This window comes from Euprymna scolopes, chromosome 46 (assembly GCF_053919585.1).
Source record: "Euprymna scolopes isolate OS-2025 chromosome 46, ASM5391958v1, whole genome shotgun sequence".
NCBI lineage: Eukaryota > Metazoa > Mollusca > Cephalopoda > Sepiida > Sepiolidae > Euprymna > Euprymna scolopes.
Window position 1 is genome coordinate 58,782,495 of NC_136527.1, and position 72,089 is coordinate 58,854,583.

General features: G+C 33.8%; 1 long non-coding RNA gene and 2 pseudogenes across 1 annotated transcript; 1 reads left to right on the plus strand and 2 right to left on the minus strand.

Moving 5' to 3' along the window:
- Positions 1 to 8,320: 8,320 nt before the first annotated feature.
- Positions 8,321 to 18,881, minus strand: LOC145270708 (uncharacterized). The gene is made up of 2 exons (XR_013865529.1): positions 18,783 to 18,881; positions 8,321 to 9,743 (listed from the first exon to the last, which is right to left on the minus strand). It is a non-coding gene; the product is annotated as an uncharacterized LOC145270708 (long non-coding RNA).
- A 7,456-nt stretch (positions 18,882 to 26,337) lies between these two features.
- LOC145272028 (5S ribosomal RNA) lies at positions 26,338 to 26,456 on the plus strand (annotated as a pseudogene).
- Positions 26,457 to 71,902: 45,446 nt separating this feature from the next.
- LOC145271786 (U2 spliceosomal RNA) lies at positions 71,903 to 72,034 on the minus strand (annotated as a pseudogene).
- Between the last annotated feature and the right edge of the window lie 55 nt (positions 72,035 to 72,089).

The following is a 72,089-nucleotide window of genomic DNA, read 5'->3' on the forward strand; positions in this document are numbered from 1 at the left end:
CACCAGTTCTCATTATATAACAATTAAGTAACGTTGAGCCTGGACAGTAACAGATCAGTGAATATTTAAGAAGATGCAAGATCTGAGAAAACTGGATGTCATAATTTCCTCTGACATTGATATACAAAATTGTTAGTTAAACCATATAGTTTACTTAGTTTGAAAACATACTCCTGGAACTTACATGTGATTTTATTAGGATATGAATTTGTATCCAAGGGCAAGTTTTGGGACAGTTGATATCCCTGTTATCGCATCATTGCTAAAGTTTAGTGTTCTACGCATTGTGTCTTAATATTTCTTAGGATTTTTCATTAAGCCAGTTTGTAGATTTCATATACTTTTGTCTCTTTTCTTTCAATTTTCTTCAGTCAAAGTTCTCAGAAATCAAGGGGCTCCCTTCCACTTGAACTCTATATGAAATAAATAGATGTTGTAATGTTCTATTGAAGGTCTTTTTTATTCTGTATGTTTTTGCATATGACACAACAAATCTTTCTTTTTATTCAAAGAACCACAGAATCTTGTTTGTGTCTTTTTTAATTTAATTTTTTTGCTTAAGCTGATAATGGCGCATCCTATCGGATGCCAGACATTCACCCTTTATCTCATATATTTTCATAGGATGCCAGACATTTATGATTTATCTCATACATTTTAACGGCACAATCATTTTAAGATTCTAACCGTCTATTTTTTTGGCAATTGTTTGACTCTCTCTTGCACTTTGTTCACCAGGTATATTTGCCAGTTTTTTTAAAGTCTTGTTTAATTTCATTTGCTCCTATAATTACTAAAATAGAAATTTTCCAAAGATTCCAGCTTCTTTTCTATCTATTTAAAAGCATTGGTAATCAAGCTTTCATTGTGAGCAGTCATTATAATTATAATTCTGTTCTGGTCAGATATTGTCTCCCGTATGTGTTGTCATATGGCTCAACAAATGTGAGTTTTGTGCAAAAGAAGAACCACATACTTCACAAATATATGGTTTCTCTTTTTCTTTTAATGTTCTTCCTTTGAAGATTGTAACGTGGGGTATATGGTAGCCGAATCAACTGCCAACATTTCCCTGTTTTTTATTGAAACCAACTGGGAGCTCTTTTTAGTATCCTCGTTGTTCCCTTAAGTGCAATTGTCTGGATCTCTTTTGCACTTGGTTCACCAGGAATATTAGTTAGGTAGGACTTCAGGTTCTTCTTCATAAGCCCCGTGGAACCTATAATAACTAGTGTGATTGATATCTCTAAGATTCCAGTTTCTTTTCATATAATATATGAGACCTTGATATTTGGTCTGTTTCTGCCTTTCAGCTCTGTTCAGACCTTCTTGTATGTGTTTTCAAATATGACTTCACTGCAACAGAACCGCATACGTCACAAACTTGTCTCCCACATGTGTTTTCATATGACTCAACAAATATTATTTCCATACAAAAGAAGAATCACATATGAAACAAGAATGTGGTTTCTCTCCCGTAGGTATTTTCATATGATAAAATAAAGGGTCATTCCGTGCAAAAGAAGAGCCACATACTACACAATAATGGGGGTTGTCTGTTTTAATTTTCTTATAACTTTGTTTTTGCTGGAATGGAGCTTTCTACCGGATGCCAAACATTCTACCATTAATGTAGTCATTCCAACCAAGAAATCTTTCAAGATTAAAACTGTCCCTTTAAGTACAATTGTTTGTATTTCACTTGCACTTGGTTCACCGGGTATATTCACCAGATAGTTTCTTAAATTCTTTTTCATTAATATAATGAGTTTCTTTTCATGTCATACATAAGTCCTTGGTATTTTGTTATTTTATCCCTCTCTGCCAGCATCATTAGTGACGCTTACTTCAACTAGGGTTACCACTTTCTTCTTCTTGTCCCATATCACAATGTCAGGCTTAATAGCCATATTTTCTATGTATATAGCTGTAGGGATTTCGTAGTCATAGTTGATAGTGTATGACTTATTTCCAACTGTTGTTTCTGATACATGTTCCCAAGAATTGCTACCACCTATGATATTAAGGTTTTTACAGATTTTCCAGTGGAGATATTTACACACCCCATTGTGTCGCATTGTATAATATCTGTCCCCCAACAGGACTTTACAACTAGATGTCAGGTGGCTCACACTCTCTACTTCTGTGTGGCATTCCATCCTACGAACACTTTGCCTCTTCTAATACAAGTTGTTAGTAGTAAATAAAATCGGTTCTCAACCTTCAATATTCGTCTGTCTTTAATTATATGGAGTCAGAATCTACACACTTCCAACGTTGTTCATTTCATGTATTCTTGGTTGTGGCCTCTATGGCATCCTTTTCCTCCCCCTAATTCTTTTCATAAAAATCGAGGCCATAGATACAGGGGCACAAGCAAATACATTGCCTATCCGCATATTCCGCAACATGTACCCTAGCAGTATAGACGAAGCTGGAAACCCAATGCCCAGATCACTCACCTCAACACAATGTATGTTAACAGCCTACAAAAATACCAGGATAAACTGTTATGGCACCACAACTATTAGGTGCAAATATAAAAACTCCCCATGGCTGGATACCCAATTCTATGTGGTTGATGTACCAGGAGCAGCCATATTGGGCATGCCAACATCAGTGGCTTTTAGGGTAGTGACAATGAACTGTGCCATCTCAGCCCAGCACCAAGCCATCAATAGTGTAGCTGACCTAATGCATCTATACCTTGAGAGATTTGACTGTATTGGTGAATTTCGAAACACTCACAAGCTTGTTATCAACCCCAATGTACCATGCCACATAGACCCACCAAGAAGGACACCTATAACCATGCATGGAAAAATCAAATCGGAACTCGACAAGATGGAATCGCAAGGAGTCATTCGCCGCATCAACGAACCCACAAACTGGGTAAGGTCTCTCAATTATGTCACCAAACGTGACAACGTAATTAGGGTTTGCTTAGACCCACGAGCGCTAAACAAAGCTCTCGTACGGCCATACCACCAAATTCCAACTGTCGAGGATCTCAACCACCGATTTGCAGGAGCAAAATTCTCAAAGTTGGACGCTTAGTCTGGGGTACTGGTCTATAAAGCTCGACCCTGAAAGTCAGCCACTAACAACTTTCCAAACACCATTTGGACGGTGTTGATTTGAACGACTTTTGTGCGTCAGTCAGGACATCTACCAACTCGAGATGGACAGAATACTCGAGAAATGCACTGGTGCTTGTGGTATAGCTGACGATATCATCATATATGGGTCGACAGAGCAGGAACATGACGAAAACCTAAGACTACCGAAGAAGGCCTTACCTTAAACTCGGAGAAGTGCAAGATCAAATGCCGTGAAATATCCTTTTTTGGAAACCTGTACACACACACCAGACTAAAACCAGACCCGGCGAAGGTATGTGACCTGAGCCACAACTACAACAATTCTTGGGTATGATGACCTGCCTGTCTCGTTTTGTCAAGGACTTCAGTTCCAAGACAGCATCTTGGTTGTTATCGTCACAACGTTTCGGCCATTTTGCCCTCCGGCCTTCATCAGGTGTTTTGTATCGCACTGGGGAACCGTTTGTAAGGAGTCTCGAACCCAACCCTTTATTATTATTACGGGGGTACCGTATTCGGACTCCAGCTAGGCTCTGGGACAGTTGCTGATTCTCTGTTTTGAATGTTACTTTTTACTGCCTTCGTTCAGGATTAAACTCAGCACCTTTGGGTAACTGCAAACTAGGACAATTCTTAGTTGGTTTTTGTTAATGTTAAACCTATATTGTTATTCAAGGTTTTCTCTCTCTATCAGAGGTGTCCAAATTGCATTCAGCTCTATGCTTGGTTTGCTCAGTAGGTTGTTATGTCCGAGCATGTGAGCTGTTTCTTTAAGTTTTCTTTCCAGTGGGTCTCTCTGTTTATTATTTTTACTTCATCCCATAGGGGGCGATGGTCCCCCCTCTCCATCCAGACATGGTTGGCTATACCCGATTTTTCCGTCTCCCCTTTAGTTACCGCTTTTCGGTGTTCTTCCACCCTTACTTTAAGGGGGTGGCATGTTTCACCCTTGTAAACATTTCTGCAACTGCATGGGATGGAGTGTATGCAGTTTTTGGTCATGTTCTCCTCCATGAGGGGCTTCACTCGTACCAGGTGTCGTCTGTCGAGACTCCTAACAAACGGTTCCACAGTGCGATACAAAACACCTGATGAAGGCCGGAGGGCAAAACGGCCAAAACGCTGTGACGATAACAACCAAGATGAGGAAGTCAGTCCGACAATCTCAATCAATGAAAACGCTTTGTCTCAAAAATACAGACAATTACTGTCTACTGGATAGTTTTCTGTCGACGACAGAAATTTTAAAACTTTTTATATATCAGACCAAGCGTAATTTTTTACCCCGTCTAATACACGGTACTACCACAAGAAAGCCACGTGCTTAGAAATGTTAAACTACCTCAATAAAAAAAACCCCTAACAAAATGGCAACCCGTCTACCTGAAATGCAATGGACTGACCCCGACCTTAGTGAAGCATTATCACTATTTAAACAAAAAATGATGTTATATTTAGAGGACGAGGACATAACTCACACAGTGAAGCAAGCCAGAAAAATCTGTCGTGGCATAGGTGACGAGGGTCTGAAACGGCTCAACACCAGTGGTTTGACAGACACCAAAAAAACTTTGGAAGTTTTATGAAGCACAAATAAACACTAACGTGCACTTCCGAATACACAGACTGCATTTAATGCAGTATAGACAAAAAATCTGACGAAAGTTTAGACGACTTTGTCACCAGAGCCAGAATGCATGCACTAAAGTGCGACTTCTCCGAAGAAGAGCTGCATGAGAGAACTCCAAATGGATAAACGCCATATTCTATGTGGTAGATGTTCCAGAACCAGCCGTTGTAGGCCTGCCTACAAGCGAACAGTTCAACCTCATCACGATAAATGTTGACGCTATAAAGAAGGCAGTGCCAGAACTTCCACATACACCTATCCGCGATGTCGTGCAACTTAAGGAAGCGTATCCAGAACAGTTTGACAGAATCGGAAACTTCAGCGGAACGGCTAAAATCCTGCTAAAAAATTATGCAGAGCCATTCATTGACCCTCCTCGAAAATGCAGCATCCATCTCAAGGCCAAAATCAAGCAAGAAATTGAGAGATTGATAGAAGAAAAGTAGAGGGGCACACAGACTGGTGCTCCAGCCTGGCTTTTAGCACAAAAAGGATGGAGCTCTCAGGATATGCATCGACCCTCAGAAACTTAACTCCAGTTTGAAAAGGTGTCCGTACAAAATACCCACGGTTGAAGAACTGAACTCGAAATTTGCGAAAGCAAAAGTATTCAGTAAGCTAGATGCCAAAGCAGGATATTGGTCGATTCACCTGGATGAACAATCCCAGCTACTGACAACTTGTAGGACACCATTTGGAAGGGTCTGTTGGAAACGATTACCATTTGGCCTAAGTGTCTCGCAAGACATATTCAAAGCAAAGATGGACCAGATCCTTGAAGGTTTGGAAGGTGTAGCTAGCATAGCTGACGATGTGGCAGTATATGGAGAGGACGATGAGTTTAACGTATGTCATAGAATGCATATAAACAAATCAAACTTTTGTGATAGTATTTCAGTGTAGTGAGTGTTCTGTCGTTTTTGAAAGCTAGAAAGTTTTAACTATGGTACCCGGGACATAGTTATAAACGATGAATCACATTCCACCATAAAATTATTACCAATGTTTTTGTTATGGGGATTAAATTTTATTTGGTGTATGGATGAGCGTGCTATATTTGAGGATTGCAGAATAAACAACTCAGCATAGTACCTACATATACTTTGTAGTGGTGATTAATTCCTTTCGTCATTTCCAAAAGCAAGTTAGTTTTCACAAGAACGTGTTAACTCAAAATATTTCTAACCTTCGATAATTGTTTTAAACTGGAAAAATAACACTCTTAATGTTATATATTGGAACGTCTGTAAGAATTTTGTAAATGTGTATGAATTTTGGCGAGATTTGGAATCGTACATCACATGTCGGCAAACAGAAATATGCCAGACTGTAGGTGGTTAGTGCGGCATAATTGAAAGTTTCATAGTTCCCTAAATGCATGATAAATGCATGTGTCGGCAAAAGGAAATGAGCTAAAACTGAATTGGGAAGCGAGACAGGCAAGGTGTCTGCTTGTCTGCATCTCTCAATTCCCATCCTTAAGACTAACATAGAAAAACTGATTAAGAAGTAATTAATTATATATTTGTCTCTCCTCCCATAAATAATTTCTCTTTAAATAAAACCTTTAAAACTAGCAAATATTTATTGTACTATACTACGGTGAGGGCCAGGGATCAACAACCACGAGAATATAATGGCATGTCAAGGACAATAATTAAATCGACTATAAAACAGACCTTGATTGCTTGAACGCGAAAACGCAAGTGAGAAAAAACCATGCGTTTATGAAAAGACTGTACAAACTTTTGTTGAACATTAAAATGTTACATTAAGTTAAAATAACGAAGCCTATATAACCAGTTCCATGGGAAACAAAATCGTATTTCTTCAGATTTTTTAAAGCTGGTTGGGCTTAAATACCAAAAAAGTGTATATCACACAAAGCTATACACAAACTAAAAAACAAGGTAAACCAACACGCATACACATTGTCATGCACTCACATACATATATTACTTACATGTGCATATTATTCACACTATGAACATATTGACTCACACATCTACAAAGCTTTGTGATTACTTACTCTGTTTTCTGTACCAAACACGACTTTTAATAAAGAACCCTTACTGATTGAAAATAACTAATATTTCTTCATAAAATTGTAAATATAAACATGTTTTGTAATAAATTTTCGCTTTCCTCATTTTTTTATTAAAACAATGTATTAATGTTTTAATTAGCACTTGCAAACTGATAACCGCAATATGCATTAATGTTTAATTTTATTAATTTAATTAAAATTTTTATATAAACAAAAACAGAAAAAAGTTCATCCGACGAGTTCTTTAGATGAAAAATCTTTGAATTTATTGGTGTAAAATGTTCGTGGTGTGGAGTAGGGAAAAAACTGAGGAAAATCCCAAAAGAAAAAGATTTGAACAAAGTAAAATGCCTATTGTGGTATGTTAGTATGGTCCCTCCCGACTCTAATCGAATCGCCCACTGTTTTCTGGAAACTGAAAACAAGCAAGATGGTCTCTAGTCGGGATTGGGGTGGCTTAATAGGAAATCTGGGGAGAAAATATAAGGAAGGGAAAATCAGGGTGGAAGGTAACCTTCGAATGGGGAAGACCGGGGGCAGAAAAGAAAAGGAGTAAATGAGTTGGACAAACTCGGAGGTTCTCTAATACCCAAAAACAAAGCAGGAAGAGGGTCTCGTTTGTCAAGAGTTTTCTTTTTAAAATCTATGCCAGAACAACGAAAAATTGCCACATTTATTAGTTTTTATTTCTAGATAAGAACGTCACAGAGTTACACATCTCTCGCATCGTTTAACGCAGGGACAGATTTTGTAGAAGATGCGTAAATTCAGAAATACAGCTGCATAATCTGGAAAACGCTTTCCTTTCCGAAACAATTTCTGGCTTCAAAGTGTGAAAATCGGATGGTGCAAGGTGATGCAGAGTGCATGGGAGAAGACTTCATAGACATCTGCACATCTCAAACAAAGTGTTGTGCATAAGTGGGATATTTTGCAGGGGGATATTTGCTGAGCTGGCCCAACCTCTTGATTTTTATAGTTTACATATATTTCCTGAAAACTGTGAATATTGCTTCGGTACAATATGGTAATCGACGCGGTTTTGTTTCTGGAAAGTTGTGAACAACCTAGAAATTCATCAGATAATTTCAACAGACCTTGCACTAATCATGACCTTTTAGACGATTTAGAAAATACTCAACTATGGATCTTCAAAAAAGATAGCCTCACCATTGTGGAGAGTTGCCTCATCAATGACAGATGGAAGGCAATCAGATCTAGGTGCTGCTGTTACAGATTTCGTTACATATTGGAATTCACAATGACGTTTTACAAGAACAATATGATATGACATCGTTTCTTTTAATTTCATCAAAAGTTTTGTGTGGTGTGCGTGATTTCAAATAAGACATTTTATTGAGATGTATTAAATTTTTTAAAAATATTAAAACATTTTATTGAAATGTATTAAATTTGAAAAGTAAAAAAAACTGTTAAAACGTTTTAATGAGATGAATTAAATTTGTTAAAATTAAAAATACCAACACAAACATATGACAATAATACAAACACACAAATATAACAAGAATATCAATACACATATATAACAAGAATACCAAAATATGGTTTTAAATTTTTTGAAGTTTATAAAGCCTTCCTTATTTATATAGTCCTGGGTGAATAAATCCAGAAAATACTTCTCAAAATATTGTTTGACTCATTTGTCCAATTTTCGGTAATGAAAGTTCTGGAGTATTTTTAAAGACTCATTTTGGTGATTTCTGTAGCAGACTTGTTTTCTGATTCTGTCATATTTGTAAGACAGTCTTGTGCAAAATGGTTGGCCGGCTATCTGATAGTGGTTATGCTACTAGCTCGTTTCGTGATGCGGGTATACCATTTTGAGGTATTGATTTTGGAAGATCATCAGATATTGTTTCACACATTTGTTAGTATAGCATGCAACAAATCTGACTTGTCGAAACGAACCACATACTTCAAAAGAATGTTGTTTGTCTCCTGTATGTTTTCATATGACTCAACAAATTTGATTTTTGTGCAAAAGAAAGACAACATACTTTACAAGGATTTGGTTTTTCTCACATGTGTTTTCATATGACTCAACAAATTTGACTTCCATGCAAAAGAAGAAGCACATACGTCACAAGAATATGGTTTGTCTCCCGTATGTGTTTTCATATGACTGAACAAATATGACTTGTGTGCAAAAGAAGAACCACATACTACACAGGAATGGGGTTTCTCTCCTGTATGTGTTTTCATATGACGCAACAAACTTGACTTCAATGCAAAACAAGAACCACATACTTCACATGAATATGGTTTGTCTCTAGTATGTGTTTTCATATGATTCAACAAAGTTGACTGCTCTGCAAAAGTAGAACCACATATTTTACAAGAATGTGGTCTGTCTCCCGTATGTGTCTTTATATGACTCAACAAACTTGAATTCCATGCAAAAGAAGAACCACATATTTCACAAGAATGTGATTTCTCTCCCGTATGTGTCTTCATATGACTCAACATATTTGACTTCTGTTTAAAAGAAGAACCACATATTTCACATGAATGTGGTTTCTCTCCCGTATGTGTTTTCATATGACGCAACAAATGTGACTTTCGTGCAAAAGAAAAACTACATACTTCACAAGAATGTGGTTTGTCCCCCGTATGTGTTTTAATATGACGCAACAAATTTGACTCACGTGCAAAAGAATAACCACATACTTCACAAGAATGTGGTTTCTCTCCTGTATGTGTTTTCATATGACGCAATAAATGTGACTTCCATGGAAATGAATAACCACATACTTCACAAGAATGAAGTTTGTCTCCCATGTTTGCACAAAAATTATATGCAATGGATAGTATGGATAAGCTAATACATTTAGACTTTAGAAAATTTATATGAAGAAATTTTATTATTATTATAAACTTATTTCAATCACCAATGACGACAGGTCGTTCTCATTCAGTAATGGATTTCTTTTCATTGTAGCAAATTCTGAAAATATAAAATAAATTTGAAAAATACATTTCATTTAGTACAATTGAATTCATTACGTTAATTTTTATAAATATAAATTTATTAACGAAATTCAAAATAAAATAAGTATAGATTTAATCCATACTGGTTTGTTAACAAAATCAACTCGGTTCTTTTTTCAAATATTTAACTAAAAATCTTTCTTCATTTTACAGATGAGGATGTATTATTTATATTATTTGGATTCTTCAGAATACTGTTCTCATCTTGGGTGTTATTTTAGCAACGTTTCTATGTTACCTTCATGTATTTATGTGGAACTTGGGAATCTTTCTCTTGAATGCACAAATCTATACAAAATTCTGCTGTTCGTTTAACCAGCATATTGCTCGTCTTTGGGTCATATAATGCTGTGTAAACGGTTTTACATTTTTTGATACTTTCAGTGTCGATTATTCGGGTAATGTTTTGGAATAGTTTATTATTCATGACATTCATATTTTATGGTAAATGCTTCCTCTTTAGAAAATTTAGAATGGTTTTAGGGTTTCCTTTTTTGTTGTAGACCTGTGCTAGGGGTTACAAATGAAAGAAACCACAAGTAGTGTAAAGTGTATAAAATATAATATGCATTTATCACAAAGAATACAAGAGCCACTAAAGTGGTATGAGAGGAATGTGTTCGTAGCATGCGGTTAAACATGGTATGAATGTCTCCATTTAGTCTCTGAAATTCATAGGACTGGTTGATTCCACTTAATTCTCAAATAGGGGCGATTTTTACCTAACAACAGAAACGTATCCAAATTTCATAACAAACACATGGCTAGAGATTTAAAAGAAAGATACACAGGTTGTTTTACTCATAGCCGAAAGATAATACAAGTTCATACAAATAACAAGAGGAGGATAACAGTTCTTTACTTAATTTCCATGGACACAAGGCAACCTTCAGTCATAACCAGAAGAAAAATAAAAGTCCATAGCAAGAGGGAGAGTAACAAATAACAAATAATATTAATCACATTTAAACTAAACTAGTTTTCAAAATATTAATTAATGTAATTCCTTATGTTATCAGTGATGATCAATTCCTTATGTTATAAATTGTGACAAGCATATACAGAATTGGTAACCACTGAAAACAAAAAAATACATTGTTTAATATCCATAAAATTACTTGCGGCAAATTTAAATGCGATATTTGTTTTCAGCATACTAGAAAACCTATAGAAATCGTCTGTTAAAGGTTATTGTTAGGATGGAAAGTAAGTAACAATTTACCAAAATGGCTTTCAAATAGCTACACCAATATCATCATGTGGCCAGAAAGTGGGTGCTCATTTGACATTAAATTTATATTGAAAAGTTATCCCCTCTTTTTAAAATAGTAATTTCCTCATATCATGAAAACTAATTCTCTGTGAAGTATATATTCGTCTATATCATAAAACTCTTCATTGTAAAGGAATTTTTGAAATTGGACATTGACCGGTGTTTTTTTTTTATGTTTAAGTCAGTATTGAAAACAAAACCTGATAGACCATTTGAAAAAAAAGGAAAGACAAAAATAAAAAAAAATACACAGAGAGGGGGGCAGCTCTCTTAACGCCGAGCATTTTTTAAAACTTGTGTGGCGGTAAAAACCATTTAAAATATATTAAATTATTTTTTTTTTACGTTAAACTTTTGAAACAGTGAAACACATTTAAAATATATTAAATTATTATTTATTATTTATTGGTAAACGTTGTTTTTATGTTTAAGCAAACAAAGAAAACAATCGGCAGCAAAAAAGTTCAACAATAAATAGGAACTCCCAAACGAATGTGAAGAATTGTGAAAAAATGGAATGCATGATCTCGTGACGTCATACTTGTGTTATCTATATGAACTATGGAAAAACAGAAGCGACTTTTAAAAACCTTTGTTTATCTTCTTCAAACTGAAATCAATAATTAATCTTTGCTATAATTTTGTTGAGTTTTAAGATTTACACAGTTTAATGATTAATAATATTATAAACATTTGTATATTTAATATGATATACGGTTTCACTGAATGTTCTTTTGATTAACTACCGGCTTCCATACTTTTGTTCAGTAAAAAGAGACAAACAAAATATGAGGGAGAGGTCTACAAAATGCTTAATATTTGTGCTATAATATTTTCCCATCGGTTTTAATCTGGCGATAAAATAGCTACAAGAGTCATGTTTATATTAAAACGTCTTAAGTTTAAAAACAATGGCTGCCATTAGACGCTCATTAGGTGCTGCCAAACAATTGTGAAGAATTAAGACGCTTTAACATAAACATGGTTCTTGTCAGATGAAAACCGATTAATATAGCTGCTTCCACTGCGTGAACTCTTACTTAGTCTCGTGAAATCTCACGAGATTTCATCTTCCACTATATATGTATGCAAATGGGATGAGATCAATTTTATGATAAAATGTCTGTTGGCCGAGGCAGTGGGGAGAGATGTGCTGGAAGTTGAGAGAGAAAGTTGTCAGTGACGAATTCTAGCTGGACTTTTGCGTATTGTATTTGGTTTATTTTGTTTTGCTGTTTACCAGCCCATTTTAACATCATGATGAAATAGCAATGTCCCCGTAATCACTTTGAGGAGTTGATAACTTTTTCAGTAGATATAGAACCTTATGTCACTGATAGTAGCCACCTACAACAAAGTGGCTATATGCCTTGTTTGGAGTGAAAATGTAAGAAGAAAAAAAAAAGAATTGTGCATAATCCCTTCTATATCAATTTAATGTAAAATGAGCACACATTTTCTGGCCACATGGTAATCATTTGGGGAGGGCGGTGCCTGAAGCCTAAGGTCTGCCAAACGATCGTAAAAAATGGACCGCATGTTTCCGTGATGTCAGATTTGTGTTAACTATACGAACTATGGAAAAGCAGAAGAAACTTAATGACTTTTTAAAACCTTTGTTTATCTTTTTCAAGATGCCCGGGTGTTTTGAGGTGTGTGTGGTTTTGGGTAAATCCAAACTCCGTGCGGGGGGGGGGAGGGTTAAAATAAAAATAAAAGTTTTGGTAGGTGAGTATGAGGATCGAACCCGAACCCTTGAGGCAAAGTTGGAAATTAAAGTGTGAAAAATAAAAGTGCGACGTTAACCACTGGGCCACCACGACATACAATGGAGACACGTTTGAATTTATTTATTTAACTATTAAAAACAGGTGTCCGCAATAAAAGTTAACTCTTCTGCTTCCATTTGACCTAATTAAGGAGGTCAAATAGAAGTCACACAGTTAACTTTTGCTGCGAGGCAGCATTTGGGTTTGTTTACCCAAATTTGACTGTTTTTCCCCCAAAAGATGTTGGGGAGTGTGGGAGTTGAACACTCTCAGCCTAACTCGATTGTCGCCTTTTAACTCAGAAGAGCGACCTAGCTACGTCACTTCCTGTTCCTCATATTTCACCCTCTTTTCTGCGGAATGCTCAAACAATCAAGATGTGACGAACCACCGCTCCGGTGGGAGCCATGAGCCACCACCGCGTCCTGACTAGACAGTCACCGCAAGTAACGTTACTTATCTCTCAATGAACTCTTATTCTTCCTATCACTTCCTATATCTCTTTCCTGTATATATTTATGCAAATAAATTGCATTTGTTTCGTTGATATATAACGGTATATTTTCATCTTCATTATGCGACCTTTCGCCTTTTCAATTTCTCTACAAGTAAATACACCCATTTCACCATAACACACATGGGGAAGGGATTGTCTAAAACACGGCAGACCGTCCTGTCCCCAACAGATTGGTAGACTCCCGACGTGATCTTTTTCAAAATGGTGACCTAAAGAACGCCGAACAATCTTCGTTCCCAAAAACTTTTAAAACGTCCTCACTGTCGCAATGAAACATACCGTTATATCTTTAAATAATCAGCGAAATATACTCAAAAAAGAAAGAAAAAACAAAGCAAAAAACGCAATTTCCAAAAAAAAGGAGAAAAAACTTTTTCATTGCATTTTCAATGTTATGTCTAAACACACGTGCGTCAATTATCTATCGTCCGCCATCTTTTTTCTTCCTCCTCGTGATCAGATACATGTAAACAAATCACCTCGATATAAAAAAAAATTTTTCGTCGCAGCCTAAATAATAATAAAAAGAGAACAATAAGTTTTATCTATATTCACGCACATAAAAATAGACATTTTATTCTCTTCACATTTTTATGACCAACCGTATTTTTGAACAACGATGTCTGTTAAAATTTCGACGATACCAACGGACTACTATTTTCACGAACATTTCGATTTTTCTCGCAAACGATGCACATTTCCGTTATTATCCAATCGAGAAAATAATTTTAATGGCGTCCTGAATATAACGCGCTCCCTGAAATATTCTTAGACGTTCTTTTTGCGTCATTTAACTCAAACTTTTGTATTCTGTCCTCCGTCATAATCGAAGCAAAATATGATCTTGAGAACCTGAAAGGTCAAATTTTCCTGTTGCCTTCATTCTTAATCAGTTTTTTCAACAAAACTATTTTCCAAGGATCAGTTCTTGTTTACCTCAGCCGAGAAACACTTCACACGAAGAGACATGATTACGCACATGTAACGAACGAATGTCACACTATAGCACAGACATAACTCCAGCGACATGTATCTACTGCTACAACGAACGAAAATTACTTCCAACAACTTCAATAGCAATTTCAACGTGTTTTCAACGTGTTTTCAACGCCAGATTTTATATATGAATCCTGCTGTGGACGACGAAGTCTAAAAACATTCCGTCACACACGCGTTTTACCTACGTATCAAAACTTTAAACCTTCTTCACTTTACCAACATATTTTTTTTGCCATGTGCTAATAAAAAAAAATATTTCAGCTTTCAATTTCATCATGGAGAACATGTGGCAACAAGCCCACTACAAAACTCAAATAGCAACTCTCACGCTATTTCAACTCCAGTTTTCCACAATTATGGAAAGGAAAAAGCAACAACAAGTCTCTCCAGCGTCATGTTACGCGCATCAAGCCTCTCCACAGCATATCAACCCTTTCCAGCAACACCTCACAGGATATCAACCTTTTTTAGCAACAAACGCGACAACCAACACAAAGATGTTCACCAAACACTGTACACTCCTGGATTTCACAACGATTCACCTCACCTCACCGAAGTTCTCCAGCTAACATGAGTAAGCTGCATCATGCACACTGATACTCATCCTGGATGTTCAGACCGTACCGACTCACTGAGTACGCCCGAGCACCTGAACAACATTGACACCGCTCTCTACGAATGGACAAATTTCCTCGCAGACTCACTTGTGACCGTAAGCATGTAGTCGACACATTTGCGAGCAATGCGAACCAACTTCAACCCACCGTGCTGACCCTTGCGCACGCTTCATAGACTCCGCGGCAATACAGAGTCTATGACCGCAACACTTGCACTCAAACTCATAACATCATTCCTATGACCATCCCACAGTTGTACAAGTTTGAACACTTTTTCCCGATATTCTTTAACGTCGCAACTCTATCCTTACACCCTGCTACTTAATAAATAAAAAAAAAATTCTTCCTCGCTCTCTACACAGTGGACACACACGCAAACATATATATGCATGCTTTTTCTCCAATTTTCTTTTCTCTAGCTTCTAGCTAATTAGGAAGGGATTATTATGGGAGTTGAACACTCTCACCCTAACTTGATTGTCGCCCTTTAACTCAGAAGAGCGACCTAGCTACGTCACTTCCTGTTCCTCATATTTCACCCTCTTTTCTGCGGAATGCTCAAACAATCAAGATGTGACGAACCACCGCTCCGGTGGGAGCCATGAGCCACCACCGCGTCCTGACTAGACAGTCACCGCAAGTAACGTTACTTATCTCTCACTGAACTCTTATTCTTCCTATCACTTCCTATATCTCTTTCCTGTATATATTTATGCAAATAAATTGCATTTGTTTTGTTGATATATAACGGTATATTTTCGTCTTCATTATGCGACCTTTCGCCTTTTCAATTTCTCTACAATTAAATACACCCATTTCACCATAACACACATGGGGACGGGATCGTCTAAAACATGGCAGACCGTCCTGTCCCTAACAGGAGGGAGAAACCAGCTCCCAATTGTCCAGATTGAATAGCAATTGTATGATATACAACATTGATCAAAGCTGATTGCTTCTGGACGTTTCCCGGCGCGATGCCGAGAACACCTCTGTTTGAATTAGTTTTGCTTTTAGCCCAATCAACACGCGAGAAGCCAAAATAGCAATAATTTCGTAAAAGTCGATGTAAATAAATCAATACGCTACGCACTTTGCAAAATCCTAGTTATTATTATCTAGGGCCTATATAAACATTTGTAAGCGATCGTAACCCCCCCCCCCCGAGAGCATGTGCGAGAAAAGCCTTTGCGACACATACACGAAATGGTCACACACATTTTGCCTTTTATATATATATAGACTAGCGGGGGGGGGGTACCCGGCGTTGCCTGGGTGTTTGTAGGTGTGTGTGGTCGGTGGAAAAACGAACATTAAAACTTATCGGTCGGTGGTGGGGAGGTTAATCAAAACATCGAAAAAAACACAAAAAACTAACGTAAGGCAAACGAACGATGTTAAATGTAAAAATCGAGAAAACAAAAATGAAAACAGAAAAACGAACGTTAAAACTGCTTTAAAAAATCTGAAAAATAAAAACCAAAACAAAAACATTTTACCTTTTATATATATACATAGATGTACAAGTGTTCATTTGGTTAATTACCGGCTTCCATACATTTGTTTGGTCAAACGAGTAAATTAGATGTCAGAGGGGGTTCAGAAAATGTTTTATTTTGTGAAATAATCTTTTTAATCGGTTTTAATCAGGAGATAAAATAACTGGTAAGAGTCATGTTTATATTAAAATTTAATATTAAAAACAAAATTAAAACATAATTAATTAAAATTTAATATGCAAAAACAAAATTAAAACATAATTAATTAAAAATTTATGTTGTAACGGAACATTTTGAAATAATGGAATTTTAATCGTTTTAATCTTTTAAAAATAAAAATATACATAAATTAAAATATACAAAAATTAAAATATACATTAATTAAAATATACATAAATTAAAATATACAAAAATTAAAATATACATAAATTAAAATATACATAAATTAAAATATACAAAAATTAAAATATACACGAGAACGTTATTTTAAAGCCAATTATGTAGGCACCGCCAAAAATGGCCGCAAAATCAAGTTGTTGTTGTTTTTTAAAACTAAATTACATTTATTAAAATCCATTATTTCTGAGTAACTTTTTTTTTCCAGAAAGATAAAACCCTGAATTTTATTATATAGAAAACAGAATAATGTAAAACTTTTTCTACTATTTTTAATTCAATTTTAAATGTTAAATTTTCCCAAAAAGTTAACAATTGTTATTTTTTGTCTTGCACAAAAAACGTACTTAAATATTTAAAAAAAAGGGGTTTTGAAATAATTTATTTATTCATTTATTGTCTAACTAAGATTTAGGATGATTTTCTAAGAGAATATGCAAAAATATTATAATATAAGTACCTGAATTTCAAATAATTCCACTTATTCATATATGTAACTAGATATTTCGCGTCGCCGAAGAGTTCAGATCGACTCTGTTTACGTTTTCTTTCGATGAGACGAAAACTATGGAAGACTAAACAGGCCAAAAAAACTTATTTTTCAGTGACGAAAATTTCAATGTATTAAGCTGAGGCTGGCCAGTACCAGATGGGTGACCATTTGTATGAGTTTGGTTTTTTAATGTGTATGTGTGTGAGGGCCAGGCTCCCCAAAATGGGGGGAGGGGGCAATTTAAAGCAGAATAAAAAAAATTATTTCAGCGCGTTTGGTCCACCGTAGTCGAAAGGCGGCAAACGTTTTCAAACGAGATCGAAAAAAATGATGCTATTTTTAACACAAAGGGCACAATATTTATCGAATTTTTTTTTTTGTATCGATTATTCAAAGCATGCTCTGTTTAATAATGGTCATGCATTATTCGGCTCGCTAAAAAAAAATTGTTAATTTATTTATCAAAAATTTTAAAATGGCTTTTTTCGTATAAATATAAAAAAAATTTTTTTTTTGTTTTGCTTAACTTAAATTAATTATTTTACTTAACATATTCACCGAATTTCACACTTCAAAACTCAAAAGCGGGATAATTAAACACAATCGAAGTTCTGATATTCAGACGTCAAAATAAGGTATGCAAACATTTTTTTTTTTTTTTTTTTTTTTAATCTATAATTCTGTCCCTTACAACAACACAATATGTTCTGTTCAGTTTCAGATGATTATTTTAAGCATATTTGTTCCCGCTTCAAAACAAGGGGGGGGTTTTGTAAGCAAAAAAAAATATATATATAAATATCGTTTATGAAAAATAAGTACACTGTTATAAAGTTCATTCTTCTCCTAATAATCGCTGAAAATTTCGTATTGATCGGATAATTACCTGATTTTTGGTAGATTTTTAAAAAGACGGTCCGTCAAAAAGTACTGACCTGCCCCCCCCCCCGGTTTTGGCGGTGCCTACAATTATGCAAACAAGATTTTCCTCTCGCAATTTCATTATTTTCTTTCGATGAAAAAAAAAATTTTTTTTCAATTAATACTAGTTTATTTTGCCCATCTTCTTTTAAATGGTACAAAAGTTATACTGATAATATTAATTTATAATAAAGTTACATCGTGTTACATATAGAGGGGGGGGATTTGGGCGGTGTCTACCGAGCATTTTATTTTTTACTTTAAACAGTGAAAAACAGTTAAAAATCATAAAATTACTTTTTTTTTCTTTTGATAAAGAAGTTTTTGTTGTTTTTATGTCTAAGTCAATATTAAAAACAAACAACAGTCGACAGCGAAATATTTTTCAAGGATAAATCAACATTTTAGGGTTATTCGGATTTTAGGATTAAATGTAGTTATCTCCCTTACATTTTTAACGTATTCTGCAAATGCAGAAAAATCGATACTAAATTCATGTAGTAATACTTACGTTTTTGTTTTATAATCTGCTTTCGATTAACTTTATCTGCTTTTATAAAGGAAACGATTTTTCAAATGTGATTGAAAGCTCAACTTCACATTCAAGATGACGAACGGAAGAGCAAGTTCGCAGAAAACAAAATTGAAGAGGAAAAATAAAAAAAATCTTTTCGAAATAGAGCCGATCTATTTGGTGAATATCACGGATAAAATTAATGTTATTTTATTTAACATTTTAATATTTACATGAGAGAGAACAGAGGTTACAAGTTTCATATTTATTAATGGTCCATTGGTCCACAAGTAATCTTTTTTACTATAAAAATCTGAAAAAAATCTTTATAATGTATGTACTTGTCACTGCATGAAAATGTCATATTCTAAAAATCACGTAAATCGATCAAGTAGTTTTTTTTTTAATTTAAGAAAATCAAATATTATGAGACATTTTATCCCAGAAAAACTTCACGCCATCTTGTTTTTGAATGATGTAATCAGAGTTTTTTTTTCTGTCTGTTTCGATTTACTCAAAACCGCACACACCTCGTCTTCTCATGTATCGTTCTCTTCTTCCTCTTCTACTTCTTGCTCTTTTTCTTCTTTTTTATTCTCAGTCGTCAGAAGCGTCGTCTTTGTCTTGACTACGTTTTTCCTTCCCCCTTCTTGCTCACAGTGACCCGTTTTTATGCTAAGCTGAACTCTCGTGTGTGCGAGAGAACACGAGATTTTGCGTGATTACGTGGCAATATTAACCGGCCGCCGCCATCTTGCCATTTTTCTTTGGACGTGCCCGCTTTGCAGAGTGCACACCTCGAGCGTTTGTCAGGTAAGCCCGTCTGTTCGCAATTTATTACACACTCCCCCCTGATCTCATTATCACAGAAAGAGCAGGGAGGCGGTGGCCTTTTTCTTCGAGTGCTTCTTCGGAGAGGGGGATTCGGGGCTTCATCATCGTCTGCGCTGTCTTCTGTGACACGAAGGTCGGCAAACCTAAAGCTGAGCATTGCAGTATCACTGTCCGGGTCTTCATCATCAGCAGGAGGGTCAGTACTTTGAAGGCTACCACTCTCAGTGTCGCTGTGCGTTGAAGCCGTCATGAACCAGAATGATGGGTCGCTGGTCACGGATTCAATTTCACTATCTTCGTCAAGCGGCAGCTGCGTTTGGAATACTGATCTTAAGTCTTTAATATGACGAGGTACTCCATCAACTCGCACCGCCTGCGGGCTGATCACTTCAGTGACATGACCGGTTCCGTAGCGAGTCGTGCACTGGCCTCGGGGTTTTTTAACCCAGACGACATCTCCCTCTTTTATGTTCTTTTGTGGTGGCTCCGGTTCGGGTAGTGAGCTGCTCTCCAAACCTCTCACCCTGACACGGTATGTATGTAGCGCGTTGGCTGGCGCGATGGAGGGTGAAACATCGTCCTTAGGGGTGACGTTGTACCAATAGACTGCTTCAGGTACCGTACACCCCTTCCGCGCTGCGATTGTCTTAACAGTTCTGTGATTGCGCTCAATAATCCCGTTTCCACTGGGAACATGGGCACACCGAAAACGCAGATGGACACCCCAGCCATCTGCAAACTGTTTAAACGGCTCACTAACAAAAGCGGGGCCATTGTCGGTGAGTATCTCAGAAGGAGGGCCACGCTCGAGGAACACACCTTCCAACTCATGGATAATGGCAGCCGCGTCCTGCCGGCGAAGGGGCCGCCACAATGAAAACCTAGATGGTCTACAGTCGATAAGCGTCAAAAAATGCCTCCCGTTGTAGTGCGTTATGTCCATCGCAATCCTATCCCAATTACGCTTCACACTGAGTATTCCCTTCTTCCACCGGACAGGTGCTGGGTCGATCAATCGGCAGGTGTTGCAGCTTCCCACAACAGATTTCACAGCCCTCCGAGACACGGCGGGGTCAACCAATCTGGCGAAGTAAAGCGTTCGGTTTACACCGGGGTGCCCGCTTTGGCAATGGACATCATTAATATGCTCCGGGCTGAGTCTATGTCCCACTGCAGCGCAATTTACAGGTGCTGACTCGTTCACTTCTTTTGGCAGGTCTAGCCAACGGCGTGGCACTCTGGTCAGATGATCCACCTGATTCAAACAGGACTGCACCAGTGTCACATCTATGACCAAGTCGTATTCCTTAGTGGTTTCGGTTAGGGTAGCAAGCCACCTCCGGATCAACATTTTGGCCGACGCCTTCATTGTCAGACGTGCTTTTCCGTTCAAGGCATTGGTCATCCACCGATGCACACATGTGGAATCCGTGATGATGTGAAGGATTCTAGCCTGCCACTGAAGCGCTAGATTGACTCCTTTCAGTGTAGCATCGAGTTCAGCTAGGTTTATATGCTTGGCGTCATTCTCCGGCCGAAGCCAGCAGGCATCTTCTATTATCCTTCCGTCGACCGCCAGAGCAACGCCAAGGGCAAGTGAGCTGGCGTCTACCCAAACTGTAAATTCACTCCCATCGACGCACCAGCTCCCCTGTACAGGGTCATCATTGGTCACTCTGGCCACAACTTCCACCAGCATGCTTCGCAGGGCAGGATCATGCACCTCATCGTCCCATCCAGTTGACATAGAAGTTGCCCGTCGCTTTATGGCCGCTACAGCCACTCGGAGCCACCCACACACAGGGAAGTGACCCACCAATTTTCTGCAAATGGAAAACGTGCTCCGACGTGTGATGGTAGATGGGATTTCCGGGATTTCACCACTCCTTCCCCATTGAAGGCCATCTGCACTTCCGCTCACCTGCAGTCCGAGCACTTTCGCCCCGTCCTGTAGCCGCTCCGGCTCCTTGCACGACAATCCGAAGTGCTCGAAGTGTTCTTTGACCGCCTGGGCAGACAGGAGGCTCTCATTGACAAAAATGTCGTCTATATACGACGATGTCGCATGTTGCACCGCTTCATCTTGACGCCGGATCGCCTGCATGATTGCTGTCATGATGTTAGGGGCTACATTCAGGCCGAATCCTAGCCTGGTCAAGCAATAGTGAGTTCCTTTGATCACCACCGTCTGGAACGGCCACAGCAATTTCTCAACACGTATTTGCAAGTACGCTCTTCGCAAGTCCAGTATGGCTGCTTCCGCACCCTGCCGCCGCCACTCCCGTAGTTTATGAGCACAGACATCAGCCCCCGCAGTGTGTGGGTCAACGTATTCATTAAGTTCCCGGTAATCAAGAACAGGTCGAACTTTCTGCTTGTTCTCTTGTCTGACAGCCATCAGGGGAATTAGCCCCCGCGGGGGCCCGAGCTCATCCTCTGGGTATGGAACTAACCAGCCATTATCCAGCCACACTTGAAGTTCTGCCTCGTACTGCCCCCTAAGCCACACAGGAGGGGGATACTCTGTAAGTCGATTCCGCAATGACACTGGTGGCTGGTCGCCTGCCCATTTCCAGGAAGCTGTCCAAGTGTTTGTGCCCTTATCGTATTCTGCATGGAAGTCGGGCTCATCGAGAGTGATTGCTGCACACATTTGTTTGTTTGGTCGAGAGAAGCTCACATCACCGGCGCCATTCACAGTAATTCCGCCTAGCTGTGTGATAGCGTCCATTCCAAGGAGAAGGTCATATCCGAGCAGCTCCCCATCGACCACTAACACCGTCACAGCAACCGGAGAGCCATTGCCAATGCTGATATGAACAACGCTGACCCCACAACACACCAATGAGCCTTGGCCGACAGTAAGTACAGGGATCCTTCGTTTCTTCCATGTGGTGCAATATTCCTTTCGAAGAAGGGTTTGGGCACAGCCGGTGTCAACCAGCGCTGAACGTTCACATCCATCAACTTGAACTGTTACTGCAGGTAGCGCTTTGTTCAATGCCGCGTTGGGGAGGGTGCTAGCGCTGCGGCCTCCTCCCCTTGCCCATTTCCTGGACAATTCCGCGCTATGTGGCCTGGCTTATTGCATTGGTGACACCGTATTACTTGTCGTGCTCCATAATTAGGGGTGCGCCTTGTACCGCTTTTGCAGTCTCTGGAAAAGTGGTTGGGGCCACCACAGGTATAGCATCGTAGACCCTTCGTTGGCGAGTCCAGAGTGTCAACAGCTGTGGAGACTAGTTCTTGATCGTCTTTCAAGATGTTTCGTGCTCTCGCCAATAACTCCTCCAATCCAATCTCAGTGAGTCTTGACGATGCTCGCAGCAGTCGACTTGCCTCATCCGGAAGTCCCGACAAAAAGGCGCATGCCAATATGCGATCACTTGCACCATCGAAGGGAGTGGCAAGCTTTTTCAAGTCGGCCATGTAGACATCCACTGTCTCCCCCGGCCCAACATTTATAGACTTGCACTTATTAATTCTATAATTCGTTGCACGTACAAATTAATGGCGGAAACTGATAGTTTAAAGCCGCCTTATCATTAAAAAATATAGAGAGATTTCCAATTTTTTTTTTTTTTTTATTGTATTTGAAAGATTAAAGCCTAAAGTTAATCTCTATGTCGGGAAAAATTTCACGTGAAAAAAAAGTTTATTGTTTTCATGTCGGTTTCTGAAACTGACAAATTCAGCTAGATTTAGAAGTTAAATAAATTCCTTTGTAAAAATCCCTTTAAAGTTTCTGGAACTATTTCAACGATAATTAGTAAAGTAAAGTCTTAAGATATTGAATATTAATAAAAAAGAGACAACGCGTTGCACATAAATTCTACAGAATCCCAAGATGAAAGAAAAGCCATTTTATTTTATAACTGCCCGTTCATAAAATACGCTTAAATATGATATTTTATTTGTTCAGATTTTGTATATAATATGATAGTCGTGATGTCAGATGTAATAAAAAATATATTTTTGGATGTCATCAGCTAGAATCGAAACCAAAATCAAAATTCAAAGCTGGTGACGTTACCACTCTACTACCAGTGTCAGAAGTCGCCATTACAAATTAGTGAATAAACATTTGATTATTTAGACTCTGTTATATCTCATATCCCTTCATATTTATGAATAATTCAGAAAGCAGCAGCAGCAGCTGCGACAGTCAATAATGGCAACGCTAAGACAAAGATGTTCATCAAGTTAATACAAATGAACTTAGAAAATACACACATCAATAGAATAGCTCGCACATCACTTCAACCAAGAAAACCGCCAGTTAAGGCTGCACAACAAAAGAGAAAACCAAAATGTAAAATGCAAGCATCGCAGTAAACGCAACTTAGCATAATTATGCAAATATCTATCTCACAGAACATTGCAACAATTCAACACCAACTAGGTTACATTCACAACTTTTTCAGCTTTAAATCAATATAACACATGCATACATACACCAAACAGACGATTCCTTAAAACGCATCAAGACACAATAAACAAACACAATTAAAAAAGCAAAATGCAAGCTAATTTTAAATTTCCCCTTTTGTCTTCAACTACGTCTGTGCCACCATTATAAACACGTTAATCTTCTCAACAAGGGGGGAGGAGGCTAATGTGTGCAACACTATCCGCTCGCATTATGAACAACAAGTAGTCATCGCCGCCGCCGCTGACGACGTTACCACCAACTACTGTGAACCGCGTTGTGAACACCGCTCTATCAACAACAAGTAGTCATTGCCACCGCTGCCATCACCAACATCCTGACATGCCAGCAGTCTCTTTTCATGATCATTTAACTTTAAATAAACGTTTGAACTTAACCCCATTCGTTTGTAAATTTCTTGCTGTCCATACGCCCAGTTCTGTTCATAACAACTGGTGTCAGAGCGTTTAGCAAGAAGAACATGAATTGCTACACTGATTTGACATGCTCTGAATTGTTCATGTTGATTAGGGAACAGCAGCAGCTTCTTTTTAACTTGATGACCGGACCCACACAATCTTCTGAAGACACGCTCTGAGATATTCGACTTGACATAGACAACATGATGGCTGCCCTGAAATTAGCGGCGATAACAACCACCACTGTTTAGGCTAATGGCGGTTACAGACTGCTCATGCATCAGCAAACAATTCAAGACACCATGCGACAGCAGAACACCTTCCACCCAGGGAACGACGTGAGTCAGTTTATCGCTAAACAAAATATATATGATTCACGTCGCACCAGAACTACCATTTTACCCCAGCCTGGAAGGCGAATTCGTTAAGTCAGCAAACGACTTATTAGACCAAGGCATATTCCAGCAGATGCTAAACTCTGAGCACGATACAGACACCTTCACCCTCTTAAAGGAGTATCTCCTGACCACCCACGGCAGCCAGATGACCACGTTTCAACACTTGAGCCGAGCCTGGGACCTAGAGCGGCGAGAAAATGAAAAATTGACGGATTTTGCAGGCCAGCTTGAGAATACGCTTAGAGAAGCGGCCGTGCACATCAAGAGAAAATAAGGACAAGAATTCCGAACTATCCGTCGACGGGCTCTTTTCAATCATAGGTGCAATGCTTATGAGTGAAAAGGTCAAGGCATGGAACTATAACATCTACCACCACCTTGTCAAAACAATGGACAGCCACTGAGAAACCAAGACAATTTTTATGGCGAACATTAAAGTCACTAAACACATGTATTTGGGCGTTACTATCTAAGGAGACTGCTACATCTTTACTATCAGAGACATGATCGATTAGGGTACAATACTGACTTGAGGGAGAACGGTAGAGAAAATATAAGTAACTAACGCAGTGATGAAATGTTAGTCGAAAGCACAAAAAAGCCTGGTCATCCGATTCAAGATTTTTCTCTTTAGTTAAAGGGAAGGTGTTACAGATATAGACTCCAAGCATGTGCATATATCTATCCGAGTCCTTATGGCAAAGAGGGAGGTATCCTGTCATGTTAAAGTAGTTAGAGGGGATTGAAGAGTGTAAGTTTGTTTTACTTAATGCTAAGATATCTGGGGAGTTTATTAAAAGGTAAGACTCTATTTTACCTCTAAGCCCACAGATATTTGTGAAAGCGAGGAGCAAGGGTGGCTGGGAATTGGTTTTGTTTGGGTGGTTGTCTGGCTTTATCGTGATATTTGTTGGGGTCGTCATTTCATCACGTTTTTGTTTAATGTCAGGTTAGGGGAAGATGCCAAGTATACACAGACAGCAGTCCATTAACATTATTATTAATAATAATAATAATAATAATAATAATAATAATAATAATAATATCATTTATTTAATAAATTAAAACATTTAGTTTTTTTAAAATATCATTCTTCAAATAAATAAATTAAAATTCAATTATTAATAATTAATTATGAAATATGTGATTATATTGTTTTAATTAAAAAAAATCACATATATTGTTTAAAATAAATAGAAAAATTGTTTACTATTATTTTTTTAAAAGTTTTGTTTATATTGCTATGTTTTTCTTATTTATAACTGTTTACATAGTAACATAGCGTTGATTAAGGAAATTTGGGTCCTTTTTTATCAGGGTTAGACAGTATTTTGCCAATCTTGTCTATAAGAATATGCCAGATTACTATATATATATATATATATATATATATATATATATATATATATATATATATATATATATAATTTACATCTAGGATCAATAAGAAAGATAACAGGAAAAATGGTTTTATATACGGCATAATCACGTTGACACACTGGTCCCCGTCAGATCACCGAAGTTAAGCAACGTTGAGCCTGGTCATTACTAAAATGGGTGACCAATTTGGGAAGTCCAGGTGTTGTATGTAGGAGGACGTCAACACCTTCATAAAAAAAGTTGCAAAAACCTAACGTCGTCATCTCCCCTAACGGGATATACAGGCGACTGGGGACCGCTTGTGAATTTCATACTCCCATGAAACTTCATCCTTCGGAGGAAGCTGGTTAAACCCTGAATAGGGTTGGTGCTGACTGCACACACACACATTTATATATATATATATATATATATATATATATATATATATATATATATATATATATATATATATATATATATGTGTGTGTGTGTGTATATATATGTATATATATATATATATATATATGTGTGTGTGTATATCTCTCTCTTTCTCTCTCTCTCTCTCTCTCTCTCTATATATATATATATATATATATATATATATATATATATATATATATATATATATATATATATATATATATATATCCGTATATATACATAATCAGAAATACACGAATATTTTTTAAAGTGAAAATAAAATTCGAAATCCATTAAATTAAAAAGTGTTTACTTACAACACGGTAGAGTTAAGTTCCAAGATTAACTTTTAAACCGTCTTTTCAATAATAAAAAAAAACAACATATTTTTGTAAAATATAAATAAATTATAAAGGTGTTGTTTTTTTTTTTTTAAACAGGTGTCTATTTTGCATGTATTATGCCCCTTAGTTTAGCCCCCTCAACAGTTATCTCCCTTGGTCAGATATTTTTCTTATAGAGTTTCCCCTGAATCGACACCGGCAGGTTAACCGGTGCTTTTTTTCTTTAAGTCTAGTCAGCAGTATTTCTAACCCCCACGTCTCTCTGCCTTTTATCTTCTGTTGTCTTTCGCCGTTTTAAATCATCTCCGGTAAGAAACATTATATATCTCCTTCTTAATGACACTGTTAATAATTTTAACGTTATTTTTAAAAATATTATTTCATCTTAACTACGAACTTCTTGATTCTTATCTTTTCTCTTTGTGATCTCAACTTTTTTTTTTTTGTGTGTGTGTGTGTGTTTCTTTCAGTTTTTTTATTTCCGTATCTACTCTCAATAAAAAAAATTAGAAACAAATCGAACTTACAAGAGAAGATGATAACATCCGGTGAATACAGGAAAAATAATTCCAGTAGGTAATCTCCAAAAATACCGTTAGGGCTTACAACATGGCCGCCAGAAGAGTCAACAAAAAACTGCGAATAAAATATATAAAACTCGTAATTTCTGTTTTTAAAGTGGGTTGTCAATTTTCTTTATGAAATATACTTCCAAAATAAACTATTACAGTCGTTTAAAACATAATAGAAGTATTATTTTTTTTATTTTTTAAAAACAATGTTTACAAAATGTCTACGAACGTGTTAAGTAAAATAATTAATTTAAGTTAAGCAAAACAACTATTTTTTTTTAATATTTATACGAAAAAAGCCATTTTAAAAGCTTTGATAAATAAATTAACAATTTTTTTAATGAGCCAAATAATGCATGACCATTATTAAACAGGGCATGCTTTGAAGAATCGATACAAAAAAAATTGATAAATATTGTGCCCTTTGTGTTAAAAATGTCATCATTTTTTCGATCCCGTTTGTAAACATTTGCCCCCACAGTGGACCCAACGCGCTGAAATAATTTTTTTTATTCTGCTTTAAATTGCCCCCCCCCCATTTTGGGGAGCATGGCCCCCACACACATACACATTAAAAACCAAACTCATACAAATGGTCACCCATCTGGTACTGGCCAGCCTCAGCGTTAATAATACATTGAAATTTTCGTCACAGAAAAATAAGTTTTTTTGGTCTGTTTGGTCTTCCGTAGTTTGCTTTTTATCAAGTAGAAATGTAAACAATGTCTAGATCGACGTGAAGTAACTGGTTGCCTATATGAATAAGTGGAATTATTTGAAATCCAGGTACTTATAATATTTTTGCATATTCTCATAGAAAATCACCCTAAATCTTAGACAACAAATAAATAAATTACTTATTTCAAACCCCTTCTTTTTTTTTGTACGTTTTTTGTGCAAGACAAAAAAATGTCAATTGTTAACTTTGGGGGAAATTTAACATTTAAAATTTAATTAAAAATAGTAGAAAAAGTTTTACATTATTCTGCTTTCTATATGATAAAATTCAGGGTTTTATCTTTCTGGAAAAAAAAAGTTACTCAGAAATAATGGATTTTAATAAATGTAATTTCGTTTTAAAAAACAACAACTTGATTTTTCGGCCATTTTTGGCGGTGTCTATTAAAAAATCAGTTTTATTTTTATGAATACATGTGTGTAGTGACACCGATATGATGACTAAAATCACAAATTATTGTCTTTTTTAAATTAAAAATAACGCATGACTTTCTCTTGGCTATAATGTTTGCTTTAAAGAAAATTCTAGAGGTAGATCTAATGTAAAAAAAAATACCTTAAAATACTTTTAATATTTCAGGACCAGTATTCATTCAATATTTTCACAAAAATATAATATCAAAAAATATTTAATGTGGTTTTAATAATAAAAATTATCACAAAAATTTCGCTTACATGGTTTAATGACCGTTTTTCTATCACAAAACATTCATTTCAAGCCACGTGTGCCACTCTGTTCATAAAAAATCAGTAATCCTTCATGCTATTCTCGCGAGATCCTCATTTAACTAAGCCTGCATAATGAACCCTCGTTGCAAGAAAATATTTACATTTGAACGATATGAATTAATATTTCTAACACATAAATAAATGTTATTTCATTTTAATACAGTGATTTTGAGTTAAGTGTTGTTATTTTTCAGAGTTATTTCTATATTTTTATTTTATGTTTGTGTGGATGTCCAGTGATTTCAAGTTCTTCGATCCCGATTATGAATGTGTGAACACAGAGTCACACACATAGAAGTTAGTGACTCTCGGTCAGTTTTTACAAATTGGCACCACTTCCATGAGTTCTATAGGGTCAAAATTAAAAAAATCGTTATAAATTTTGTACATTCATCTTAGTTTATTTTTAATCAGTTCATATGCATGTCACGTTTGTACAGTGGTAACGTCACCAGCTTTGAATGTTACAGTTTTTGATTTTGGTTTCGATTCTAGCTGATGACACCCAAACACGTTTTTTATTAATTTTGACATCACGACTCTATAATCGTATATACGAAATCTGGACAAATTTAAAATATTATATTTAAGCATATTTAACGACTGAGCAAAGCCAGGCGCCTCCCCTTAGGTATAAAATAAAATTGACTTTCTTACATTTTGGGCTTCTGTAGAACTTATGTGCAACACGTTGTCTCTTGTTTTTATTGTGCAAAGCTAGATCTGTTACTAAACTCTCACTTTGGGGGAGAGGCTAATAAAACTACATTTTTTAACATTCAATATTTTAAGACTAATTATCTTTGAAGCCGTTGTGAAAACATTTTTCATTAAATCTTTTTTAACGTCTAATTTTTTCCAATATAAAGATTAACTTTAGACTTTAATCTTTCAAACACAATCAATAAATAATCGGAAATACATTAAAAATATAAACCGGATTTCTAAACTACGTTCACTTTTCAGTTTCCACCATTAAATTGCACATACCATACAACGAATTAGAGAATTAATAAAGATTAAACTTGTAATCTGTTCTCTCTCATGTAAATATTAAAATGTTAAATAAAATATTACTAATTTTATCCGTGATATTCACCAAATAGATCGGCTCTATTTCGAAATATTTTTTCCTCTTCAATTTTTTTTTCTGTGAACTTGCTCTTCCGTTCGTCATCTTGAATGTTAACTTGAGTTTGTAAAGTCAATCACATTTGAAAAATCGTTTCCTTTATAAAAGCAGATAAAGTTAATCGAAAGCAAATTATAAAACAAAACCGTAAATATTACTACATGAATTTAGTATCGATTTTTATGCATTTGCAGAATACGTTAAAAATGTAAGGGAGATAACTACATTTACTAAACGAATAATCCTAATGAAAATGTTGATTTATTGTTGAACATTTTTTGCTGTCGATTGTTTTTTGTTTTCAAACTTAAACATAAAAACAACTTTATCGTTTTCCAAAGAAAAAAATAGTTTTATAAATTTAAAATATTTTTAATTGTTTCACAAGTTTAAAGTAAAAAAACATGTGTGTTTTGTTTTTTAATTTTTTTTCAGCGGATTATTTTATAGTTTTTCGGATGTGCTAAAAACGAATACATACTTCAAAATTGACACAGAGAATTATTTTTTATGATATGAGAAAATTACTTCTTCAAAAAGTGGGGATCAGTTTTCTATATAAATTTTATGTAAAATAATCACCCACTTTCTGGCCACATAGTGATAATTTTTTTATTTGTTTTGTTGGCCTACTTGGAAGCCGTTTTGATAAATTGGTATTTATTTTCCACCTTAATAATCATCTTTAACATGGCAACTCATATAGGTTTTCAAGTATGCTGAAAACGAATATCGTATTTAAATTTACTGCAAACAAGTAGATATCTGGATATTAAACATTGTAATTATTATGGGTCGTGGCCAATTAAGTATGCACTTGCACATACAGAATTGGCCATTTGTTTTATTTGTTTGTTGGCCTACCTGAAAGCCATTTTGTTAATTGTTATTTATTTTCCACCAATCATCTTTAATATTACAACTTCGATAGGTTTTCGGGTATGCTGAAAACAAATATCGCATTTAAATTTGCTGCAAACAAGTATCTAGATATTAACAAATGTAATTGTTTGTTACCAGTGGTATGCATTTACAAATACAGAATTGGCCAGCACCAATTACATAAGGAATTACATTGCTTAATATTTGGAAAAATACTTGTTTGTGGCATATGTGCACTTGCAAATAAAAAAAATGGTCCTCACTGATAACATAAGGAATGACACATATCTGTAATTTTTTATGTAGGCATCACTACTTATCAAGGCCCAAAGACCACTCGAGCATAAGGGTTAAACAGCGTACCATAGTCATTTGGACAATATAGTAATCTTAGTAATGGAAATTCGGTAAATTTGTTAACTTAAGTGGAACGGCTCATCAAAAACTTGTTTTTGTTAGACTTGAAGACAACCATATTGTAGTCAGCTGGAAAGCAGGTAAATGGAAGACAGTTCCACAGGCGTACAGTTCTAAGAAAGAAGCTTTGTTCATGGAATTTAGGTTTAGGAACAGACAAAGACTGGGAGAATTATTGATAGTGTTTTTAGCAAGACGAGTGTTTCTTGTGAAAGTTTGGCGAGGGGGGGGACTATAGATTGGAGGTCAGTCGAACACTTGCCATGAAAATAACGATAAAGCAGAGACAAATTCACATCTCTTCTCTGAGAAAGAGGTTGCAGGAAAGAGAAAAGGACGTCGGCTTTGAAGTCTATTTTGAACTCTATCAAAGCAGGATAAGTCCTTTCTAGCAGCTCCTGCCCAGATGTGGTAAAAATACTCCGTCTTTGGACGTACCTGGCTTTTATATAGATAGAGATTTGCATCAGCAGTGAGATATCTACCGATCCATAGAAGGATCCCACCATTTTTCCCAACAGATTTCATGTATGTGTTTCATTTCACATCAAGCCCAGAAGCTTGTCAAAACATGAGGCCTCCCCAGATGTGGATCAGAGCATTGATGATGTAAAGATAAAAGCTTGGTTTTAGATGCATTAAAAGTAACCAGCCATCTCTTTTCCCATTGTATCACATGCTCAAGATCAGAGGAGAGAGAATCAGAGAGAGCTTGGTCATTTACGATTTAAGATGTGCTACCATAGATGGTAGTGTCATCATCATAAATGTCTACGCATGATGTAATGATGTAATTTGGAAGATCATTAATGTAGATCAGGAAGAGAGTTGGGCCCAGGATGGACCCCTAAGAGACTCCAGCATTAATAATGTGAGCTTCTGATTTCTGCCCATCAACCACTACTCTTCTGAACCTATCAGAGAGAAATCACTTAATAATTGAGAAGATATTTCTAGCTATACTATAGCTAGAGAGCTTGTGAAGTAGCCCTTTTTTCCATACACTATCAAAGGCCTTTGATATGTCGAGCAATTGCCCTAGAAAGGTTGCCTCTATCGAGAGATTCGCTAATCCTATGAGCTATAATTGTAAGCACATCTGCTGTAGATCTAGCAGAACGGAAACTATATTGTGTGTCACTTAGAAGGTTATTTTTGCTGAGATGGTTGATTACTTCTCTATTTAACACAGATTCCAGCAACTTACTCCTGACACAGAGGAAACTTATTGGCTTGTACTGAGAGGGAGATAAGCTATCACCTTAATTCTTAAATACAGGGCATGCTGATGAGATTTTCCAGGGTTATGGGAAGCAATTCTCCTTAAGACAACGTTTAAACAGTTTTGTAAGTATGGTTGAACGTTTTTGCATACTATAATTTGAAAATGGAAATCAGACAAGAAACAAAAAATACTTTTTGCCCCTCCACCAAGGCAAAAAATGACCCCCTCCCTATGTGGCAATAAAGTGGGTGTTCATTTAACGTTTAATTTATATTTAAATGTGATCCCTCACTTTTTGCAAAAGTAAATTTTTTTATATGAAAACTATCTCTCTGCACCATTTTTTAAAGTATATATTCGTTTTCAACACCCTCGAAAACTTACAAAAGTTGGCATTGTAAAAGTTTAGGGGTGGGTTGAAAGATTTAGACATTGACCAAAACAATTAACTAAATTAAAAAAAATCATGATTCTTAAACAAATTACAGTTTTGAATTTTTTAGATGAGGAATGATTCTTTGTATTATTTAGATTCTTAAGACTACTGTTCTCATCTTAGCTTTTATTTATTATGCAAACATTGGAAAAATAACACTGCTTGAAGGGAAAAGTAAAAATTGATGCATCTCTTGTAGAGTGATCTCGTGTTGCTGATCACAATAGTATACTTTGCGAGGTAAAAATAAACTTTGAAGCCTCGTAGGAGATGTCCTTTTCTTTTCCCTGAAACCTCTTTCTCACAGAAGAGATGTTGCGAATTTGTCTCTGCTTTATCGTTCTTTTCATGGCAATATTATCTCATGGTAAGATCACTGACATTTTTCTTCCTCGACTGGTATAGTCACCCTAAAATACTGCTCTACATCATCCACCTACCTCCTGTAACCACATTTCCTTCTACATTTTCCTCTTATTGGTCTTATTACTGAGCAGACTGCCTTTTTCTTCCTGAAGTCAGTCCCTGCACAAAATGTGAAAATAGCTGCTCCATTATAAAAATAGCATGCTACTGACGAAAGAACAAGGTAACAATACAACAGTACAACTCAAAATCAATTTTTGGTAAGAAATATGAAAGAGAGAAAAAGTAATAAGCTTTAAAAGTTATATCTTTCTTTGTTATCTTATGCACGACATATATATATATATATATATAATCTGTTTTTTGAGCAGAAAACCGAGGGTAAAAAGAGTCGAATCAACTTACCTTATTGTTTTCTGTTTTCGTTTTTCTCAACCCAACAGCTTTAGAAAACAGTGGAATATATATGGATGGAAAAGTGAAACCATCTACCTTTATGGGATGAAGTATAAATTATAGATGGAGACTGGCTTTAGAAAACAGTAATATGTAGTAATGAATACTGATAACAGCTAAAAACAAATAAACTAAAATTCCTAATGTGGTACTATGGTTAGAGTACTTGGTAAAATTCAATTGTAAGTTAAATGCTCATGAACGTTGAAGTTCCAATCCTCAGTGAGATAAAAAATAGAATTTCAAATTATTATTTATGTTTAGCACATGATAGTAGCATGGTCTTGTGTTGTTAGCGATGACTGGAACAATTGCCAAAACAACAAACTCTTCCAAATTAAACCTATACTTAAAAAAACTCCAACTAAATGCCAGAAAATCATGCAAAGAAGTAGTCTTATCACGTATCTGGATAGGGCATACATACGTAACTCACTCCTACATACTAAAACGGGAAGAACCTTCAAAATGTATACCATGTCACAAACCTTATACAGTCAAACACCTTTTAATTGACTGCTATGACCTCACATGAATCCGTCAACACTACTACAAATAACAAACTTAAATATGAATGCTTTGACATGTAAACCCTAAAACCATTCTAAATGCTCTAAAAAGAGCAAGCCTTTGCCATAAAATATAAATGCCACCGAATAATGAACTATTTCAAAACATTACCCAAAAATACTCAGCAAAAATTGACTTCGAAAGTATCAAAAAAATTAAAACCTTACATTTTCAATTTTATAGCTTATATACAGCATTAAATGACCCAAAGAAAGTCGATATGCTGGTTAAAGAAAACAAACATCAGAATCGTGTATAGATTTTTGTGTTCAAGAGAAAGATCCTCAAGTTTGACAAAATACGAGCAGAGGTTGTGAAAATAACAGCCAAGAAGAGAACAGTAACAAACCAGTATTGATTAAACTTTCTCGTTTTATTTTGAATTTCATTAACTTTTTCAAATTTATTTTATATTTCCAGAATTTGCAACAATGAAAAGAAGTCTATTCATGGATCAGAAGGAAATTTCATCATTGGTAAATTCAATAAGTTTATAATAATTAAATTTCTTCATATGAATTTTTTAAAGTCGAAATTCATTAGTGTATCTCATCATACTATCCATTGCATGTAATTTTTGTGGAATTAGATGGGAGCAAACATGGCAGACAAACCACATTCTTGTGAAGTATGTGGTTATCCATTTGCATGGAAGTCAAAAGTGTTCAGTCATATGAAAACACATACAGGAGAGAAACCATATTCTTGTGAAGTATGTGGTTCTTCTTTTGCATGGAAGTCAACTTTGTTACGTCATATGAAAATACATACGGGCGACAAACCACATTCTTGTGAAGTATGTGGTTCTTCTTTTAAACAGAAGTCAAATATGTTGCGGCATATGCTAACACATACAGGAGACAAACCACATTCTTGTGAAATATGTGGTTCTTCTTTTAAACAGAAGTCAAATATGTTGAGTCATGTAAAAACACATACAGGAGAGAAATCACATTCGTATGAAATATGTGGTTCTTCTTTTGCCTGGAATTCAAGTTTGTTGAGTCATATGAAAACACATACGGGAGAGAAACCACATTCTTGTGAAGTATGTGGTTCTTCCTTTGCAGATAAGTCAAATTTTTTGAATCATATGAAAACACATACTAGAGACAAACCATATTCATGTGAAGTATGTGGTTCTTGTTTTGCATTGAACTCAAGTTTGTTGCGCCATATGAAAACACATATGGGAGACAAACCACATTATTGTGTAGTATGTGGTTCTTCTTTTACACACAAGTCATATTTGTGGAGCCATATGAAAACACATACCGGAGACAAACCATATTCTTGTGATGTATGTAGTTCTTCTTTTGCATGGAAGTCAAATTTGTTAACTCATATGAAAACACATGTGAGAGAGACCAAATTCCTGTGATGTATTTGTGAGGTCTTTCTTTTGCACAGAAATCAAATCTCTTATAGAAATGTTGCATATGCAATGATTTATACCTCTATGGGTCATGTGGCAAATTACAACTCTGAACTAATTGTTGTTCCTAATTTACAAATGTTTGAAAATAGTTAAGTGTAAAATGAAGCCTGTCAAGTGTCAAGCAGTGATCAGTTGTCTTATTTGAAATCACGCACACTACAGGAAACTCTTGATGAATTTACTAGAAACGATGTGACATCCTTGTCATAATTTTAAAACTCTCGTATTTTGTGTTTACTGTTTTGCCTAATTATCTCCCCTTGCTGTATATTCTACTAATTTCTATTAGTTCATTAAAACCGTTATTCTAGGTAAACGTGTCTTTTGTCTTTTGTTCACACTTTACAACAATTTAAAGAACTAACTAAAAAAAAAAATAGACAAATTTTTAACTCCTAATCATCCGGATATCTCTCCTAGCTCAACCGGCGCAAACAAAGCATTTAAGCATTGGCTTTGCACTATATCATCTCTCATACGAAGAACAACTACCGAGAACACAACCGATCTTGACAGGTTAGACATTTTGATAATTTTGATAAATACATCACAGAACATACAACATATGTCTCTGCTCTGAATCGTCTCAGTGATTTATATATAAAACCCACTAACAAAATTTTCGCTAGACATGTCAACTTGAAGACAAAAGACAATGAAACATCGATGAATACGTAGAATTGCTACTGTTTTCAAGCAGTTAATCCTATTGAAAACAGAGACACTTGCATCAGAGATGCCTTCATTACTGGTTTATGTTCCAACTTTATCCGGCAGAGATTGCTTGAGAATAGAACACTTGATTTAAATATGGCCATCGACCAAGCTAGAGCTATTTATTCAGCACAGAAAAATTCCGAATCCTACGCACATTCTGAATCTTACACTCGTTCTTATGACACGGTGGCTACTGTTAACGACGAACAAAACTGTGTCATAATAAATCTGAGGATGAATTTTGTGATACTTCTGCTTTCATTAAAACTAAATCTACTTGCTATTTTTCCGAGTATTCCAAACACGATAAGAAATTTTATCCAGCTAGGTTTGCCATTTGTAAGAAATGTCATGTTAAAGGTCATTTCGCGATGGCATGTCTAAATTCTCAGAAATCTGCTTCCATTCAATCTCAAGCCACGTCAGTATCTACACAATCACACAAGCTAATGTACATATTGTCTGATCGTCCAACAAAGAAAAACAATTTTTTCGAAAATACATCTGCTTCTTCAGGTAATTTAGAACCAACTTCTGTATACATTTTAGTCGGGTAAACTGAAACAACAGCTATGATAGACACTGGGAGCTCTGGATCCTTCATCTCGGAAGAAAAATAAATTGAAAGTACAACCAGCTACTGGAAGGGTACATATGGCCTCCTCGTCACTTAATGCTCCAATGAAAGGACAGTGTACCGTCAACATCAATTTACAAGGTGAGTGGTATCAACATCAATGTACGCTAACAAAATTTGAAAATTTTACCAGAGATTGCAGAGATGTCATTCTCGGACGAGACTTGATAAGGCAGTATTCTAGTGTTTCTTTTAACTTTGGTGGTCATAAGGGAAGTCTCCAAATCCCTAGCTCTGTTTCCTGCAGTGTACAGTCTACTTTAGTAGAAACATCTCTTTTTGCAAACCTTTCTCCGGATTGTAAACCTATTACCACTAAATTTAGAACGTTTGGAAATCAAGATAAACAATTTATACGGTCAGAAATTGAGACAATGTGCACGGAACGAGTAATTGAAGAAAGTACCTCACCTTGGAGAGCCCAAGTTTTAATAGTTACTGGTGAGCATCACAGAAAAAGATTGGTTGTTGATTACAGTCGAACAATCAATAGATTCACATCATTAGACGTTTACCCTCTACCAAGGATGGATGATCTTGCTGCTGAAATTTCCGGATATAAAATTTACAACTCCCTGGATTTAAAGAGTGTGTATCACCAGATACCCATTTGAGGGGAACAGAAAATTATACCAGTTTTATAGAGTTCCATTTGGCGTCACTAATGGTGTCGCTTGTTTCCAAAGAATGATGGACAACATCATCAAGCAACATAAGTTGCAGGCAGTTCATGCATATGTTGACAATATGGTTATAGTCGGGAATACCCAAAAGGAGCATGACAAAAATCTTGCAAAATTTTGGAAAGTTGCTCAGGTTCAATGAAGCAAAGTCTATATTGTCAACTACCTCAATAGATTTCCTTGGTTACACAATAACTCACAGAACAATTAAACCAGATGGGGAACAACTACGACCACTTAAGGAACTACCGTTTTTTTTTTCTCCTACTTTGGAGGAAGACGTATGTTTAGAACTCCATTGGGATGTACTAAACTTTTAACGTAAATTTATTCCCAGTCATTATAAGACAACTAGGTTTTACGACTGGAAAATTAGTACCAGTTATTAAAAGGCAAATAAGAGTCTTACAACTGGTAAATTATTAGTCTCAAAAGATTAACAAAAGAAACTGCCGTGTTTTGAGTTCTTTTCTGTAAAGAAGAAAAATTAATTTCGCTGTCAAGATGAGAAGAATGTCGGCACATGTGACCCCCGGGAAAGATTACTCAACTGAAGTTTCCTTCACAAAAAAAAATATTCCTTTAATACCAGAATTTAACCCGTGAATCATTTTATTTGTACACATAAAGCCTACCAAAGCGGCTGTTTCTTTCCTTTGAATTTAAAGGTACCTGAACCTTCACAAAGGAAAATTATTTTACTTCTTTCTCTCCTTTAAGGTTACAGAGACTTTGTTTGATTGTGATTCCTTTCAGAAAAGAAAAAAACATTTTATGGAAAGACTGAACATTTCGTTAAAAGAAAGACTGAATTTAAAAAAAGAATTGCTTTCTGTTTTTATATGTTCTTTTCTTTCAGCCTTTCTTACAAGTAAGAATTGTCGTCTTTTTTGTATTATTTTTTTAATTTATTTTTAAATGTTTCTTAAGGTTTTTTTTAACCCTAGCCTTGGCAATCGATAACTTTTTGTTTTAATAAACTTGGATCATTTTAAACTTATTCGTATTTCTTTTGCTCATTTCTATTAGTTTCCCATTTCCAACAAATTTGCTTGAAATGTTTTTTTTTTCCTTTTTTTCTATCATTTTTGTTACCATGAAAAACGGATTTTGGTGATGAACCCAAAATTCTGTTAAAAGCTTTAATTCCCACCATGGAAAATTACTGCATTTAACGGGAATTTAAATCTTTTTTAACAATATGTTTTCGAAGTACTGTTTCTTATGCGATGAACACACATGATTTAATAACTGTTTTCATCCATCCATATTAATATTCTTCTAACACATAAATGTTATTTCATATGAATACGTGTTCTTTGTCAAGTGTCGTTATTTTCCAGAGTTATTCTTATTTTTATTTTATGTTTGTGAGGATGTGATTTGGTGAAAACCTTCTGGTAGTCAGAAATCTTGTTAAATTTACCTTTAATGGTCCCGCGGATACGACTTCTAAAAATTCCTGCACCTGCACCTGCAACCTTTGTCTTAAAAAATTGGTAGATCCCAAAATTGGTGGATACTGATTCACACTCTTACAATAGGTGACTCCACACCAAATCATTCTACACATTAACCCGTTCTCATGCTGCCCTCGTTCATACATGAACACACACTCCTACAACATCAACACTGAACTCTTCTCTGTTTAATATTCTTTTTTATTACATTTTCACCCCAAACAAGGCACATCGTTAGGGAAGCAGAGACCCTGAAAGGAATTACAAAGTCTAGCGGTTCCGGGGAAGAAACTACTGGAGTAGAAAGATCTTTTACATCTAGGAATCTCTACTGTGTGGGGGTGGGATTTAGCTGCCTGTCGGTTTGTCGAGTGTGTTTACATCGTAGGGGCAAAATTGCTTGCAGTTCGTAAGAGCATTCACTATTAAAGTACTTGTAGAACAGGCGGAGGGACACAACATTTCATCGATGGGACAGAGGCTGAAGCTTAGATGCCAGTTCAGGACATATCAGGTTGGCGACTCTCTTTTGAACCTTGTCTAGGAGCGAGAGACTAGTAGCAGATGCACCAGCCCAAATGTGACAACAATACTCCATACATGGGCGAATGGTGGCCTTGTAGAGGTACAGGATACTTTCAGGTGTTAGTAGTTTTCTAGCACGGTAGAGAAAGCCTACCTTCTTTGCAGCGGTCCTGGCAATGCCTTCAATGTAAATTGTTCCAACTCATGTTTCCTATGAACTTTTGGCCAAGGAGTTTAAAAGATGTATTTTCAGATAAAGAGTCTTTGGCCATTGCTACTGGTGGTAGAGAAGGGTTCTTGTAATTATTGAAGGAAACAAGTTTAGTTTTGGCAGGATTGAATGTGACCATCCATTTTTGTCCCCATTCCACTACAGATTGGAGGGCATCCTCTAGTGTTTCTGCCATTTCTGCTATATTCTGCTATGTGTTCATTTGTTTTCCTGTCTTGTGGTGTTATCAGAGGCAATTTTGTTGGGGAGGTCATTTATTAATATTAGGAATAATAGTGGTCCAAGGATAGACCCTTGGGGCACTCCCGCATTTATATCATATTGTTTAGATGTACGACCGTCGAGGAAACCTGGATTTTTCTCTTATATAACTATAGAATTTAATTATGTTAAGTATTCTTCCAGTGATACCATATGATCTAATTTTCCTGAGGAGACCCTCATGCCATACCCTGTCAAAAGCCTTAGATATATCTAGAGCTACCGCTCTACCCGCCCCTGCTTTCCACACAAGAACATTTTCAGCTACTAATCCGTTTCTCTTCTATATTCTTACTAACGAAGATAACCAATGAAGTTGATTTCAAATGTTAGAATGAGAATTCTTTTCTTGTCTTTATTTTATAACTTAAAATGTTTGTGCTTGGGAAATTAGCTATACGCTAACCCGTTCTTAAAGGGAGAAGACAAAGCCTGGGAGAATGGATTTCCTAGAATTGCATAGAATCAGAGGCACGCCTTATTAAACAGGAAACAAGCCACCTTAACAATGGCTTTGGTGCCGAAGCAAAGCAGACGTGCTTCCACACATGCCGGAGCGACATATGGCAGTTTAAAGTCAAATATGAAGAAAACGTGATGAAATATTTGTAATGACAACAAATATGAGTGTACATCAAAATGTATGGAATATAATCTAGTTTTTTTATTTTTATTTGCAGATAACCAACACCGTTGTTTTTAACTATTCAAGGGAGATAATCCAAACTTTTTTGATAATTCACTTTGTAAAAAAAATATTCAGAACGACAAAATATAGAAAATGAATAAGATAAAAACATAAGAATTTATTGATTTAAATGAAACTTTAAAATATTTCTTGGCGAAAGACAAAATAATGTCAATAACTTGTATAAGGATTTGGGTACGTTAAGTTTTGACATGAATGTTATATATTTTGTCAAACTATATATATAATTTATTGAATTAAACTTTAAAATATTTCTTGGAGAAAGAAAGGGGAAAACCTCATGATCTCCATGTTTTGTGATTGTCAAAAAATGGAACGGGAATTTAAATTTCGTTCCGGTACAGTGATTATAGTTCTAAACTATGCATGCGTAAAAAAATCGATTTTAAGCAAAAAACTAATCAAGCGTGAAAGTAATTTAATGAAAGAAAATGATTTTGTTTTATTTTTCATTTCCTTGTTTGGTTTTAGTAATTATGCAGAGAAAGGGACATGAAATTCAAAATTTATGAAATTTTTATGTGAAACTACCTGTTTAGAAAACTACAGTCCTATTTCTTAGTTATTTTATTCCATACGTATATGTATATTCATACGCATATATTTTCATGAAAACATTTTCTGGAGCAGTGTAACAGAGCACGTGTAAGAAAATCAGCAGCATCTGTAGGATAGCTGGCTTGTGAAAATGGATTTGTGAAAACGCAGGCAAGAATTATTTTCTAAATCAGCACTTCCACTAATTTTAGCCACGAGTCACCGCAGTTTAGTTGAACAAGTGTTATTATATATTACTAGTAGTTGGGTATATAAGTACAGGACAAACATACTAAATAAAACAATCGTGAATTTAGACAAATGTAGGTTTAGTGCATTAACATTTTTTACTTTTAAATGTGGATTTATTTTTATTTTTAATTTGATTTTCTCATGTTTTCCTTTATGTATTCTATATGTTGATAAATATTACTTTGTTTTACTTGTGTTTTGAGCGTATGGGGGCGTTATCAAACATCTAAACCATTATAGTGCTATCGGAAAACTTTCGGTAATCTCCAAAAATACCGTTAGGGCTTACAACATGGCCGCCAGAAGAGTCACGTGATCCGGTTGATCCAAAACATGAATCGCCGTATTACGAAACCGGAAAACGCAAATTTAAAGCAAACTTTGACAAACAAGCATAATAATTGAGTACAAAAACAGTTTTTCAATATCATAATAATAAATAATTTATTTAGAACGGTCATTTAATTTTTTGTTGAGAAACAATCACAGTTTGTTTGTTTTTTAAAACAGGTGTCAAAAATTCCGCCTAAAATTCTGATACACCTAGTCGACCACTTGTTTGTTCTGAATAAAATACTTTTTATAAACACTGTTTTAACTAAAAACAACCTAAGATTGTTTCTCAAAGTTTGCCTATTTTTATAACAACATTATATCAACAAAAAATTAAATACAAACAAATTGTGATTGTTTGTCACAGTTTGCCTTCAAGGCTGCGTTTTCCATTTGCACGATTCATGTTTTGGATCAACCGGATCACGTGACTCTTCTGGCGGCCATTTTGTAAGCCCTAACGGTATTTTTGGAGATTACCAAACTTTCATTCTTTACTTGGCTTCACAAGTTTTTTAATAGAATTAATTAATTTTGTAAAATGGCCGTTGTCATCTAGATAATGTTGTATGGTCTTTATTTCAAGGTATTGCATCCTTCTCTTGAAGAATGGACATCTTTGCGTCTTATCATCTTAGGTTTAAGTGAGTATCACCCAGGCTATGACAACATAATTGTGTGAAATTGGCAATTCTCATATGCATAGATAGAAATATAAATTGAATACGATTATAAAAATAATAATTAGAAAATCAAAACAAGTAATTGTATTAAGAGAAACATTTCAAACTAAAAAATTAACTAGGATTAAAGATAGGAATTCATCTGTAGCATTATTATATTTGAATGGAATTTGTCTTTCCGTTTCGATTAAATGTATTTATTCTGTTAGATATCCACGGACACATGTTTCGTCATCTCTAAGTTTCATGTGTGGCTAAGCGTAAATCGATGAAATGGGATTTAAACTGCTTGTGACAGTGAAATTTGAATGGAGCTCTTCATCTTATCCTATTTCACATTAAATGTGACATGTGAGTCGGAAAGATGGATTTTAATAGTCAGCACCCAAATGGAACAGCATACTAGCCTGGAAACCATGTCTGAGAAGCTTCATCCGCATTCCACCATAGAGTTCCCCCGGGGTATTAGCAATAATTATAATAAGCTATTAGTGAAGGTCAAACTCAAGTATGTTTCGTTTCATTAATCCATTATCTCAGGCATTATCTACTAATTTCGGATCCCAAATTACTTATTACGTGAAATATGTCGATAGAACTAAGAAGGCTGTTTGCAGCTGGATTAATTGAACATTTTTGAGAGCTTAATTTTTGAAAGCTTAATTCTGAATATGAATTGAACTTTGTGTTTAAATTATGCCATAAAATGCATATAAACAAATCATCATTTTCTGGTAGTATTTCATTGTAGTGTGTGTTCTGTCCTTTTTGAAAGCTAGAAGGTTTTTAACTATATATTAGTTATAAACGATGAATCAAATTCCACCACAAAATTATTACCAATGTGTTTGTTAAGGTGATTAAATTTTATTTGGTGTATGGATGGGCGTGCTATATTTTAGAATTGAAGAATAAACTTATCATACTATCTACGTATACTTTGTGGTGGTGATAAATTCCTATCATCATTTCCAAAACAAGTTAATTTTCGCAAAAACATGTTAACTCAAAATATTTCTAACCTTCGACAATTGTTTTAAACTATAAAAATTACACTCTAATTTTTATATTTTGGAACCGTAACTCTATAACAATTTTGTTTATTTGTAAAAATTTTAGAAAGGATTAGAGTTGTACATGTCGGCAAATAAAATACACCATGCTGCAGGTGGTGGGATTAAAAGTTTCATTCCCTATATAAACACATAACAAATGCAATTGTCACATGATACGGCAAAGAAATTCTCTTAAGTTTTTGAGTATAGAATAGAGTTTAATTAGATTTAGTAACAATAAGGGTCAGGGGTCAACAATCACGAGAATATGACGGCAAGAGAGGCACAATGATCAAATCGACTATAAAACAAAAATCTTCATCGCTTAAATCTGAAAACCCAAGTGAGAAAAAAAAATCCGTTTATGAAAAACCATTTACAAACTTTTGTTGAACATTAAAATGTTACATTAAGTTAAATTAACCAAAACAATCTGATTTCTGCAAATTTCTCAAGCTGGTTGAGCAAAAATGAATCTTCAATAACTCTCATGCATTCATCTCATGCATATATTCTTACACATTAGCAAGTCTGGGGAACAGAAACAATGCAACACACAGCTATACACAAACAAAAAAGAACAAGGTAAATCAACACACATACACAATGCCACGCACTCACATACATATATGACTTACATGTGCATATTATTCACACTATAAGCATATTGACTTATACATCTCTAATTCTGTTTATGTTTTAATTAGCACTTGCTAACTGATGACCGTAATATTCATTAATGTTTAACTTATTTCCTTTATAATGAATATGCACGCCACAATGTATTCTTCCTAAAGTAATCTAGCAATAGTCATTGAAAAACCACATTTTTTTACATGGAGGTCACCACTTATCAAGGCCCAGAAGCCACTTGGGGATAAGGGTTATTGTGTGTACAATAATCAATGGGAGAGTATCGTAGTAATAGTTAGTATCGGAGATTTGATAAAGGGGGGTGGTTCATCAGGAATTTGTTTATGTTGAACTTGAAGACATCTAAGTTGAAGTCAGGAGGGAAACAGGCAAGCGGCAGGCGTGCAGTTCTAAGAAAGAAGCTTTTTTCATGGAATCTACGTTTTGATTTAGGCACAGATAAAGAGTGGGGAAAATTATTGACAGTGGTTTGAGCTAGACAGGTGTTTTTTGTGAAAGATTGGCGAGAGGGGACCAGTGATTGGAGCCCTTGCCATGGAAATAACAATAAAACAAAGATCGGCTCGCAACAATTTTGTTAACTTTAGTTAATGACAATATCTATTCTAACATTTTGTTCATTTTATTTCATGTTTTTGCTAATTTAACAAAAGAGTTTAAGAAATGATTTAACACCAAATGTTATATCGCTGGTGACTTGGGTCAGCACGCTTAAATGATTTAGATATGAGAGAAACTGTAAGTAACTAAGTATTTTAATCCAATGGAAACATATTATAAGGTATTTACAGCTTCTCTTCCAATTTTCGGATTTTAATTATGTTAAATCGCACTTTATTTCCTTTTGACGGATTGATTGTTGCTATTTTTTCTGATGAGTTAAGGGCATAATAGAGTCACTGATTGATATAATAACTAAGTGATTGATTCTGTGCTATGAAACAGATACTGTCAAGAATTGTAAATGTCAACTGAATTAAAGGAATAAATTATAAGATGGTCAACATCATGAATTTTGGAATATAGTCTTCTGTCATTTATTCACTATATATATATGTCTGGAATTCGGTTTTGATTCAAGCTGATGAACCCAAATCATATAGATATATTTTTTTTATTTTTTAAATCACAACTTTATAATATATAAAAATTGATAGAACATTAACTCTATAATAATAAATACGAAATCTTCAAGAATTAAAATATCATATTTAAACATATTTTACGGCATCCCTGCTAGCTTGAATAAATACTTTTGCAGTTTTAACAAAATAGCTACGCTATCAGAACGTCTTCATTTACGCTAAATATCTACAAAATGCCAACATCAATATATTACATGTTAATCAGTCCCCTGTGGAATTTCCACAGGTTCCGCTAGTTCAATATTAAACCAGCAGCAATAAATGCAGCAAAATTGAGCACAAGTAGATCAAATAAAAATAAAATGTCTCCTTAAAAATTATGAAGAAATTAAGAGAAACTGTAAGTAACTAAGTAGAAGAATTACACCCAATACAAAGTATTTTAACCCAATACAAATCAATCAATAATTCTAAGTATAAAGATTCGTTCACATAAATATTAAAAAAAAACACAAACTATAACTGCGACACAACTTACTATCTACATCGAGGCTGTATATGGTTAATTAGTTTATAATTGTTGAATTTTTATCGATATCTTGATGCTGCAACAGTAAATAATAATGCCGCAGTCTAATTTCTAATATAAGTAGAACAACAAAAATTAGTTATTAGTTTGTTTTTCACGATAAGAACATCACAGAGTTATACATTTTTCACATCTTTTAATGCATCTCTGAAGACAGTTTTTTATAAAAGATGCAAAAATTTAGAAATCAAACTGCATAATCCGGAAAACGCTTTCCTTTCAAAAACAATTTTCTGGCTTCAAGATATGAAAATCGGATGCTGTTCATAGACGTCTGATCTCGAACAATGTGTGTTGTGCATTGGTGTGATAGTTTGCAGGGGAATATTTGCTGATCTGGTCCAACCTCTTAATTTTTCTAGTTTACATATATTTCCTGAAAACTGAAACATAATACACTCCTGTAAATGTGGATACCGGTTTAACACACCTACAATGAATACTGCTTCGGTACAGAATTGTAATCGATGCGTTTTTGCTTCTGGAACGTTGTGAGCAACCTAGAAATCTAGAAGATAATTTCCACAGACCTTGCACTAATCACGACCTTTTAGGCGATTTGGCGAATAGTCAAGCATGGATCTTCAAAAAAGATCGCTTACAGTTGCCTCATATTGACATTGGAGGGCAACCAAGTCTAGCTGCTGCTGCTGCTACAGATTTCATGAAATGTTGGAATTCACAAGGACAACGTTTTACAAGAATATGATGTGACATCGTTTCTTTAAATTTCATTAAAAGTTTCATGTGTTGTGCGTTATTTCAAATAAGACAACTAATCACTGCATGACATTTGAGAGGCTTCATTTGACACTTAACTAATTTCAAACAATTGTAAATGAGAAACAATGAGTTCAGAATTGTTAGTTGCCACATAACCCATAGATATAAATCATTTCATATGCAACATTTCTACTTGGTCCGACAAACGGAAATGGCTCATTACTTATTGAACGTTCATTGTATGTAAAAGAAATCTTGCACACAAAACATGCATATGAAAACAATCATGATAAAAAGATAAAATCTCAAGTAGATATTAGGCATAAAAACTTGATATAAAACAGATGTTGTGTTGAGATGTATTAAATTTAAAAACTGACGTTTTATTGAGATGTGTTAATTTAAAAAACTAAAAAAAACTGTTCAAACGTTTTAAGATCTATTAAATGTTACAATTAAAAAAACTGTTAAAATGCTTTATTGAGATGTATTAAAAAATCAAAAAAATCTGTTAAAACGTTTTATTGAGATGTATTAATTTACAATTAAAAAAACTGTTAAAATGCTTTATTGAGATGTATTAAAAAATCAAAAAAATCTGTTAAAACGTTTTATTGAGATGTATTAATTTACAATTAAAAAAACTGTTAAAATGCTTTATTGAGATGTATTAAAAAATCAAAAAAATCTGTTAAAACGTTTTATTGAGATGTATTAATTTACAATTAAAAAAACTGTTAAAATGCTTTATTGAGATGTATTAAAAAATCAAAAAAATCTGTTAAAACGTTTTATTGAGATGTATTAATTTACAATTAAAAAAACTGTTAAAATGCTTTATTGAGATGTATTAAAAAATCAAAAAAATCTGTTAAAACGTTTTATTGAGATGTATTAATTTACAATTAAAAAAACTGTTAAAATGCTTTATTGAGATGTATTAAAAAATCAAAAAAATCTGTTAAAACGTTTTATTGAGATGTATTAATTTACAATTAAAAAAACTGTTAAAACGTTTCAATGAAATGTATTAACATTTAAAAAATTAAAATTTTTAAAACATAAAAAACTGTTGAAACGTCTTATTGAGGTGAATTAAATTGAAAAAATAAAAAACCGTTAAACGTTTTATTGAAATGTATAAAATTTTAAAAATAAAAAATGTTAAAACATTTTATTAGGATGAATTGAATTTTAAAAATATGTTAAAACATTTTATTAGGATGAATTGAATTTTAAAAATATGTAAAAACGTTTTATTGAAATGCATGAAAATTAAAAAAATAAAAACTTTAAACGTTTTATTGAGAAAAATTAAATTGAAAATTAAAAAAATTTTTAAAACATTTCATTGAAACGTATTACATTTAAATTTTAAACACTGTCAAAATGTTTTATTGAGATGTATTAAAATTTAAAAAAATCTGTTAAAACGTTTTATTGAGATGTATTAAAATTTAAAAAATAAACTGTCCGAACGTTTTATGGAGATGTATTACATTTACCAATAAAACTGTTAAAACGTTTTATTAAATAAAAAAATTAAAATTGTTAAAACGTATTAAATTAAAAAAAATTAGTTTAATATACTATTAAAACGTTTCATCAAAATTTTTAAAACATAAAGACTGTTGAAAAGTCTTATTGAGGTGAATTAAATTGAAAAAAATAAAAAACTGTTCAACGTTTTATTGAAATGTATTAAATTTTAAAAATACAAAAATGTTAAAACATTTTATTAGGATGAATTGAATTTTAAAAATATGTAAAAACGTTTTATTGAAACGCATGAAAATTAAAAAAATAAAAACTATAAACGTTTTATTGAGATGTATTAATTTAAAAAACTAAAAAAAACTGTTCAAACGTTTTAAGATCTATTAAATGTTACAATTAAAAAAACTGTTAAAATGCTTTATTGAGATGTATTAAAAAATCAAAAAAATCTGTTAAAACGTTTTATTGAGATGTATTAATTTACAATTAAAAAAACTGTTCAAACGTTTCATTGAAATGTATTAAAATTTAAAAAATTAAAATTTTTAAAACATAAAAAACTGTTGAAACGTCTTATTGAGATGAATTAAATTGAAAAAATAAAAAAACCGTTAAACGTTTTATTGAAATGTATAAAATTTTAAAAATAAAAAATGTTAAAACATTTGATTAGGATGAATTGAATTTTAAAAATATGTAAAAACGTTTTATTGAAACGCATGAAAATTAAAAAAATAAAAACTATAAACGTTTTATTGAGAAAAATTAAATTGAAAATTAAAAAAACTTAAAAACATTTCATTGAAACGTATTACATTTAAATTTTAAACACTATCAAAATGTTTTATTGAGATGTATTAAAATTTAAAAAATAAACTGTCCGAACGTTTTATGGAGATGTATTACATTTACCAATAAAACTGTTAAAACGTTTTATTAAATAAAAAAAATTAAAATTGTTAAAACGTATTAAATTAAAAAATTATTTTAATATACTATTAAAACGTTTCATCAAAATTTTTAAAACATAAAAACTGTTGAAAAGTCTTATTGAGGTGAATTAAATTGAAAAAATAAAAAACTGTTCAACGTTTTATTGAAATGTATTAAATTTTAAAAATAAAAAAATGTTAAAACATTTTATTAGGATGAATTGAATTTAAAAAAAATGTAAAAACGTTTTATTGAAATGTATTAAAATTAAAAAATAAAACTGTTTAAACGTTTTATTGAGATAAATAAAAATTGAAAATTAAAAACCTTTAAAACGTTTCATTGAAATGTATTACATCTTAAAATTTTAAAAGTGTCAAAACGTTTTATTGAGATGTATTAACTTTACAAATACACCTGTTAAAACATTTTATTGATATGTACTAAATGTTTGAGATGTATTTTTAAATGTTTGAGATGTATTAAATTGTTAAAAAATTTAAAAATCTGTTAAAACGTTTTATTGAAATGCATTAAATGAAGGAAAATAAACTGTTGAAACGTTTTATTGAGACGTATTAAATGCAAGAATAAAAAACTGTTAAAACGTTTTATTGAGATGTATTAAAATTTAAAAAACTGTTAAAACCTTATTGAAAAAAAATACAAAAGTTTTTTAACGTTTTAATGAGATGCATTATATTTAAAAATAAAAAAAACTGTTAAAACATTTTATTGAGATGTATTAAATTTAAAAAATAGAAAAGACTGTTAAAACGTGAACTTGGCATAAAGGCTGCATGTTCTTTTGTTTGGTTTTAAAGATTTACACGAGAATAAAAACTTTGCTTTTAAAAGTACATTATTAACATAATCAACGTATTAGATTCATTTCCTTCTATGCAAATCTCTCTTGCACTTGGTTCACCCGGTATATTTGCCAGGTAGTTGAAATTCTTTTGTCTGATTTAAGTGTGTAATAATAAAGAGTTATTTTAAATTAGCACGCTTGTGTATTGTATGGGACCAGACGCCGAACAGATATATAAGTCGTTCTCTTTCAAGAAAAAGGAAGATGAAAAGAGTTTCGACATGATACTGAACAAATTTGAAGGCAACTTCATGCCGATAAAAAATATTATGCACGAGCGCGCAAAATTTCACCTCAGAACACAAAGGGAAGGCGAATCGATAGAACAATTTATTCGGGGACTTCACGAACTATCGGAAAACTGTGATTTTCCACACAAAAATGACCAAATAAGAGACAGGCTGGTCATCAGGTTAAGAATGGAGAGCTATCTGAAAAACTACAACTTAGAGACGACCTAAGCTTGGAAAAGGCTATAGAAATAGCACGCAGCTACGAACAAGTGAGACAGCAAATGGCTGAAATGAAGGAAAAATCGGTTGACGCAGTAAAACAAAATGAATAGAAACAAAATTATCCACAAAAAGAAACGCAGCAACAGAGATGTGGAAAATGTAACAAAAAACACAAACGGCAAGATTATTGTCCAGCGAACGGAAAACGATGTCGAAACTGTGACAAAATAAATCACTTCGCGATATGTTGCAGATTCAAAGCCCATAATGTCAGACAAGTGGAAAAACATACGACAGAGGAATACTTTCTTGGGGTTATTTATAAAAGAAAAGAATTCAGAGAAAATGCAATAGACCCATGGCACGTGCGGTTAAAGGTATGTGAAAATAATTTAATTTTTAAAATCGACACCGGAGCGGACATGTTTTCAGTTACGAAACGTTTCGTAGCTTGAGAAAAAAACCTGTTTTGAAACCAGCATATGGCATATACAAAAGCCCTGGAGGTATATTGAACTGTATAGGGAAGTTTATGGTTGATACGAGACATAAGGAAACCAGATACTCATTCGAAATACATGGTATTGATAGCAGTACAGACAACTTGCTATCGAGAGAAACAGCATATCGAATGAATTTGGTTAAATTCGTATCTAATGTAAACAAAGGGGAGGTAACTGAAGTCATGAAAACAGACCCAGTGAAAATAGCGTTAAAAGATGGTGTGAAACCGTATCGTACCCCGACGGCTAGACGGATAGCATTTCCCATTATGCCAAAAGTAAAGAAGGAACTTCGACGTTTAGAGGACGATTGTGTGATCGAGAAATTCACACAACCAACGGATTGGTGCAGTCCAATCGTTCCGGTGAGAAAACAAAACGGAGAAGTACGGTTATGTGTTGATCTAAAAAAATTAAATTCAGCAGTAAAACGCGAATATTATATGCTGCCGAATCTGGAGGATATATCACCCAAATTGAACGGCTCAGTGATATTTTCGAAACTGGACGCAGCCAGTGGGTTTCACCAAATTCCATTGGCAAAAGAGAGTCGGTTGCTTACGACTTTCATAACCCCATTTGGGAGATATTGTTTTAAAAGATTGCCCTTTGGAATATCATCAGCACCAGAATTTTTCAACAGAAAATGTCCAAGCTTCTAGAAAATGTGGAAGGTGTTCACGTCATAATAGATGACATATTAATTCATGGGAAAACGATGGAGGAACATGATAGAAGGCTTACAGTAGCACTAAAAATAATAGAGCAAGCAGGAATAAAATTAAACAAAGAGAAGTGCGAATTCAGGAAAAGTATTATAAAATACTTCGGACACAGCATATCAGCTAAGGGGATACAACCCACTGAAGAACGGTTAGAAGCGATAAAAAAGTTGTCTGCCCCTACATCAGTCACAGAGCTCAGAAGATTTTTGGGAATGAGTCAGTATCTAGGGAAATTCGTGCCTAACTTAGCAGCGGCATTACAACCAATGCTGGAATTATTGAAAAAAGATACGGTTTGGGCTTGGAATGAACCTCAAGAAAAGTCATTCCAAAGCGTTAAAGAACTATTGACACAGGCACCGATATTGACTTATTATGACCCAAAAAAGCCTATCACGATTAGTGCGGATGCGAGCAGCTATGGACTTGGCGCTGCCATTTTCCAAGAAGAAAATAAAATATTGAGAGTCATAGCTTATGCCTCTCGTACGTTGACACAAACAGAACAAAACTATGCTCAAATTGAAAAAGAATGTTTAGCGAGCGTATGGGCCTGTGAGAAATTTGACAGATACATCGCGGGACTAGATCAGTTTTGTCTTCTAACAGATCATAAACCTTTGGTACCGTTGATAAATACTCAGGATCTGAATAACACTCCTTTGAGATGTCAAAGACTGTTGATGAGACTTATGAGATACAATCCTATAGCAGAGTATGTTCCTGGGAAACATTTGCTGGTATCAGATGCACTGTCTAGAAGTCCAACCGAAAAAGCAGAAAGCACCACGGAGAAAGATGTAGAAATGTATATAGACACTATCATAAAGACTAGATCAGCTACTGATAGAAAATTAAAAGAAATTAGGAATGCTACATCTAAGGATTCAAAACTACAGGAGATTATCCATTTAACATCAAATGGTTGGCCGAGCAAGGAGAATAGATTAAACAAGGGAGTTAAACCTTACTTTAACTTTAGGAATGATCTATCAGTTCATCAGAAAATTTTATTTTATCAAGATCGAATAGTGGTTCCACAAAATCTCAGAGCAGAAATATTACAAGCAATACATACAGGACATCTGGGGGTTAAACAAATGCCGAGAACGAGCCAAAATGTCAGTATGGTGGCCGAGAATATCACAAGACATAGAAGATCTCATTAGACGATGTGATTTTTGCAATAGTCATCGTGCTGCAAATCCCAATGAAACATTGAAACTAACTACTTAGCCAGATAGGCTGTGGCAGAAATTGAGGACAGACATCCTAAAATTGGAGGGAGAATATTACTTAGTTGTAACAGACTATTTCTCCCATTACTTGGAAATCGCGAGATTAAATCCACTAACCAGCAAAACGATAATTGGGAAATTACGAGAAATATTTGCTCGATGGGGAATACCTGAGGAGATCGTAAGTGATAATGGAGGACAGTTCACAAGCAGATATTTCAAAGAATTTGCAAAACAATATGGATTCACACACACCACAGTGAGTCCGGCATTTCCCTCAGGCGAATGGAGCTGCCGAAAGCGCAGTGAAAATTGCGAAAAGAATATTACGACAGCCAGACATATTTCTCGCATTAATGGCTTACCGTAGTACACCAATAACTTCTACGGGAGTTAGCCCAGCAGAACTCTTGATGGGTAGAAAAATTAAAACAACTTTACCCAGTCCTCCAAATAAATTAAAACCCAAATGGCTAAATTTACGAAAAGTAAAAGAGAGAGATGGGGTTTACAAAACAAAAAGTAAAATAAATTACGACAAAAGACATGGAAGTAAAGACTTGAAACAACTAAGAGTGGGAGACAGAATCCGAGAGAAAACGGATGAAGAGAAAATGTGGAGGAATACTGGTATAGTCACAGCAACAAATAAGAAAAATAGGACATATACAGTAAAGTTGAACTCTGGAGAAAGTCTAAAAAGGAACAGAAAACATTTACTACCTATTTTGGAAAACGTAGACAACTCCTCCAGAAGAAGCGAAGTTAAGCAAAAACAGGAGACAACTGTATCAAGCAGAGGGCGATTATCCAAAAAAACCGAACTACTTGAAAGACTTTGTTTGCAAAGATAATAAATATTACCGTTTGTAAATAAAGGTTAAAACTGTTTGTAAATAAAGAAGGAAAAAAAGGATCTCGACAAACGGAGATGTGTAATAATAAAGAGTAACTTGCCCTTGGTTAATATCAGGGGCAGTCTAAATAAAGTATTTGATGTGAATGGACACGTTTCTGCTTCTTTCCTTCCTCCTCTTTAATGTAGTAGCAGCGGTCACCACGTGGCAGCATAGAAATTACAGGGACCCGACAAAACATTAAGTTCCTTCTATAATTACTCGAATACAGATTTTCTAAAGATTACAGTTCCTTTTCTATGCCGTACATAAAACCCTGGTATTTCGTTATTTTTCTAACTCTGTTTAACCAAATAATAAGGTTGATTCTTTCTCCTTCTTGTCTCATTTTATTATGTCAACTTTAATAGCTCCATTTTCTAAGCACGTAGCTGTAGGAATTGTAGAGTCATCGTTAATGGTGTATATGTTGTATATTTTGTTTAAATATTTGTTGTATATTTTGTTTAAATATTTTTCTCCATTTTCTCATCATATCTATTCCAAAACATAAAATTATTATTGTCGATGGCAACTTCAATGCACAGTTAGGCAGGAACCAACGCCAAAAATTTGCATAACATCAAATAAAAACGTGGAACACATGGGACACTTTATAATAGAAAAGATCTGATCTATGTCAACACTCGTTTTTTAAATTAGAGAAAAGGAAAACAATGGACATATCGAGATGATCGCAATGCTCAACTGGATTACATATTAGAAGAAATGGATCAATAGTTCAAACATCTGTGAACTCAAACGGAGGCATTTTCTAATTAATTACAACAGGGATCAAATAATGTGATGTCTAACACATATCACATCACATTGCAAAATGCTATTACGTAACATTCACAAACATTTGAATATTTCATGAGATGCTGTAATAGCTTTAAGAAATTGTTGTCATTTTGGTTTCAGATACTGGATTTTGTAAAGCTGCAGTAGAACCCTAGGAGACAGTGTTTTTTCCAGAGCTTGCCTACAATATTTGTCCAATCTTACAGTGTTCTTTATGATGTTATTTGATTATATACATGTGTATTATATATGGTACTGTATTTTGTTAATTTATACTGTACTGTATTTTGTTACTAATTTTTAATGCTGTATCCCAGTGTTACACTGTATAACTAAATGTGACAATTCACACATGATATCAAAATGTAAAACACCCCATTTTCTAAGTATGTAGATGTGGGAATTGAAGAGACTCGTTTTAGTGATTTCTGCAGACCACTTGCTTTCTGATTCTGTCATATTTGTAAGGCGGCCCTTGTGCAAAATAGTTATGTGATAGAGGTTGTCCTACTAGCTCTTGCTTCATGATGCTGGTATACAATTTTAAGGTATGGATTTTGGAGGATAATCAGATATTGTTTCCCGTATGTGTTAGCATATGACATAATGAATCTGACTTCTGTCCAAAGGAACAATGTACTTCACAAAATGTAGTGTGTCTCTTTTGTTTTGATTTTCTTATCACTGTTTTTCCTGGGGATAGAGCATTCTACCGGATTCCAAACATTCTCCCATTAGTTTAGTTACTCAAACCGAGAGATCTTTTTAAATATTTTAACCATCACTTAAAGTGCTGTTGTTTTTCTCTTGCAGTTAGTTCATTGGGTATATTTGCCAGATATTGAAATTCTTTTTCATTAATTCGGTTGCTTCTTTAGTGACTGGTATTTCTTTTCATGTCGTACATAACTCCTTGGTATTTTCTTCCTCACTTCTCTATTAAGGCCAACATCAATAGGGACGCTTACTTCAACTATGGTTTCCACATTTTCCTTCTTGCTTCACTATGTCAGGCTTTACAATAATGTGGTTTCTCTCCTATATGTCTCATCATATGACTCAACAAATATGACTTCCTTGCAAAAGAAGAACCACATACTTAACAAGAATGTGATTTCTTTCCAGCATGGGTTTTCATATGACGCAACAAACTTGACTTCCATGCAAAAGACGAACCACATACTTTACAAGAATGTGGTTTCTCTCCCATATGTATGTTCATATGATTCAACCAAGTTGACTTCCTTGCAAAAGAAGAACCACATATTTCACACGAATGTGGTTTCTCTCCTGTATGTGTTTTCATATGACTCAACAAATGTGAGTTCCGTGCAAAAGAAGAACCACATACTTCACAAGAATGTGGTTTCTCCCCCATATGTCTCTTTATATGACTCAACAAACTTGACTTCCATGCAAAAGAAGAACCACATACTTTACAAGAATGTGGTTTCTCTCCCATATGCATGTGCATATGACTCAACAAACTTGAATTCCAAGCAAAAGAAGAACCACATATTTCACATGAATGTGATTTCTCTCCTGTATGTGTTTTTACATGACTCAACATATTTGACTTCTGTTTAAAAGATGAACCACATATTTCACAAGAATGGGGTTCATCTCCTGTATGTGTTAGCATATGACGCAACATATTTGACTTCTGTTTAAAAGAAGAACCACATATTTCACAAACATGTGGTTTGTCTCCCGTATGTGTCTTCATATGACGTAGCAAAGTTGACTTCGATGCAAAAGAAGAACCACATACTTCACAAGAATGTGGTTTCTCTCCTGTATGTATTTTCACATGACTCAACAAATTTCCCTTCTGTGCAAAAGAAGAACCACATACTTCACAAGAATGTGGTTTCTCTCCTGTATGTGTTTTCATATGACTCAACAAAGTTGACTTCCATGCAAAAGAAGAACCACATACTTCACAAGAATGTGGTTTAGCTCCCATGTTTGCTTTCATGTTATTTTCACAATGTTTCTTTGTTACCTCCGATCTTATTCAGGATTATTTTGTAGAACTTTCGAACTTTTCTCTTGCGCTAAGGAATCTGTACATAATCTTGAATGGAACACTTTATTTAATACATGAGATTTGCATGCTCTTGTGTTGTTATGCAATGAAATGTATGATGATAGACAATCTCATAAATTTAAAATTTAGAAAATTTATATGAAGAAATTCATAATTAGTTTAAACAATTTTTAAATCACCAATGACGAAAGCTCCCACTTATCCAATAATGGATTTCTTTTCGTTGTTGCAAATTCTGGAAATATAAAACAAATTTTGAAAAATACACTTTATGTGGCAAAATTAAATTTATGCTGATTTTTATTAAAAATATCCAAAACATTTATTAATGACATTCAAAATAAAATGGTTTTATGCAAAACTGTTTTGATAAAAGAATAAAGCTGTTTCTATTTTCAAATATTTAACTGATGTGTTTCTATTTTCAAATATTTAACTGATGTGTTTCTATTTTCAAATATTTAACTGATGTGTTTCTATTTTCAAATATTTAACTGATGTGTTTCTATTTTCAAATATTTAACTGATGTGTTTCTATTTTCAAATATTTAACTGATGTGTTTCTATTTTCAAATATTTAACTGATGTGTTTCTATTTTCAAATATTTAACTGATGTGTTTCTATTTTCAAATATTTAACTGATGTGTTTCTATTTTCAAATATTTAACTGATGTGTTTCTATTTTCAAATATTTAACTGATGTGTTTCTATTTTCAAATATTTAACTGATGTGTTTCTATTTTCAAATATTTAACTGATGTGTTTCTATTTTCAAATATTTAACTGATTTATTTCTATTTTCAAATATTTTACTGATGTGTTTCTATTTTCAAATATTTAACTGATTTATTTCTATTTTCAAATATTTAACTGATGTGTTTCTATTTTCAAATATTTAACTGATGTGTTTCTATTTTCAAATATTTAACTGATGTGTTTCTATTTTCAAATATTTAACTGATGTGTTTCTATTTTCAAATATTTAACTGATGTGTTTCTATTTTCAAATATTTAACTGATTTATTTCTATTTTCAAATATTTAACTGATGTGTTTCTATTTTCAAATATTTAATTAAAAATCTTTACATTCATTCATTTTAGAGATGAGGATTGATTATTCATATTATTTGGATTCTTCAGAATACTGTTCTCATCTTCGGTGTTTTTTTCACAACGTTTCTATGTTATCTTCGATCTTATTCAGGTGTATTTTGTAGAACTTGCGAACTTTTCTCTTGCACTAATGAATCTTTACATAATTCTGAATGGAACCCTTTATTTAGTATATGAGATTAGCATTATTGTCACATTTCTTTGTTCCCTTTGAGCTTAGTCAGGTGTATTTTGTCGAGCTTGGTAATCTTTCTCTTCAACTCAGAAATCTTTACATAATTCAAAATGGAACCTTTTATTTAATACATGAGATTAGCATGCTCTTGTATTGTTAACGATGACTGGGTAAAATTTATTGAGTAATTTTTATTTCTATTTTAAATCTTATTCAGGATTAAAACTTCAATATTCAGCAGTATGTAACTTACAACTGAATTTACCAAGTACTCTAACCATAGCACCACGGGTCCTAGCAGACAATCCTAGTACAAATTTTGTTATCACTATTTATATATATATATAGTAATAAATAGTGATAACAAAATTTGTACTAGGATTGTCGGCTAGGACCCGTGGTGCTATGGTTAGAGTACTTGGTAAATTCAGTTATATATATATATATATATATATAAAATAAAAAGTACAATTAAATTTACCAAAATGATCCAAGATGGTAAAATTAAAGTATATTATAAATATTAAAGAATTAATATTAATTAGTTTTTTGGAAAAAGAAATCCAGCAGTGTGCTCCATTATAAGGAAGCTCTGAAAATAAGAGTGTATTTATATATATTTTTTTGTTTACAGAAAGTTTGTAGATGAGACAAGTCATTGGTACCGTCGGTTTCAAAGCCGATAATTAGGACCGCTTTAGATACTCATATCAAGCTCTTTTCAGTCAATACTCATCTATTTTATAACCAGAAGTAGAAATATATATTCATCACGAGTTCATGTTTTACTCTCATTTTGAGAACCCCCTTTAATATTCATTGGATGGTGATGATTTTATTAACTAAAGTTTAATTAGATTTAAAATCTAATTTCAATTAAAATGTTTATGTTAAGTGCCTTTAATATTACAGCCAAAATTAATTTAAAAATTTAAAAATGTGCATATATATATATATATATATATATATATATAGACAGAGAGAGAGACACACATCTTATTAATATTTACTATATATATATATATATATATATATATATATATATATATATATATATATATATATATATTATCTATTGTTTATAATTAATGGTTTCCATATAATGTTAAATACTTTATCCCATTGTTCTAATAAAGATAGGTTTTCGTTCTCCATGCATATATATTCTGACATGGCTCACATTTGTATAATTTTCCACATTTACATGAAATCTCTTAGTCATGATTTTTCAATAAGCAGCTTGACATGCACAACATGTTTCTATAAAGTTGAATCACTCTTGAATAATATCTTGTGTCTAGCTCTCTGGTGGATTGTTTTCTAAAACATTCCACCTAATTTTGATATTGTTATTAGTACATGTAGTTTTGCTCTGTGTTGTATGACACAGACTATTTCTTTGTTTACATAATATAGATTGTGACAATTGAAGTTTACATACCGTTTACATATTAAAAGATATTAAGGAATGACAGCTGGTAGCAAATGCACTAAACAATGGGGTTAGGTTGTCAGAATTTATGTCGTTAGTGGTGAAAGGGCAACTATTTGACGCATACAATGTCAAATGTGAGCGTACATGCAAAAAGCAGGTCACATATATAGCACAGAGAAAAAAAGATGAGAGGCCTACAGTCAGCCAGCAATCAACAGCACACAATCGTTGTTCCATTTACCAACCTCCTAGTCCACACTCTCCCTCTCAAGCTAGGTGCACACATATGAGGCAGTAATGAAACAGAAAATATAAGTTTGTATATTTTTATACAAAAACAAAGTGTACATTTTTTTTTTCTGGATGACAAAAAATTTACTGCGCAACATATGTTAGAGATAGGGAGGTGAAGATGGTTGTGATGAGACACGAGTCACAGGATCTTCAAGCTGCTTATCAGAAAGTCCTAGCAGAATATAAATGGAAGATCTGACTCAATGCAAGCCAGAAGTATGAAGTGGAGTTTTGTCACACAAAACGGGGGATTCTAGTTGAGTCCAGGCAGTTTCCCAAGAGATGGAGACAAACGTAAAGAGGAAACCGCGTAGAGAATAGTGGACTAGCATTTTAAACTATAGAGAAGGAAATAGGCAGGTAGATAATTAGGTGTTAGTATTTTGATGAGGTGGGCAACATACAGAGATTCTTCAAGAAGCATATCGAAGGAAACTAGGAGTGCTCCATTCATGCAATGCCCGATGACCAGAACAAGTGCATACTGATGCACATAGTTGGTAACATGGGCACATCAAATTCTGTTTCGATTAGAATTGAGAGAATGACTTATAGAATTCTGGTGGATAGGGGAGCAAAGATGTCAGTAACAAACAACAGTGTTTTTAAAGCACTTAAACAACGACCTGAACTATATTAGCAAAAAGTTTAAGAACAGCTAATGAGTCCCCATTAATTGTAAGAATAGGGATAGCAAGTCGGTGAGATGCCTGTATTGAACACTGCTAACACACAAATGTGATACTATACTGTTACTGGCTTAAGAAAAAGCGGTGAGGATGTATTTAGATTTAGAAGTGATAAGAATATTTGATGAGTATATAGCTCTGGAAGATGATGCTCATATTTCATAAATAGTTCAGTTAGGAAATTATGTTAAAACAACAGCATCTTCATACATGCATGACTTGTGTGGGTTTTACAAATGGTCAAGGATTAAAATATGAGATAGAACAAATAGTGGATTCATTAGCAATCTTAGCAGAGTATCAGTAACTAATGTAGTGGTAAACATTGAAGGGTCTCGTAAGTTTCCATTTCTCATAATGAACAACACCAACAAAAAGTCACATTGAGAAGGGCTGCCAAATTGCTGAGTCTAGTGTGGCTGGTAACATTACCAAGATTACCATGCCGAAGTTCATACGTTGTTGAAGCAAAATAGGGTTTGTTATGGAGAATGAGGACTTGGGTAGAATCGATATGGTGATGTGTATACAAACTTGAATGCATGAACCCATACTGAGATGCCCGTATTAAACACTGCTAAAACAAAAAAAAATTGGTAGATTCTGAAATTTAGGAAATGATGCAAGCAGATGTAATTGAAAGATCCAATAGTCGATTGAGTTTTCTGATAATGTTACTAGAAAGGAAGGATGTTAATAAAAGATTTTTCATAGATTTTACAACTTTAAATAAAGTCACAAAGAAGTATGTCTGAGCGTTAACTGTCATTGATGAAATATATGCATGGCTACGATCGGCAAAATACTTCTCAAATTAGATCACAAGTCAAGGTACTTTAATGTGATGCGGTTTGGACTTGCAAATGAACCTGGGGTCTTCCAGGAATTAATGTCCATAGTTCTAGAGAGACACAAAGATTATGCATTACTGTATTTGGATGATAGTTTAATATTTTAAGATTCTATGGAAAGTCGCTTGGATCACACAGATAGGGTACTACTAGCCAATTTACATGATCACAACCTCAGGTTGAAAGCTATGCAGTGTAAGGTTTTAGGAGAAGAACAGGATCTGGGGTTCAAAGTAAGTGAATGGAATATATAGGCAGACCTGGACAAAGTCAAATTAATAAAATCTCGACTCCAACTACTGTGAGAAAAGTCAGAGCTTTCATTCGTATGACGTCATATTATCGGCAAATTATAAAAAATGTTTCTGAGATTGCCAAGATGTTGGTACACCTGAGGAGGAAATATACAATAGAGACGTGATCCTGCCATTAGATAATATATTAATGCTTTGTAAAGTATACTATGGTGATGACCAACATGAGATCGCTCTAAAAGAGAGGCATCAATCTTTTACTTTGGTAAGGAATAACATTCAGGAAGTTAGGAAAAAACTGATAGAGAACAAGAATAAGAAAATAAAGTCAGTAGATTTTAAGATTGGAGATCTGGTTTTTTATAAGAACCACCAGAAGGTGCATGTGGAACATCTGTGGGCAACGTTGATTGAGGAAAGTCCAATGAGTTGGATAATGATTGAGCCACAGAACAAACTGATATCCAGGAAAGGTCGTTGATGGACCATAGAGTCAAGCCATATAGCATGACAGTGAAAATTTCAAATAATTTGGACACAAGTTATCTGCTGAATCATCGATTGCGGATTGCGGAAAATAATAGAATCCATTCAAAAAGGCCTAGAATTGGTTCAGAAGAGAAACCAGTGAGAGGGAATTGTTTAGGTTGAGTAAAATCTATATTTTGTTTTTAAAAAAAAATATTCTTTTCTTAGGTTTCGTTCCATACGTGACACTTTGGAAGATGATTTTGTTAACCATTTTGACAGAGTATGCGAAGCGTTAAGAATGAGTTATGAAAGAAAAGATTATAAGAAAGACAAAAGAAATTATTTTTCCTTATAAACGCGAACATGGAAGTCATCAAGTGTCATCTACCGATGTTAATTTTCAATTATCAGATGGTATTCACCATGCATCGGGCGTGCCTCATATTAAGACATTTAACAAAAGAAAAAAGAAACTTATTCTTGGAAAGAAAAAATTGTGTTAACCAGACAATAAGGAGCTTTCCGATTATTAAGCAAGGTAATTCCTTATGTTATGATTGGTAGCCACCACTGATAACATAAAGAATTACTTAGCTTAATATCCATAAAATTACTTGTTTGCAGCAATTTTAAATGCGATATTCGTTTTCAGCATATTCGAAAACCTACAGAAGTCATCATTAACAATTTACCAAAACGGCTTTCAGGCAGCCCCTCCCCCAAATATCACCATGTGGCCAGAAAGTGGGTGCTCATTTTACATTAAATTCATATAGAAAAGTGGTCCTGACTTTTGCAAAAATTAATTTCCTCATATCATGAAAACTAATTCTCTACACCTCTTTTGAAATAGTAATTCATTTTCAGCATCCTTGAAAACCGATATAAGTCGTCATTGTAAAGAATTTATGGAGTTTGGAAAGATTGTAGACATTGTTTTTTTTTGTGTTTAAGTCATTATTGAAAACAGAGCATTTTTTTCTTTAAACTTTTGAAATAGTGAAAAACATTTAAAATTTATAAAATTATTATCATTATTTTTTTATTATTAAACGATAAAGAAGTTGTTTTTATGTTTAAGTTTATATTGAAAACAAAAACAATTGACAACAACAAATTTTCAACAATAAATCAACATTTTCATTAGGATTATTCGCTTAGTAAATGTAGTTATCTCCCTTACATTTTTAACGTATTCTGCAAATGTGCAAAAATCGATATTAAATTCATGTAGTAATACTTACGTTTTTGTTTTATAATCTGCTTTCGATTAATTTCATCTGCTTTTATAAAGGAAACGATTTTTCAAATGTGATTGACTTTACAAACTCAAGTTAACATTCAAGATAACGAACGGAAGAGCAAGTTCGCAGAAAACAAAATTGAAGAGGAAAAATAAAAAAGAAATCATTTCGAAATAGAGCCGATCTATTTGGTGAATATCACGAATAAAATTAGTATTATTTTATTTAATATTTTAATATTTACATGAGAGAGAACAGATTACAAGTTTCATTTTTCTAATTCGTTGCCCGTGTAATTTAATGGCGGAAACTGTCAGCCGCAGTTTCGTATTTTTATTTATTTATTTATTTATTTATATGTTTTTTAGATTCTTGATTTTTTTTTATTGTGTTTGAAATATTCATACTCTTGCATTATTTGACCCGAATTCTCGAGAATTCCCGTCAAGCATGGATCAGGCGAGACCGACAATCATCGGTGTCAGCCAGCATTGTTCAAATGTTGAAACACTAACTCGACTTTTTATTTTATTTATTTAATTTTTTTTTCTGTTATGTTTTTCGTCATTTTTAAGGTTATATTAAGGGGGCGGGGTGACTTTTTATTTTCTGATTAGTTACTTATTTATTATTTATTTATTATTATTTTTTAATTGAATTTTGGGGAGTTTGATTTATTATTTTTTTTTTAATTGAATTTTTGGAGGTTTGATTAGCCCAATGAAAAAGGCTCTATCTAAATAGAAGCAGACGACATTTGAATTCGAAGAAAGTGACTAAACCAACAAAAAAAAAAAAAAAAAGAAAAGCTAACAAACAAATATATTTTCAAACTCGCCAAACAGAAAAATGACAGACAAGAAAATAAATCTATACATGTTAGAAAAAGAAATGAAAACATCGATGCAGACAATCTCATATTGTCAGGAGAAGAAATTGCTGTCCCCCAAAATGAGGTGCCACATTGCAACATTCAACAATTGTAAACACAAAAGATCGTGTGTAAAGGATGGTTTCCCCTGGAGATGTACAAATGGGCAATGCCAACAAAAGAACTTGACTGAACAACAAGTTTTGAAAATAAAAAAAAAACAAGAAAAAATACTGTTACAAAAAAGAAAAGAAAACAAACAAAGAACTTATACTTGCATCTAACAATTATAAGGTTAAAAAATCTTTCTTGAAGAAAAAAACAAAATTTCTGTTGATGAATATTTTGCAAAAAAAAAAAAAAAAATTAAATACTGAAATAAAGTAAACATATTTTCATTTTTCAAGGTTTTTGCTGTTATTTTTGATTATTTGCATTTGTGTTTTTGGTAAATATAGGGATACGTTACAACAGAACACCAACCACACTGTTTTTTAGGGGTAATCGAGGTCGCTGACAACAGATCTGATACTCAAACCCGGGGCAAATTTACCGTTTGCATGGTATTAACCCCTGAACCCAGAAACAACTTTCCGCCATTTTACAGCTTCCATTTACAGCATAAACGACGGGTGTTGAATGTGCCTTCACGTAGAGAACTGCCTTTTCATATGCCGTATGAATCTTTTGTTCTTTTCATTCTTTTTTTTTCCACGTGCGCCCCAACAACACAAAAGATTCGTACGCCATGTGAAAAGGCAATTCTTTACATAAAGGCACATTCAATACCTGTCGTTTATGCTGCCACGCACGTAGCGTAAACGGAAGCTGTAAAATGGGTTCAGGGGTTAATACCATGCAAACGGTAAATTTTCCCCGAGTTTGATTATCAGATTCTTTGTCAGCGATCATGATTACCCCTAAAAAAACAAATTAGAGTGGTCGGTGTTCTGTTGTAATGTATCCCTATGTTTACCATTTTTTTTTTTTTCCACCTCCTGATTTGTTTTTTTCATTAGTCTGCGCCTCTTACGACGCCACACGACTGACACTGATCATTGCCGGTCTCGCTCGATCCATGCTTGACGGGAATTCATGAGAATTCAGGTCAAATTATGCAAGAGTACCGAAACATTTAAGCCTTAAGTTAAACTAGTGCTTGTGCAGTTTACCAAACAGATTCAAAATGGCCCTCTTACTAAACTAAAATATGGAGAAAAAATGGGGCATAAGCTGTGTTACAACAACAACAACCTCGTTATCGTTTGCCAAAGAAAAAAAAAATATTATTTTATAAATTTTAAATATTTTTCACTCTTCCAAAAGTTTAAAGTTAAAAAAATTAAAAAATTGCTCCGCGTATAAAAGCCTTCTTGCAAAAAACTAAAATATGAAGAAGAGAATGGGACAATTCAATTGAAATGAATGGCTCTCGTCTTCAGGAGGCCTCAAGTTTTGACAAGCTTCTGGGCTTGACCATTACTCCTGATCTTAAATGGAACACATACATCAAATCTGTTGCCAAGGCCGCTGGAAAAATGGTGGGATCTTTCTATCGATCCAGTAGATATCTCACTGCTGATGCAATTCTCTATTTATATAAGAGCCAGGTACATCCAAGGATGGAATACTGTTGCCACATCTGGGCAGGAGCTGCTAGAAAGGACTTGTCCTGCCTTGATAGAGTTCAAAATAGACTTCGTAGCCTCGTAGGAGATGTCCTTTTCTCTTCCTTGCAACCTCTATTTCACAGAAGAGATGTTGCGAGTTTGTCTCTGATGTATCGTTATTTTCATGGAAAGTGTTCGACTGAGCTTCAATCTATGGTCCCCCCTCGCAAAACTTTCACAAGAAACACTCGTCTAGCTGTAAACACTATCAATAATTACCCCCACTCTTTATCTGTACCTAAACCTAAACGTAGATTCCATGAACAAAGCTTTTTTATTAGAACTGCACGCCTGTGGAATTGTCTTCCGTTTTCCTGCTTTCCGGCTGACAACAATATGGTTGTCTTCAAGTCTAACGTAAATAAGTTCTTGATGAGCCGTTCTATATAAGTTATCAAATTTACCAAATTTTCATTGCTAATGATTATTATATTGTCCAATTTCTACTGTACACTCTTTAACCCTTATCCTTGAGTGGCCTCTTGGCCTTGATAATGTGTTGATACCTATGAAAAAAAAAAAAAAAGTCCAATGTGAACAAGTTCTAATTGAATCGTCCCCCTAAGTAATCCAAGTTACAAAATTCCCACTGTTTACTATGCTAAAATCACAATGACTAATGTATACCTATTAACCCTTATCCTTGAGTGGCCTCTGGGCCTTGATAAGTGGTGACACTCATGTAAAAAAAAAAAAAAAAAAAAGCTGTGTTGTTACACCGGTAATAAGAATGCCACTCTATTGGATTGTGAAATTGGCGTCATTTTATAAACGTTTGGGGTTTGTATTACTGTACACATAGATTAAAAAAAAATATATATAACAAATAAATGTTATCAAAGTCAAGGGTACTAAGGCAGACAGTGATCCGCGCTATTCTTTGAATCGTATTTCCACGTTTAATTAAAGTTTTATGATATCTTTTTTTATTCAATTATAAGGTTAAAGTACAGAATAGGTACAAAACACCCTCCCCTCCCCATGTTAAGAATGGCTTTTTAAATAATAACGTTATTTTTTCAGCACGGATCACTCTCTGCATGAGTACCAAGTTACTTTTCTACCTAACTAGACATGTTTTTAGTGTTTTTAATTAATGTAACATGTTTATTCAGCGTGAAAAAGTAACGATTGTTTACCAATGTATTGGAAAATTTAAAATGGCACCAGACTCTCTCTTTGACACGGTAAGTTTGGGAAAAGGAGTTACAAATAAAAAAAAACCTATACAAAATACTGTTAAAAACCCACCGAATTTATGTTAGTCTATGTTACGGTAACATATATTGAGCGAGTTTCTAACAGTATTTTGTATAGGTTTTTTATTTATAACTCCTTTTCCCAAACTTACCGTGTCAAAGAGAGAGTCGGGCGCCATCTTTAATTTTCCAATACGTCGGTAAACACTGTATGTTTTTTGAGCTGAGTAAGCATGTTGCATTAAATAAATAAAGAAAAAAATAGAAAATTTGCCTTTGATAACATTTATTTGTTATATATTATTTATTTGTTATATATTATTTATTTGTTATATATTATTTATTTGTTATATATTATTTATTTGTTATATATTTGTTTTTTGACAACTTTTTCGAATTTATGTGTACAGTAATACAAAACCAGGAAAGTGAAATAATGATATTTACAATATTAGAAAACAATGTTTTCTTTTCATTAAAATTTTTATTTTTTATTGAATACAGGAATTAAAAAAATAATGATTTTTAGCAGTTTGGATCTTTTTTTAATCACTCCCGCGTCATTTTATAAATGACGAAAAATTGAAAAGATTTTAATGAAACAAAAATTGAAAAGATTTAATGAAACAAAAATTGAAATGATTTTAATGAAACAAAAATTGAAAAGATTTTAATGAAACAAAAAATTGAAATGATTTTAATGAAACAAAAATTGAAATGATTTTAATGAAACAAAAATTGAAATGATTTTAATGAAACAAAAATTGAAATGATTTTAATGAAACAAAAATTGAAAAGATATTAATGAAACAAAAATTGAAAAGATTTAATGAAACAAAAATTGAAATGATTTTAATGAAACAAAAATTGAAATGATTTTAATGAAACAAAAATTGAAATGATTTTAATGAAACAAAAATTGAAATGATTTTAATGAAACAAAAATTGAAAAGATTTTAATGAAACAAAAATTGAAATGATTTTAATGAAACAAAAATTGAAATGATTTTAATGAAACAAAAATTGAAATGATTTTAATGAAACAAAAATTGAAATGATTTTAATGAAACAAAAATTGAAATGATTTTAATGAAACAAAAATTGAAATGATTTTAATGAAACAAAAATTGAAATGATTTTAATGAAACAAAAATTGAAATGATTTTAATGAAACTGTATTGAAAAGATTTAATGAAACAAAAATTGAAATGATTTTAATGAAACAAAAATTGAAATGATTTTAATGAAACAAAAATTGAAATGATTTTAATGAAACTGTATTGAAATCTATCTGTACTTCTATTAATTCGTTTTTCTTTTGTGTATATTGATATTCATATTAAAACCCCTCTTTTCTATTTATTTAAAAAGAAAATACAATGTTCTGTATATAGCTTGCGGAATTGCATTCACAATATATAAATGTATGTATGTTTGCATGTCTGCCCAACACTTTTCACAGTGGTGACGTATTTTCTAAACATCAGTATCGTTTTGAAGTTCAATCTTTCAGATGACAAATATCGAAAAATTGGCTAAAAACATTAATATCTCATCCTTCAACTGGGCACTTTTCTACGGGGGTGGGAGTCGCTTTTTTAGCCGATACTTTTGAAAGTCATCCTCTACTTTCGATTGCCTAGCCTAAATTAAAAAAAAATGTTGCTTCTGGTTTGGCGGTGGTTGTAACAGCATAGACGTCAGGTTTTTTCCCCGTTCTTTTCCTCCTTTCTGGTACGGGTTCGAGCCTGCCTTCCTACTACTACTTTTTTGTTTTTTTGCTCAACATACACATCCAAACATCTGGGCAACGCCGGGATGAAATGCTAGTATATCTATAAAAGTGAACGTGTCTGTGTACATTTCCCTACGCAATAACTCAATTTTTAGTTTACAGACTCGAAATGTGATATACAGGTTACCTAGATTTGGGAAACTCTATGTGATCGGTTTTCGGCTAGAAATTTGTCTGTTAAGGGGTCAAAGTTCAACGATTTTACCTTTGAGTACTCTAACAAACCCCTCCGAAAATTTTGGGTATAAATACTTGAAATTTTAGATATAGGTTCCTTGGACATGGATCAAACTTAATATCTTGATTTGACCCCAAAACAATAAGTGTTAAGCGGAGAAAGTTACAAAATTGACCGTTTTTTTTTTACTGTTTTTTTTTTTTTTTTGCTCAGCATACATCTCAAACACCCGGGCAACGCCGGGCACCCATGCTATTATATCTATAAAACTGAAAATGTCTATCTGTCTTTTATTTATGGTAGTTAAGGAAGACTATTATACAGAAAGGCATTACTTTACATATTCACACTTTTTAATATATACATATGCACATAACCTTATGAACAGTACATAGGGCCCGAGCAAAGCCAGGCGGAACTGATAGGCTATCTATACTCCTATAAATTCGTTTCTTTCTCATATATGGCTTGTGGAATTGCATTCACTAGCAAAAGATCTAGCTAATTTGCATGTTCTTTTAAACATTCATTTTAATTAATTCCTAAGTTTTCTTATGGGATGATCATCTGGAGTTAACTATTATGTGTAATTATATTCTTGCAGATATTCTACAGAATTTATACTTGCATAATATTTGTTTAAAATCTTTACAGTAAACAAAAAATTGTTTCCATATATATTTATGTATACGTATATATTTTTATTTAATCTATTAGTTTATCTATCTATTTATATATAAAAGTGAAAGTGTCTGTGTGTCTGTCTGTCTGTGTGCATTTCCCTACGCAATAACTCTGTCAATTTTTTGTCTACAGACTCGAAATTTGATATACAAGGTACTGATGTTGTGAAAAATCTATGTGATCGGTTTTCGGCAAGAAATTTGGCTATTAAATAGTCAAAGTTCAACAATTTAACTTTTGAGAACTCTACCAAACTCCTCCAACAATTTAGGGTATAAACACTTGAAATTTTAGATATAGGTTCCTTGTACATGGATCTCCTTTCGATGGTCTACCACTTTTTTTTTTTGCTCAACATACACATCCAAATACCAGACAACGCAGGGCTGAAATACTAGTATATCTATAAAAGTGAACGTGTGTGTGTGTACATTTCCCTCTGTCAATTTAAAGTTTAGAGACTCGAAATTTGATAAACAGGGTACTGAGCGTTGGGAAAATCTTTGTAATCCGTTTTCGCTCAGAAATTTGGCTTTTAAGGGGTCAGAGTTCAACGACTTGACATTTGAGAACTCTACCAAACTCTTCCGACAATTTTGTGTGTAAACACTTGAAATTTTAGATATAGGTTCCTTGGACATGGATCTAACTTATTAACTTTTTTGACCTCAAAGCAATAAATATTAAGGGGTCATAATAAAGGACAAAGTTTTTAAAAATTGATCTACCAAATTTATCAGACAATATCTGGTCTACACATAGGAAATGTTACATAAAGGGTAGTCAGAGATATGGCAAGCTTTTTTCATCGGTTTGGGTCGAAATTTTTTAGTTACCAATATATAAATGTATGTATGTATGTTTGCATGTCTGCCTAAAACTTTCCACAGAGACGACGGATTTTTACAAGATCAGTATCGTTTTGAAGGTCGACCCAACAAATATCGAAAAATTGGCTAAAAACATTAATATCTTCACCTTCATCTGGGCACTTTTCTACGGAAGGAGGGTCGCTTTTTTCGCGGATATTTTTGAAAGTCATCCTCTCCTTTCGATTGTCTTGCCTTAATTTAAACATATGTCACTTCTGGTTTAGTGGTAGTCGTAACAACAAAGACGTCAGCTTTTTCCCCCATTCTTTTCCTCCTTTGCAGTACGGGTTCAAGCCTTCCTTCCTACCACCACTTTTTTTTTTGTAGTTGCTCAACACACACATCCAAACACCCGGGCAATGCCGGCTGAAATGCTAGTATATATAAAAAAATCATATTTAAGTAACAATTTGATTGGCTATTAAAAGTGAAATATTTTAGTTTATGTTTTAATTTAAATAAAAAATAATTAAATCTTTAAAATATTGATAGAATTTAAAAATTGAAATTATGTTAAAGCAATTTAATTACTAAGTATTTAATAATTAAAATATTAGTATAGAAAAAAAAATTCTTGTAAAAGTTTTTTTTAAAGTTAACGTCATTTAAGTAACACAATTCGATTGCCTATTTATAGTGAACCATTTTATTTTATTTTGAAATTTAAAAAATATTACTTAGATCTCCAAAAAAATAAAAAATGCAACGAAGTCGACAACAAATTTCTGATCAGATATTAACGCTGAATTTTTGACATTCTTAACACAAAACTGTGAGTAAAATATAAACAAGGCCGATAGCCATTAGTCGCGTGCTCTCGTGTAATGAATGAATGCGTGAATGTAGGATTGACATGAAATTCTTAAAGATAAACTAAACTGACCAAAAAATGGGCTGAAATGACTTAAATAAAAAGTAAATGACTTAAGATAACTTTAATGAACTTAAGAATGAATTGAATGACCTTAAAATAACTGGAATCCTTCAAAAACAACTTGAATGATCTGGAGAATGACTTGAATGGCTTTGAGACTGACTGGTTGTAAAGTGGGTGATCATTTTACATTAAATTAATACAGTGATCCCCACTTTATATCACAAAGTTACAAACATAAGTATAGCATGTAGTAAGAACAGATACTACACTTTGATCTTGGCCAAAACGCCAAGAAAAGGGTATTTATTTGCTCCCCCACCGAGCAAATTAGACACAAGGCCGATTTTTATTGTGAG